Source organism: Python bivittatus, unplaced genomic scaffold (genome assembly GCF_059951505.1).
Source record: "Python bivittatus isolate LINGU-HERP-01145 unplaced genomic scaffold, Pbiv_v1 ctg000070_np1212, whole genome shotgun sequence".
Lineage (NCBI taxonomy): Eukaryota > Metazoa > Chordata > Lepidosauria > Squamata > Pythonidae > Python > Python bivittatus.
This window is the reverse complement of record NW_028277034.1, coordinates 48005719-48077807: the sequence shown is the minus strand read 5'-3', so window position 1 is coordinate 48077807 and position 72089 is coordinate 48005719. Positions and strand designations below refer to the sequence as shown.

General features: G+C 38.9%; 1 long non-coding RNA gene across 1 annotated transcript; it reads left to right on the top strand.

Moving 5' to 3' along the window:
* Positions 1-16993: 16993 nt before the first annotated feature.
* LOC148216889 (uncharacterized) lies at positions 16994-54424 on the top strand. The gene is made up of 3 exons (XR_015794662.1): positions 16994-17123; positions 52039-52145; positions 54162-54424. It is a non-coding gene; the product is annotated as an uncharacterized LOC148216889 (long non-coding RNA).
* The last annotated feature ends 17665 nt before the right edge of the window (positions 54425-72089 follow it).

The following is a 72089-nucleotide window of genomic DNA, read 5'->3' as shown; positions in this document are numbered from 1 at the left end:
ATTAGCTATTTCTCTGTTGGTATGGATGTAGATCTGTCCATCCATAGTTCTCTCATACATTTCATACATCCCCTCTCATTAGGTCTACTGTTGTAGTAGTATTTCATCAATTCCAGGGTCTCTTGTCTCATCCATGTATGGTTTGTTCCAATAGTCCACTTATCATCAGATTGTCCTGGTTCCCCAACATCTGGCACGGACCTTGTTAATCTGGCTATGTCCAAACTGGCATGACTCTTAATTCATGTCACTCTCATATCCAAGATAGGCCAGTGAAGCATTAAGGGGTCTTTGCCCAAGGACCCCTACTGGTAAGGTAGGTGCAGCCAGAATTCAAACTCCAGTGTCCCTTGTCAAAGGGTGACACTCTAACCACTACACTATATATATTCCTGGTTTAGGTGTTGGAATTCTTGTAGGCATTTTCTTTAATAGAAAAGTCCAACTTTGCCTCTCCCCCTGCCCCAAGACTTGGATATGGCTTCAGAGCTTCTCCAAAAGTTGCAACCAGATTGAAATAGGAGAGTAATAATTTAAACCATATTTGGTTAAATTAGTTTTAGATAAGTTGAAATAGAAATTCAGTCAAATGTAATTTTTGTTCTGCCTACACCTATTTTTTGAGTGAGTGATCCTTGGGTATTATTGATTCTTCTCAACCTAGCCAGATTGTGTTTTCATTGAAGTGCTGTGAATAACTTAATAACACTTGAAGATTTATTCTCCCTACCAACCTATTATCAGTTTTAAGACAATTTAACTCTAATGGTTTCTTATACACACAAACCATGGAAAGTATTGATTTGTAAGAAAGTTAGGTCTTATGGTGCAATGTACATTTAGCATTCATTCCCTTGGTGTTCAATGGGACTTACTCCTAACAATATATTTTGAGAACACCACTGCAGTTAGTCACTTGTGTTCCCTCCACTGTTTCCAAGAGAGGAGATGATAATTGTTAACCAATGAAGTCTGTGTTGTAGTTTTCCTTGACCTAGCATTGTGAAAATTCAGCTTCTGATTATGATCTCTGATCAGGGAACTGGAGTTGGAGAAGGTATCATAAATACTGGATCCCAAGTTATGTAGAGCTTGAAGATAAGCACCAGCACCTCAACTGAGCTCAGAAATACTGGGATTCAGTGAAGTTCTTCAGATCCTGATAAAACACAATTAACATGCCTGTTCTAACATTTCAAACTAACTGCAGTTTCCAAACTATGTTTAAGGGTGGATGGATTCCTGGGACCAAACTAACTGCAATTGGTGAACTTGCCAAAGCTAGTAGAAAGAGTTCTCTTCAGGCAACTGAGACCAATTCAATATTCAGAACAAGTCTAGTGTTAAAAGCACCCTTTTGGTTTCTTTCTAATTGGGGGATAACAATGAGAAAGAATGGGGAAGTGGCTTTAAGATGAAAACTTGGAAATCTGCTCAGTATCAACAGCTACAAATGAGATCAAACTGAGCATTTGGGTGCCTAAATGCGTATATAAAACCTTCAATGCAAAAAAAAAAAAAAATAGCCTTAGAATATGCGGAAAGGAGAGCATGTAATCTTACCTTCAACATCACGGAATATTTAAAAAACCTAGGTATGTTTACCTTGCTGAAGAGAAAGTTGAGAGGGGATATGATACCTGTCTTCTAATATTTAAAGGGCAGTCACTTTGTAGGTGATTCAGACTTATTCTCACTTGCTCTAGAGGGGAAGACTAGAACTAATAGTATGAAACTTCAAGGATGTAGATATAGATTGGACATGAGGAAGAACTTCTTTACAATGAGAGCTGTAAATCAGTGGAACAGTTTTCGTATGGAGTGGTTTCTTCTCTTCATTGAAGGTTTTCAAAAAGAGGCTGGATAGTCATCAAGAGGGGATGAGGTAGTGAATCCTGCAGTGTACAGGGGGTTGGACTTGATGACCTCTGAGGTCACTTCCAACACTATGATTCTATGACCATCATCCTGTAATCTAATATTTGTTCTACCTTCAAACAGCCAAGAAGGGATTGGAAGATGTAAAGAAGGAATCTAAAATCATGCTGGGCTCCCAGTTACGTGGAAGAACTTAAGTGCATTCCTCTAAATGCACGCAGGCTTCCTCATCTATCCAGTAATGAAGGTATGTGCAAGGTTGGAGTTAGTAGTGAGAATGACATTACTAGTGTGGATATGTGGGGCCTAATTTCTTCTTGACTCTTCCATAAATCTACGCCTTGTGCTGAGTGCTATCTGTGCCCTCTTGACACATTGATGCATGTCTGTCCACACCATTCTCCTTTTCCTTACCTTTTCTTTGGGAATAATTAAATGTTATTTTAGCTCTGGTCCACTAGTAGCTTGACTCTGTTCCAAGAGAGAAAGAATTGTGATATCAAAGACAGCCTTCATTTTCTTTGCTGTGCACAAGCCATCTGACTGTATTTGCTGAGAAAACTCCAATGTCTTGCTTTTATTTGCACAGGCAGAGGGGAAAGTACAGTGTATCCGTCTGGGAGTGAACATCAAAGCAGAATAGGCAGAGGGATAGATATTTGGAAAAGCAGTATGGAATCCGGCTGGGATGGGAGTCCTGCGGGTCTTTTGGTTTACCAAGACGACTCCCAATTGGAACCGCATCTCTCCTCCCTCCCCTCCTGTATTCTCTTTATTATCACTTTGCAGTTAACATCTGTTGATGAGTAGGATTAACAGCCCTGTTTTTCAGTGACATTGAGCTCTCTTAACAAACTCTTCTCAGTCAAAGGTGGTTGGCCTTGGAGGAAAAAAAGAAGAAGAGAAAAGTCATTAAGCAAACAATTCTTTGCCAGGACTGGATACTAAACATGCTTTCACCCTATGTAAGTGGTTCACTGGAGATGAAATTTATTCTGCAAGAATCTGACCTTGATGTTGGTTAACAAGAATTCACTTCTCTCTGTGTTGTTATTAAGAACTTCAGAAGCTTGAAATAGTCTGCTTTCTCCATCCTTTATGTGGGATTTTAACGTAAAGGATGGTTAAGTTAATAATGATACCAGTTAGCAGTACCTCATGAGACCTGACCATCCTCTATATCTCTGCAGATGGTGCAGGAGAAGAAAATAGGTGGAATCTCCTTGTCTGTGGGGCTGTCATCCCATTCTGTTGGCAAATTGAGTATTTTTTTCCCAAGTACTAAATATGCAGAGAGAGCAAAATGACCAATGGGGTAGCTTTATGCTGATCTTTCAGTGATTGCCTACCAGGGAAAATAGGGGGGGGGGGGGGGGAAAAGAATTGCAAATCTCAGGGAAAGGCAGGATACATCTCTAAAGAAGAAAAGTATGTTTCAAAGATCTAGTGGCAAAAGTCAAATCATTATCCAGGGAAACAGTACATGTGGCAGGTCTTCAGAACTGTTCCAAAATTTTGCAGCAGAATTAGAATTGTTAATGCAAGCTTTAGTATCAGGGGAATAATCACATCAACTGTCGTTAAATAATATATAGTTTTTGTCCAGCTGTCAGCCATTATTTGGTCCTGACCCCACCCACTTTTTAAAATGCTGCTCCTAGGATGCTATTCAAATACCAATGCAGCCCCTAACTTGAAAAACATTGTTTACCCCTGATCAAGGGTAATCTGTTAAGGGTGAAAAGAGCTCTACTGGATCAGACTAGAAGACCATTTTGTCCAACTTTCTGATATTATACTGGTCTACTTGTAGATTGTAGAATACCCCTAAGCATCCATTCAGTAACCCTCTTCTGCTTCTGTATAACCTCAAAGCCAAGTAGCTGTATGAAAGTGTAGACATGTGACAACATTACAACTAAAGTAAGCAACATATATGGCAGCCCACTGGGTAGACCTGACCATGCAATTGAGTTCAGGAAGACTAAAACTACTTTTACTGAGATTGGCTATAATAACAGGATTTTGCCAGTCTGATTATGCTGTTCTTCCTCCTCCTTCTTATAGTTCAGTGAATTAGGGAGCATCTACCTGAGCCACTTCTGAATGTTATCTCGCTGTTCTGGACTTTAAAAAAAGACTTCAGCCACTTTTGCCTAGGCAACGTTTCCTGCATATCTTTTGTCAACATCATCTTCCATACTTTCTACAATATCTCAGGATCCAGATGTTTTTAGTCAGCAGAGGAGTCCTTGGGTGTTGAGGACTGAAGGCAGAACCTCTTTCTGAACCATCTTGATGGATTCCCATGGAATAGATGTCCATTCTCAGGTTCAGTGTTTGCCAATCTACTCCCCACTGGATGCGATAGATAGATAGATAGATAGATAGATAGATAGATAGATAGATAGATAGATAGATAGATAGATAGATGTGACATCAAGTTGTTTTTGACTCATAGCGATTGCATAGATAGATTTTCTCCAAGCCAATCTATCCCTAACGTGGTCTTTCAGGTCTTCCAATGGGGCACCCATTGCCATCTGAGTCCATCCACCTTGCTGCTAGTCCTTTTCTTCTCTTTCCTTCCACCTTTCCCAGCATTAGAACTTTTTCCAGAGAGCTGGGTCTTTGCATAATGTATCCAGATAATTTAAGCCTGGCCACTTGTGTCTGGAGTGAAAACTCTAGGTTGATTTGTTCGGTGATCCATTTGCTTGTTTTCTTGGCTGTCAATAGTCTTCTCAGGAGTCTTCTCCAACATCAACGTTCAAAAGCGTCAATAGTCTTCCTATACTGCTTCTTCAAAGTCCAACTTTTGTCTGCATATAGTGTCACAGGGGATACCACGGCTTGCACAATTCTGACCTTTGTAGGTATAGATCCATTACAGTATGTCAATGTCTTTTCCAAGGCCTTCATGGCTGTTCTACCAAGTGCTAGTCTGCAATGTATTTCTTGACTGCTTGTTCCTTTACTGTTGATGGCTGATCCTAAAAGGCAGAAGCTCTCCACCACTTAGATATCTTCATTGCCAGTGCTAAGGCCAGTGGTCCACTCCATTCATATAGATAGGTACAATCAAGTACAATCAATCATCAGTTTGATTAATGATGGGTCTGAACAGGTTCAGAGATAACCTTACATTTAGATGGAATCTATATACTAGTATTTTGAACATACTCAAAGTGTTTAACGTTATTAGATTGTATTATGTTCTACAGCAAACTCTTCCTTTTGGTCTAACAGGAAGGTTGATGCTTTCACCTCAGTAGCAATTGGCATGGATTAAATTCATGATGCTTTGCAATTGTGCCTGTTACACTGTCACCTTCGCTAGCCTGCTAGAACTCTTCCTCATGAAGGGACATCAAATTTTATTATTGTAATGTATCAGACTGTCTCAGTGCAGAGAAGGCTTGTGAACATTTTTTGGTTATTGGAAATGCCCTTTCTGTTGCTTTGAACAGGTGATCCTTTCAGGCTAGTTAATATTATTGTCTTTTGTAAAAAAAAATATTGCATACAGTAACTGCATGAAAGATGTTTAGGGGTTTTTTTTTTTCTTAATCCAGCCTTTATTATTTTTATAACTAATTCAGGGTGGTGAACATACCTAATACTCCTTCCTCCTCCTATTTTCCCTTTTTTTAATCGTTTTTTTCTTCTTCATAGTTTTACTATGAAAATACAGCCTAGATTTCAACCTAGGGTAAGGTTGAAACAGAGAAAGTGATCAAGTAAATCATCCTCTGAGACATCTAAGTTTCAGGGACATCTGGAGAGTGGGTCCAAGTTGGCAAAAAAGCAGATTAAGTTCCTAATGCAAGGCCGGCCACTTTATGTATGTGCATCAAAGTGGGTGGGTCTTGCATCATGACCAATTTTGACCCCAATCCCCACAGAAACTGCTGCTGAGTTCTTCCCCCTTGCAAATATGGGGTTCTGTAGGTATATTGGGACTACAGGTAGTCCTCGCTTACCGACTGCCTTGTTTTGTGACTGTTCAAAGTTACAACAGTTGAACAAAAACAGCTTTATGGCCAATCCTCGCATATGATGTCTCGCTTAACAATTGTGATGATTCACATAACGATGGAAGCAGAAGTGATGTCGTAAGTCTGGTGTGGTCACGTGATTTTTCACTTAGTCACCATGGTGCTTAGTGATGGAGTTGCCAGTCCCAACTGTGATCTGTAATTGAGGACTATTTGTATAGCTCACAAATTCTAAGTCAGCATTCCAAAAAGGCATTCTGAGAGATGCAATCAGAACATATATGATCTGAGAAGGGGGGCACATTAAAAATGTACCTTTGCATTTAGACTTCAGATTTTAAAAAAATTAAGGCAGGCCCAGGGTGGAAGACCCAGAGGGTTCCTGAAAGAGGAGATCTGAGACTTCTACACTATGGGATCAGCCCTTTCATTACAGCCCTTATTCAGACACCATCCAAGGGCAGCCTCAAGGCACATACAATCTGTTAGAGTTCGTCATCTAAATTGGTATAATTCTATGAAATGTTCACAAGGGACAATAAGAGAAAATCTCTCATTTATGACTTAATATATAAAATGGTAGTAGTACAGTTGGAAATATGCTTTCTCTTCCCTTTCCCTGAATAGTTTTAAGACAATTTGTTTTTATGTTCCTTTATCTGGCATTAGCAGGAGAAATTTTAAAAAAAGTCAAGATGGTAAGTTCAGTCAGGCAGTGCGGTTCCATCTTGACTTTTTTAACCCTCCCTGACAGATCTCAAGGATAAAATGTGTTAAGAATTTCATAGTACTAACTACTGCTGAAGTGGAAAACTGATACATGAAATGGAATATGATTTTATCAAGTCTTTTTAAAAAAACACTTGAAAACATAACAGCCATATTGTAATCACAGAATAAAGATTTCCATCATCTATTTTATTTTTCCTTACAAGAGAACAAGAGATCAGAGGGATTACTTAAGTCTGCTACTGGAATGCCAAGAGAATGAAAAATGAAACTAAATCAACAGGAAATTAAACTGGCTGAGCTGAGTGTATTTCACAGTCTGAGTTTCTGAAGATACACAGAAAAATAGATAATTAGGACAACTCATAATTGTACATTAAATGGCCAAGAATATCTACAGAAAATGGAACATATGAATTATATGCAAGGAAAAAAGTTTTTTTTTTTAATATACTGATTTAAAATATAGCGGTAGGACAAGGAAGCTAATACAAACCTGATTTTTTTTTATTAGTGGCCTTAAACTGCACTGAAATGTGCACTGCTACAGAATATGAGCTTCAATCAATTACTCCACATCCATGTTCTGTATTTCACTGTAACCTCAAGAGATGGGATCAGATCAACCAAATTCATATCACCCAATATCATCTCAAATTAAATTTCAGTGGAAATGCTTCTGACATTTGGCTTATGACCATTACATTTTGATTAATCAGTTGATTGGAAATCAAAGGATATATCACATGTATGAAGAACATCCAGACATGGGCTGCAAAACTCATAACCACTAGATGGTAGCATGACACTGGAATTTTCCATATCTCTATGCTGCCATCTACCGGTTGTTTAAAGTTTTGCAGCACAAATCTAATTACCCAATATCATATAAGAAATAGCTAAGCAAGAGAGGTGGCATTGATCAAAGATGGATCTGAAATGTATGCAAGCCTTAAATATGCACATAAAAATAGTAGCCTAGTCTCACCACCTCTATGAGTTCTTCAACTGAATTTTGAAGTGGAAGTTGAAAACGTAAATATTTACCACAGATATAACTCTACCTAACTTGTTAAACGACGTCATGCTTCCTCTGAAGGTTGTTGGGATGGGGGATGGGGGTGGGGAATGCCAATTCACTTTCCTTGAATAGAGTAGATAATTTGGTTGCAAGCGTTTTAGTATTTCATATTATTGGAGGCTGTACTAACAGTTTGATTTTATTCAGTAGGAACTGAGCTGACGTTCCTTAGAAAAAAAAATGTCCCTTCCTCCAAACTGTTGGAGAACTATTTGTCCTAAAGAATCCTCCGTGAAATGTCCTATTCCCAATTCTACCTTCCACAGATACTGAAGAGAATTTGGACAAGCCAATTTAACTCAGTCTTACACCATCAAATCATTCCAGTCAAAATCTTTCCCCAGACCCTATACTGTATGGTGTGCAATTGGGCTCTAACTTAAATTACAAATTACATTCAAATTAGTGTTTGAATGAGCATAATCTTGATTTCTTGGAGCAATTTTGCAACTTCTGAACTGCACATTAAACACAGCTTTATGATTTGAGGCTGGGATGCTGTTGAAACCAGTGCCTGATTTACAATTATTAGCTGAATAATTGTGGGATGCTAGTTGATCTGGCGCCCCACATATTCATTGATGCCTTTCCATCCAGGTGGAAATCGGTTTCTCTCCTGAATTGCTTCTTTCCTTGAGCTACAAGCAAGCAGCAACATCTGTGAGGCAACAATTGGACAATATTGATCTTCAGTGATGTTGTCTCATTATCTGATGGAATCAGAGACTGGGTCATTCACCCTAGAGGGAAATCTTCTCTTTCTGATATCATCTAAACAAAGGAGAGTATTAATAAGAGCAGCATTTGATATGTTACTATTGACAGTGCTATAGGGCAAATATAGTCATATTCCATAAAGGAGTTTCTCTGCCCTTGAGGATCAGGAGCAATTGAAAATGTTATCTGTATGCTTTCATACTGTAATTTTTACAGAGATAGTCACTGTGAGTACATTACTCCAATTCTGTTGAAATTCCCAGGCTGCTGTTGGTCCTGTTTTATTCTTTTGTACTTTTATCAGGTAAGGATGAGCATATTATCCACAACCTGGCAAAATTTTGTGTAATCACTTGCAGTGTCTGAGAGAAGATAACAACTACTCAAGCAGCTATCATATTGTATAATATATATTAGTAGAGTGTGTCTTATTTTTTGCAGAAGTATATTATTTTGTGAAGAAAGTGTTTTATTTGGTTTGTTAATCATTAATATGGTTGGCCTTTGGCTTTGATAAAGATGAACAGCAACAACAAAATTATGTTCAGTTTTACATAAACATTTTTTCACAGCAAGTACGTGACTGTCAAAATTCTGGGCTCTTCTTATTTCCTTTTTTGTGTACCTCTTGAGTAAACCATTGAATGCACTCTTTGTTCCTGATTTCATGCAAGTAACTAACAGGAGACTTGCTGTTCTATAATTATTTTCTCCAGCAGGTGAAAAATGCCTCTTCTTTGGCTGTCTGTGCAACTCAGAATTTGTGTTATATAGGACAATTACAAAGTGACACAATGCAAAGAAGATTCCTCTATAGGAAGAGAGCATCCTTAGTTGTATTTGACTCATGCTGCTCCAGATTTCCCCACCAACAGGAGTCTGGAAGAAAGCCCCACTACATCACTTATCCTTATTTCCCAGATTTATATCCCATAATCTGCAAAGTTGGAAAAAACTGCTTGTAATCTTGGAGTATCTCTTCCAGTGAGCGTTGACCGGCTTCCTAGGTCTGAAACTATGTATCCTATTAGCCATCATAGTAAGGAGCCTGTCAGTCCTAAGATGAACATATTTGGGGCTGATGGTCCTGATTCCTTCTTACAGATTTTGGATCAAGGCCAGGTTGAACTCCTTGAAGTTCCACAGGAGGTGCCAAGCAGAAGAAGCACATCACATAATAGCACAGGAAGTATGCAGGGACCCACTTCTTGGTTGTGTTAGTGTTTGGGTTTGATGTTTCTTGACTGCTATGTGTTTTAACTTTTGTAATGTTTGTTTTTTATTTTATATTAATTCTGTTCACCACCCAGAGTCACTTGAGATGGGTGGCTGTATAATAAATAAAGTCCAGAGACAGAGCCACCCAAAGGGTGAAGTGGAAGCTGAGATGTCTATCCAGAAGATTCTGGAACATGGGAGGAACATCAACTCCCCTGCCTTGCCTCCAGATCATTAAGAGATTGACAGATTTATGATTAATTTATTAAGGTTGTGAATGCCAACTTGGACAATACAAACCTGTTTCAAACTTGAAACATATTTTCTGAGTTCAAAACAGGGCCATTAAGAGCTTGGAAGACTTCCAGAATGGTCAGAGCAGCATCAGGACACTTCTGGAAAGGTTAGAACAATGAATTTTGAATTCAAATCAATCATTTTGAATTCAAATCATTTTTAATTTGAATTGTTTTGCTTATTTTTGTAATTTTAATCCAGCACAACGGTGTCTAGGAATAGATGTCAATAGTATCTAAGGACAATCTATGAATCAGAAAATCCAAGCTTGAAGTCTCTCTTCATTATAAACTCAGCCAAAATATGCTTTCATAATCCACCCACTTTGAAATGAAAGGTAATCATGTTGAAGGAAGTTGTAAAAGTTCTCTACTAATATTTAGTGTCATTAATGTAGACCTGTAGCCTGTTTTGGAGATGCCATCAACGGTGCTATTAAAAGGAAGATTATTCCCAAAGTCAACTGAACAGCTAAAGCCAACTCAGCTGGAAAGCAGAAGGAGAAGCAGCAAGTATGAGCAACAAAATTTCTCATACTGTTTTTCCCCCCAAGAGGGACCAAAAAGCTAAATTGAATCAATTAGGGGTTTTAAATTTAGGCTTGCAGATTGTGAGCAAAGAATTCTGGCAGGTTTAGAGAAATGGTTGACTGTTACAATGATGCTGTATATTGCTGGGTACTTGAGAAACCCAGCACAAACTATTTTTATTGGAATGGCAATGTGATAATGATCGTATGTTATGCTGCCATAAACTGGTATGCAATGAAACTGATTGTCATAAATGATGTGGTGTTTATGTGATCAAGCCCTCCATTATTTCTGCTTGATGGCAGTCAGGCACATGTCTCCATTAATAAATAGTGTTATAAGCTAGGAGCCTCACCCCATTCACTGAAGGAAGAATAAAGGCTGCTTGAACGTAGTATTCTTTAATTTGTATTTCCTCCCAATGTTTACATTTATGCCTACTGCCAGTTAGGAGTTTGGGGGAAGGCCTTAAAGAAAGGGTCGTAGCTCAATGATACAGCACATGCTTTTCATGCAGAAGTTCCTGGAATTCTTCTGGGGAGCTAGGGAGAATTTCCCTCTTGAAACCCTGGATGCTTTCAGATGGGGGAATAGTGGAATGAAATAATCTCTTTGGACATTCCCACAACATTGCTCCAGGATTATGCAACATGCAGATCTCAGTTTCTTCCTTCTTGAGTTGCAGTGATTTTTTTCCAAAAAGGAACTTGGTTCAGGTGTGATTGCATGACTCTGTGATGGTATTGTAGCAACTTAGGTGGTGGTCATCATACTCTATGGAAGCATCTATTCCCTGTTTGGAAAAGGCCCTGAAGAAGTGTAGGCAATTTTTGGCTGTGCTGTGCCTTAGATTTAATTCCCCAAAGGTGCTTCAAAGTGCACAGGGGCATGAATGTGGTACCTGTCTGCAACTCCTTGAAGCAGCTGTGCCTTTTCTAGGAACGCAAGGCAACTACAGAAGGCAGCCACACAATCCCAGGAAAAGACCTGGTTGCCTTCAAGAGTTCAAAACAGATGCTATGTTTCTGCTCCCATACACACCAGACCTCTTTTCTGAATAATTTTGTAATGATTTTCTAAGACTGCACAACCTTAAAGAACAGCTACACCTCCCTGTAAGGCAACTTCCTATGTTCCATCAAACACCTGTAAAAAACATCCTGGCCAAATGTTGCCTGTCTTCGGAGGTAACACTGCATTCTGCGGACCTTCCATAATAGCTACAGCTTATATGTTGATGTTACTATAATAGTCTCCCTGGAGTAAGGATAACCTCTGTTATCAGACATTGATAATGCCTACTTCACCCATACCTTGGCTGAAGGCTTTTCAATTGCTTCCCAGTTGCCTGTGGATCTGGGGATAGATAGAATGGAACACTAAACAAACACACGACTGGCAAAAGTTTCCAGGTTCACTGACAGTGGCAAAACATACAATAGGGAGGAAAAGATTAGGGGAAAAGCAAGCAAGGGACAAAATGCATAGAAGCAATCGCTCATTGTTCCTATGTCATAACCTTCCAATAAATCAAGGACGAAATAATTTTCTGGACAGATTACTCACATTTCTCACACTCCTGATGGGGTCAGAACAAACTAGGTGACTCTTGTAAGCCTAGCTATAATAAAATCCACTTAGGGCATTGCAGTTCTGTAGGAACAAGCCCATGTGTTTGTGTTCAACCTCAGAATGTCCCAAGCTGTTTAAAATGGAGGTGGACAACGCCTGTTTCTGAGGCAGCAGTACACATGCTGTACTCAAGGCAAGTCACAGAATCTGGAAGCGTATTTTGGCACTCAGATGGAATCCATCATAAATGATCACTTCATTTGCTTAACACAGATGTGACCACTGAGCTGTTAGGTGCAACGCTACATACAAATGTATTATTTATTTATGGCTGCAGTGGAGCAAAAGATGCTGGATTAGATAAACCTTAGGTTTGATCCAAAATAACTGTTTGTGTAGCTAAATAAATTTATATTCTCATTCTGTGTATCCCTGCCAACCTTCCTTTTCTGCTGTTTGACATATCTCAAATTTTAAATTTAAACCTGTTGTATTATATTTAGTCTCTTGTATATAGTCAATGATATTTTACAAAGAAAGCCAGGAAAAAAACCCTGTTCCTTATAAAAGGGAAAACCCACTTCTTTGTAAGTAGCACTGTAGTCACACATTTTCCTAATGTTAGGAAGAAGAAAGATATGATCTGAGGCTTCATATCCAGCCCATAGACTGAACTGTATCTTAACATAGTCCCATTATGGGACTATATATTCAGCCTATAGAAGCAAACACATTTTTATCGTAACAACATTGTGTAGCAGTTCTCCTGTGTCACCATCAGATGGCAAGATGGAGTTTTCTTCTGAAAGTATTAGGACTAACTCAACAGAGACCATCAAGCATGATTTAGAATGAAGTACACAAACTACTTAAAATAATCATACTTACACTTAATGAGTGGGATTTGCAATGCTGTCCGCAAACCAGTTCAACTGACATTGTAGATTTAAAGATGATCTGCCCCTATTGGTATAGCAGGATTAAATCAGTTTAGATCCTAATACTTTGGTTAAATTGGTTTATCGAGCAAACTGTTCAGTAAGCTAATCTTAATGCCATTTTAAGAGCCAATTCAAACATTCATGCTCATTTTATATGTTGACTACAAACATCAATATCCCAAGTCTAAGAGCACAGATAGAATTCTTATCTTACTTGGTGTCACCTGATACAATATTTCTCAATGGAGTTTGTTCACCTATTTTTGGCTGCCAATCATTAAAGCTTCCCAGCTCAGGGCTAGGCAACTTGGCATCTCCAGATTTCTGGACTTAAAAAAAAGAATAAAAATATCAATTTCAGTACATTTGAAATACTACCAACCAAAGATATTTAAACTGACAAGATAATAATCCAGAAGTATAATATATTGAAAGAAACAAAGGGTGGGAGAATAACATGGATATTTTTAATCAAAACAACTCAAGAAAATTGGATTAATCCTCTTCCTTCCCTCTCTGTCAGAGAAAACAGTTCAGATGTTGGCAGCTAATGCATAGGAATAATCCACAGTTACATTGATCAGTTGTAGATTTGTCCTTCCACTGAATAATAATTATCTTGTTTATACCCCCTTGCACAAAATAATCTATAACAGTAACAGTGTTCATAAGTTCCATACACAACAGAGATGCATGTCTAGAACAGCATGTGCATATTTGACAAGGGGGAGGGGTGGAAAATGATAGATGTTTTGGATTATAAATTCCCATAATTCTTAACTATAGGCCATGCTGGCTGGGTCTGCTGTGAGCTAAACTCTAAATAGTTATACATACAGGAAGGACTAAGGTATGCAGAAGAAAGAAACTACACATCAATTTCTGGACTTCCACATATTTAGTGAACCAGGGAATCAGCTCTATTGGCATAGTCTGTTTCCCCAAAACAAGGAAAAGGGACCATATATCTTATTTTGCAGATGCTGTAAGGAATCCTCTGTTTGATGATCTGAGCACTTTATTGGGAGACAGCACATACAGGTTGTCTTCTCCATCATGGTGTAATGAATTATATATCTACTTAGATTATTGAATATATCTACTTAAATTATTACATTTATTATATATTAATCAGTATATGCAAACATCATGCAAGCTCTAATGCCCTAAGTAAAAAAAAAAAATCCTTCTACATGAGTGTATCTAATCACACAGAAGAGCTTACAAAACTTTAGCCATCTCCTTCTTCATCCCTTTACTAGGATAGGTGAGATGGCTACACTGTACAGAATATCAAGTTGCTCTTTCCTAGTTTTTATAATTAATATTAATGTTTTTATTATGGTATAATTTTTAACATTTGTTTTTTGTGGCCTCTTTTTATAGTATGCCACCCAGAGTCATGTACATGAGATGGGTGGCTATATAAATGTGATGAATGAATGGGATTAAATGTTTGGGGCCATGTGTCTGCATTCCATGGAAGTGAAATCAAGAGTTTCATTCCAATTCCATCTCTGTGGACTGTAGGGCAGGGTTCCTCAACCTTGTTGACTTGAAGTTGTGTGGACTTCAACTCCCAGAGCAAGCTAGATGGCAAGTGCTTGCTATCACCCACCAATCCTGTTGCGATACCATCTCCGCTATTTCAAAGATGCATAAGCTGCCTTTGTGATGGAATGGAATTATGAAGGCCAGGCTCAGGGAGAAAAACATTTTCTTACATCTCCTGAGGAGCATGGGAGATACAAGAGGATGAGACTGGCACCTCCCTGAGGAATTCACACTGTTGTGGCTGGCATTACTTGGGAGCTGGGGTTTCAGTCTGGGAAGATTCTTGCTAGAGGTTGTAGCTAATAAACATAGCTGGACTGAATTTACATGGTCTCTTGGAGTTCCTTGGGCTAGGCCTGACATCAATCTTCCCAGTGTCATACACTATCACAGGTTCTTTTTAAACTATTCTCAATCTGATCCAGACTCAAATGAAAGCACTGGGCCCTAGACACTTGGGTTTTTATATCTCCCTGTAAGGGTTGGGGAGATGTTTTATTTTGAAAGAAAACTATCCAAGATACAAAAGTGAAATATACAAACATATATGTGCAAGTTCTTTCTATAGCTATTATCTTATCCTACACTCTATTTCTATTACTAATAATACTATATAATTTTGTCTATTGCTGGAGAAGACTCTTGAGAGTCCCCTGGACTGCTAGGAGGTCAAACCAGTCAGTCTTAAAGGAAATCAACCCTGATTGCTCATTGGAAGGATCGATAATGAAGCTCAAGCTCAGATACTTTGGTCACCTAATGTGAAGAGAGATCTCTTTGGAGAAGACCCTGATGCTGGGAAAGATTGAAGGCAAAAGGAGAAGAGGACGGCAGAGGATGAGATGGTTAGATAGCATCACTGAAGCAATGAGCATGAAACTGAGCAAACTCAGAGAGGCAGTGAAGGACAGGAAGGCCTGGCGCAATATGGTTCATGGGGTCACGAAGAGTCAGACACGACTTAATGACTAAACAACAAATTTTGTCTACACTATATCCTATAATACTATACTATAACTATACTACACTATACTATTACTTCTACTAATATGTTGTATTATACTGTAATATACTAGAATATTATACTAGTATACTATTATACTACTATTATCACTAGTAGACAAGAGAGTTTTACTCTTACCCTGGTCTGTCTTTAAATCCCCCCCCCCCTCTCTCTCTGGGATTTCTTCTATTTTCTTCTTCATCTTCTTTATGAATGGGCAACATGTAAAGCACTTGGACCTTCCCAACATTGTCCTTTCACTTTTTCCTCTGGACCCTTCAGTGTCTGTGAAGAAAAACACCTTTTCTTTGGGTGCTATCTCTGTTTGTTGCTGCTGCAGAGCCTCCAGAACGCGGGTGTCTCCTCTGTTCTTCTCCTCCCCACCTGTGTCAAGGCTGCAGCTTTCCTGAGCAACTCTGCCACCTGACCTGGGGAGAAGGCTCACATAGGAGGGGAGGGAGGCAGCACAGGTGCTGCAATTGTTCCTCAACAGCCTGCTCTTCCACAGATACAGTGGTACCTCGGGTCACGAACGCTTCTGTTCACGACCAATTCGGAACAGCTCCGTTCACAAAATTTTGCTTCCGTTCGCGAACGCAGGATCGGGTGACGAACAGGATCCGCGGCCATTTTCCCTCCCGTGACATGTGGTCGTGGCTTCCTGTAGGGAGTGGGACTCTCCCTCCAAGCAATAACCACCTCCCCACCCGGCTTCCTGTCCTCCACGCCAGAAGTCGCCTCAAGCAAGGTTAGCGTTCTCTCTCTTCGTACTGTACTTTGTGTCATATTTTTGTGGTTTAAAAAAAAAATACATATGGTTCAGAACGGATTAACCGTATTTACATTGAACCTTATGGGAAAATTTGATTCGGGTTGCAACCAAAATCTGGGATGAGGACCATCCTTCCCAGAAGGATAATATTAAGGCTAGTGCTTAGCACCCATTCTTCTTTAATTATCACATTAGCTTTCTCCTAGCTGTTGATCTCCAGGTATGTTGGGGCTATGCTGGCTGGAACTTCTGGGAACTGTTATCTCAACATTTCTAGGGTGTATATAAGACTCAGTGGCTTGTTCTTTATGAAGAAGCTTACAATGTGAAGTTATATATGGATCTGGCCTTTTGGGCTTTCTTGTGGCATTAGGTCTAATGCCTAACTGCACAGTGGAATTCATCCTGTTGGTTTGTATCCTCTAGGCATACTGATGAAGGCTGGTTCCCTACGCCAGTTGTTTAGCTGGTGAGATCCTGCTGGCTGTCCTCCACCCTCCATCTTATGCCCAGGCTCCCTTGGGGAACAAAAGGATTTTGACCATGTTAATTATTTGGGACCAAAGATAGTTTTACACATATCTTGGTACAAAAGCCTATGTCATTCCTCATCAAGAACTGGGAAATGTTCAGCTTTGATAATGTTATCTAGCAAGAGCAGTGAAGAGGCTGATCAACTCAAACAAGGCTGCTACGTGCATACATGACATGTTTTCATGTTAAGGTTCCTGACACCAAAAGCTCCTGGGAGGCAAGGAAGAGTGAATTGGCTATTACAATGAGAGGCACCAAGGACAGTTATACAGCAAATGTATGAGTTTGCCCAAACAAAGGTATGCTGTAGATTTATTTTTATTTTTTTAGCTTTTCCTCTCTGAATTTTAGCTTGGTCACTGGGGAGCTTTTATTAAATGGGAAAGCCTTCAGAGATTCCAAAGTATTCTTTTTTTTTTTTTTAAATCTCCTTTACGTGATCCAGGGCTGCATCAGTGAGCTCTGATTCAAAATCAGTCTTGGAAAGTAGCTGTCCACAAGATCTAAATGCAATATTGAATGAAGGATGATAGAGGCAGTTTAGTGCTTTATACCTTTTTATTCCCAGTGGCTGATTCTTCCCAAGGGTAATAGGTTGTTCTAACTGGAGAATATAGAGAATAATGCTTCTATAACACTATCTTCAAATTATAATGTACAGTAGGAAGGGAGGGAAGGAGGAAGTGAGCCATTGCCGAGTAAGAGAGGTTGGAAATTGAGTGCTAATCTTTACTTCAGGGTCCCCAATCTCCCCAAACTCATGACGCAGGCACCTATATTTGGAGGGCAACAGAAACAGTCTGATGCTTCTGAATGCCTGGTCCATCTGCAAGAAGGATAAGCCTTATCCATGTTGTAATCATGTATGAAAATGTAGGTTTAACATACACCACCAAGCTTGACGGGATGAGGAAGGAAGAGTCCCCTTCACTAAGATCTGTCCAGATTGGTTTTGGTATTACATGCTTTGGTTTAGTAGGGGACTCCAGTGGTTGTGAAGTGCACTGTTCTGCAGATGGCCAAATGCGTGGTCACATTTGTGAGGCTGGGCAGATGCACAAGCTGGGGACGCTGCTATTCTACCATCTTCCCAGCTGCATAGAGGTATCCCCTCCTGAGCAACTTGTTTGGGTGGTTATAGATTCACCCAGGCTACTAGTCCTGGGAAATTTTAACCTCCCCTCTTTGAGGATGGAGATGGCTCAGGAATTCATGGATGCCACGAAAATTGTGGACTTGTCCGATATCTTCATTGACCTGACCCATGTGGCTGTTTTTTTTCATTACGGAATAGAGAAGATCTGAACTGGTTCTAGAGCGTATTTCTGTTAATCCTTGTGTAGACAGTTTGTTTATTTGTGAGCCACTATTCTTCACAGGGAGGATGGGTTTATTAAGATAGCCTACCCCAGTTACCCAATAAATCCAGAAGTTTTTGAGACACCAATTGGGGAACTTCCTAGTGATCTGGAGGACAGTTCTGTTGGGTGCCTGATTAGTCTCTGAACTGTAGAAGTGAACCAAGTATTAGATGGGATGGCTCCTGAGTGGTCTCTGACCACCCATCAACCCTGGGTTGCTCCATGGTTCTCCGAGGAGCTCTGAGAGATGAAGCAGGTGAGTAAATGCCTGCACTGGTGCTGCTGGAAGATGAGGAACAAGTATGACCAGACATGAGTACATGCTGAAATCTGAACCTATCCTGTGGCAATAAGAACTTTTCTGCCCTTGTTTTGTCTGTGTAATTGTGACCAGCTACAGTGTTTAGAGTGTAAACTGTTTAGAGCATAAATGGATCCTATTAAGAAAAGACAAGATGAAAGATCTACAAGTGTAGATTGTTATTCTCTGGCCAGACAGTCATTTTGTGGATAAAATTGCTCAGGATGGCAAGAATGTTGAAGGACAACTATTCCCCCCCCCCCAAAAAAAAGTATATTATCTGGGCCCATGGAAGTCAGGATTCAGGCATGGGCATGGGAAGAAACTGCATTGGTTACTCCCATTGATTACTTCTGAATGGAGGGAACACAGTCAACCTGATTCTACTGAACCACTCAGCAGTCTTTGATACAGTACCCTTCTGGACCACTTGTGTGGGTTGGAAGTGGGGCAACCTACTCTGGTGGTTTCTCTCTTTCCTAAGTGGGCCGTCCCAGCTGATGGTTCAAAAATGGGGAAAGATCAAACTATTGAGCACTCCAATATTGGATATCTCTGGGCTTAGTTCTCTCTCCAATCCTGTTTAAATCTACATGAAGTCACTGAGGTATGTTATCCACCTGTTTGACATGAGGTATCATCAGTATGAATGAAAAATGTGGTAGAAATCTTGACTACTTATGCCTTTGTCACTTCTTGCTTGGATTACTGTAATTCAGTGTACCTGGAGTGATTCCTGGAGACCATCCAGAAACTTCGCCTGCTGCAAAATGCAGCTGCCTGTGTTCTTACTGATCAATCACAATATGTTTATTCCCCCCCCCCTTCCTTTCATCTCATCTCACCAATGAGACTCATGGCAACTTATGAGAATTAAAATACAATATCAATACAATACATATTAAAATTTACAAATAAAAATAAAAATGCAAAAAAAGTCATATTGCCATATAACTGTTATAGGAGCTGCACTGACTATCAGGTTGTTTCCAAGTGTAATTCAAGATGCTTGTTATCAGCTATAAAACCTCATAAGGCTCAAGGCTTGAGTAGCTTTGAAACCACCTATTCCAAGTAAATTTTGCCTGCCCATCCAAATAACAGAGATGGCCTGCTGAATGTCATGAATCATTGAGCAAGGAGCTGACTCCACCCCTCCTTGGAAATACCTTGAGAGTGGTTCCTACTCTCATGGTCTTCTGGAAATTGGCTAAGCCTTGGCTTCTCTGGGAGACTTTTGGACACTGAAGAGCATGAGAGGGGATGGTGGCAAAAGGTGAAGATGCTGTTGCTGCTGTTAATTCATTTAATGCATTGTATTATTACTCTGTTCTTCTTGTTATTTTTTATTTTGTACAGCGCTTAGAGGCCCATAGAGGGAAGTGGCTTATAAAGCTCCAAAAATAAAAATATATTGGTGTCTTTCTCCAACATTTATAATGCTATTTATCCAAATGTCAGCAGAAAACTACAATGGCTTGAAATTTGCTGCGCCCATTGCCAATATCTAATCTGCTTTATTGCTTTGGTTCCCTGTTACTGACTTCTCTGCAAGATGATAGGTGATAATGCCTAGCAGATGTATGCACCATGAGCCTGGCCTTGGACAGGGTTGGAGTAAGAGGGAAAACATTGATACAGCTAAGGATGACTTAAGGCTATCGCTCCGCTAATCACGTACAGCATCAGCATAGCATCACCAGCTCTCAGATAGAAAACCTGTCATTAGTGCTGTTATATTGTCACAGTGATGATTGGATGACTCTAGAAGTTTCTAATAGGGAAATGCACTTTATCTCTCTCATTTGTGGGCTGGGAACAAGATGAAGGAATCATGGGGACCCATCAGAAAAAAAAGATCTTGCCAGGATATGTTTGGATGGTTGGGGGCAAGTAAAGAAAGGCCCTCTATTTTTTGCCCATGTATATATCTGACATAGGATTGGTAGAAATCAGTATTACAGACTTTATCTTGTTTTCAAAGTGCTATATAACAACACAATATTCTCACCGCATGATGACAGCCTGGAGTAGTTGCTGAAATTAGCATGGCTATTGCTGAAGAAACAACCTGCCCACCATGTTCAGATTTGAATTAATGAAGAATGACGGGGTTTGAATGGGGTGATTCTTTGGTATATCCAAGAATTTAGTTTGGTTTGCATTTTTAAACAGACTGACCGCTGATTCAAGTTTGAACACAGTTCCCCTATGGATTTTACACTAGGTTTTGCAATGCACTTCTTGGCTTGGATTGTACACCAACATCATATTCAGAAAATCATATTCAGATTGTACACCAACATCATATTCAGAAAAAGAAGTGATGTATACTGATACCGGTACAGTCACAAAAAGGTACGTGACTGTCCCTGTGTAGGTGTTTCATTGCAGAATTACACAAATTTATTGAAATGAACTTATGAACAGATGTGTGCGAAAATCAATCTCAAACCTGTATAAATTGTTCTGTCATTTCCTATCCATTCCTTTCTTGGTATGTTTCTTTTAGAATGAATGAAAATGGAACAAAAGTGTCCCATTCCCTTCACTTCACCAAAACGCATACATCTGCTGTAGTTCTATTTCTGTTCCAGACCTAGCAAATATATGCCTTGATCTGAATCAAAAGCATTACCAGAAAGAGAAGATATGTGTTGGAAGTTCCTTCCTTCATCTTTGAAATAGGAGATGTTTGTCTTTGGGTATCCACAAACACACTGATGAAAAAGAGAAAACAATTCAGAGGTCATAACTGCCCACTTAAGATGGCAACTTTACTGAGCCATGGGCAAATCGAAAGCATCTTTGCTAGGCTTTGACAGTGTGTAGAATTCTATGGAGCTCAGAGAGAGCGAGACAAAAAGCAGTCACCTTGCTGGAACATTGCCATTTCCACACATTCATTATGGTAAAACCAGAGTTCACTGTACATGAAATCAGCTGATTTCATGGTGTCTTTCCCACGAGACAACAAAACAGAACCAACCAACCCACCAACCCAAAAGCCGCCTTGCTTTTTTCACACATCATCCAATAGTATAACTAAAAGCATTCCAGTAATTTTATTTAATCTTTATAAAATAAATGCCTTTGGCAGACTGCATTAGTAAGTACTGATGCATAACACTTGTTCCCTCTTGGAGAATTCTGATCATTCGTTTTATTATGAAATGGATATGTAAATTTAATATCATAAATGAAATAGCTCATTGGTCTATATGCAAAACACAGTGTAATGCTACTCCTACCCGCTCTATTTTTTTTTTTAAGGAATGTACAGCAACCACTGGTTATCGGCAGGTGGCAGCACACAGCAGTCCTCGTGTGAGTTTAGAAACTGAGCAGGATTGTTCCTATTTCGCACTTGGATGGGACTCCAGGATAAAATACTAGGGCGATAGAGTGCATTTGGTAATCAAATCATTCTGGAAGTAGGCAATGGAAAACTGCTTCGGTTTTGTTGCCAAGAAATTATGTGGGTGTATCCAAGTAATCGCCCGTGGTTGAACTCAGTTCAAAAGTGATTTTACTTTACAACAATCAGGAATTCTGTGAAAGGACAGGATAGGAAGGTAGTTGAAACACTGGCTTGCAAAGGAGCTAAGGATAAGCTAACACAGAGAAGCTCACTTAATTCTTTGTGTAAGTGGCATCTCTCAGATCAAGCTTGATTTCTGAGGATTACATGAAAAAAAATCTATGCTTCTCTCTCAGAAGACTGGAAAGTGAGTGAGGCAGCATCAGTTTTTCTTTTCTTTTTCTTTTTTTTAAAAGGAAGATGCCAGAAGAATCCAAGAAGTTACAGGGCAATTAGCTTAATCTTGGTGCTGAGTAAACTGGAGGAAAGCAGTTGGTCCTGGGTAAACCAGAAGGTGTTCTACCACCTGCTGGTAATGCATTTCTGTTCAGCTGAGGAAACTAAGGATTGTGCCTTGGACCTACCTTATGTAAAGCAGAAACTTGTTCCACCATGTACTAGTAGTCCTTTTATGTTTAATCTATGACACCAAGGATTGAAATCTGGACTTTTCATATGCAAAGCTGATGCTGTTCCACTGAGGCTTGGTGTTTCAAAACTTGTTCCTTCACATAGGGTACTGGCTAGATCTGTTGCATGGCCTCATTGCTGCCTTATTGAACTAAGGCTGCACATTGCAGACATAGATCAGTCACGGTGGACATATTTTCAGATACTTTTATTATTAATCTTTTTGTTGAATTAACCCCAATAAACTTCTGAGGAACCTCAGGATTCCTCAGAACACACTTTGAAATCTACTGCCATAATGGAAGGTCAGCTCAAAGTGATTACCCTGAACTTGGCATTTATTCTCTAATATTTTAAATGCTAATATGTGTAAGTATAAGAAAAAGCCTGTTCTGTGCTGCCAAGGCAATTAAAATAAAGAGCAAATGATAGAATAATAGATGAGCACATTAACGTGTGGGCGAGAGTGTTACACCCTTAAAATGATTAAAATAAGTATTTGATAGAGATGAGTGAGCACTGCAGAAGAAATTTGGAAAATATCCTCAATCAGATGTTTTAATGAATTTTGCCCCAGCTGTTCTTATGCTTTGCTGGTGTTCTTGGAATATGCTGAGTGAGAGAGCATAATGGAAAATATGTCTTTTGGAAATTGAAATCTACAAATCTATTGGTGCTTTGAACTATGAAACAATTTTATCCGAGAGAGACAGTTCATAAGAGGTGGATGATCTTAATGGGATTGGGAGGAGTCGAAGATTTATGGTTATTTAGCATTACGTGTTATTGTTGGACTTACTTCCTTGTTTAACACTTTGATTTATCCTTCCACCTCTTTTTTTTTTTTTGCCTTGTCTCTTCTTCCTTATTCTTTGAAAAAAAACCAGGTATCAGTGGAATCAACTCATTAAATTTTGCAATTATTTGTTTCTCAAGACCTTTAGTTTCATAGTTTACCTTGACATTGTTTCTTGCACATTCCTAGGCCTTACCTGTACAGTCCCAGTTAAGACCTATATCATTTGGTATTATTTGAGTTTTAAAAAGGCAAGTAAGGTTAAATATTACCCAAATGTTGTAATCTTGGTTTGTGTGGAAGACGTTTCATCCCTTGGTCCTCATGGTTCTCCTTTCTAGTTGAAAGCACTTGGTCTCACCTAAGTACATAACAGACAAATTGAAATTAGCGGAAGGAAAATGAATAAACAAACATCTTCACAAGATGGAGAGGGGAGGAATCACCAAAAATGGAGTGCATATTCCTTAAGATTGGTAATGTTTGCAAAACTTAGTAGCTTCAGTCCAGATCAAATTAACCCTCAATCTATTTTAACCATGCAAACAACTAAAGATAAAATAGTTTTTTGTGGCCAAGAATATCTTTGGGGATCCAAAAAATCTTACTGTGTCATTTTATAGTAACTTTTCCCAACCTGATGCCCTCCAGAGATGCCTAATACCCTCCAGCCAGTATAGAAATTGAAGTACAATATTCCAGAAGGATACTAGGTTGCAGAAGCTTTTGTTAGTACCTACCAGCTTCCTACTCTCATGATTGTTACATATTAGATCATTGGTAAGCAGTCTGAGGATCCAGGACTTTGTGTGGTTCCCAAAAGTTTTGGGTGAGATCCTAAAGCCTGTCCCTCCCTTGCCTTCAAATTATAATGTTGAAGGGGAAGTTTATTCAATGAGGAGTATTCACCCATTCTTTAAGAGAGTAGACCCCAACATGCCATTCCGAAAAGCTGAATTTGTTATGGAGATCATACAACAGTGGTTTAGCAATTTACAACTATATTTTCTTTAGGATTAGAAGTTATTATGCTGGCATGGCATCAGGCCACACCCAAGAAATGGTGTTTTGCTTAGCTCTTGTGACAACGTCTTCCTTTGCAATTTGGAAGGAGGAGGAAAGTCGTCATAGACTGTGCTACCAAGTGATGCTGGTGAATTGATGAGCCTGTAAAAAGATTTGGATATTGAGAGCAGGGTGTGCTTTGTTAATGCTATTAAATAGTACTTATTCTCCAGCAAACTGGATGTTCAACAGGTGAACATTTAATTGCTAGGTAGTGCAGAAACGTGACTGAATATATGCAAATCCTATTGAAAGCTAATATAATTTGGGCTGCTCAGATAGATTAGTAGCCCCTACAATTAACAGAGGGTGTAGCTAATTATATTAGTAGGTAATCTATTACTCAGTGGTATGGGGCACATTGAAATGTAAAAGCAGATAGGGCTCTCTTGTGTGGCATTACTTTCATGCTATTACCAGTGGAGGAGCCAGTATAAATCTATGCTGCATTAAAATGGTATTAATGGCCCTTTCAGTATCTAAAAAAGCAAAATAGGGGATCCATCCACATTAGAAATGGGTCATCTGCTGTCAGTTCTCCAATCTCACAGTCCTTAGTGGGCTCTGGACAACATTGTGGATTCCTATCCCCAACAACATTTAGTGGGGTATCTTCACATCAACAGCAGGACATAGGATGTCTTCATGATGTGCATCATGTGGAGGGGAGAATTTGGAGGGAGACAATGAAGTAATGTCTTTAAAATTAAGTCTGGGCAGGCAAGATAAGGAGGACAGGCTCAACAGTCAATGCCAAGATTGAACCCTCCTGAGGACAGTGGAAAACGGGACCTTGGATACTCCACATGAGTCCTGCAGGATATTAGGAGGACAGAGCATTGCTTAAGCAACAATTTGAAACCAAATGATGCTATATCTTGGCCATCACAATTAATAATGTGGTCAACTCTACTGCTTCTGGAGGAGCTGGGAATCCCTAGTCTTGGAAAAAGCCTTTTCCCAATTTTGCAGTCTCAAAATTCTCTGAGGCTTTGGGTCATCCCCTAAATCAAAAAATGACCATCATCTTCTGAACAGAACCAAATAAACTATCCCTGGAGAAGGCATTTGGACTTCAGCCTTCTCAGGTTCTGCTGCTGTACAGCTGAGAGATCAAACAGCCAGAGGTTGGGAAGATGCTCAAGGATTTTGTGTGCTAATACTAGGCTTATTAAAACTGATTACACCAAACATAAACTGTGTTGGAAAACATTATGTGCAGTCCCAAGGGAAGTTTTGGACTTGAATCTATCCATGGGGGTGGGGTGGGGGAACAGTCTCGGTGGACTGAATCCAGCGAATTGTCCATGGAAGTGTTTATGTTTTGATCTTTCTCACTATGCTGGAATGCTTGGCACAAGGGTATTGGCGGGAATACCACCATTGGAGGGAAGAGAGAAGGCAAAACTATCTCGAACTTGTAAGCAAATTGTGATTAATGAGTTTCGTCAAGAAAGAAACTTTTTAAAAGCATGTATTTAAAACTAAATTTAGGGAGAAGGGTTCTTTTTTTAAAAAAAAAAAAAAGGAAGAGGAGGAGGAAGACAGTGTAATTCAGCCCATTTTCCATTCACTGCCTGATAAAGAATAGAAATGAATCCTATGAAATGATGGAGAGGAATAGAAAACATTGTCTAATGGATTCTCTCTCCAGAAGTCTAGATAGGGAAAGGCAAGACCAGGGAAAAGTAGGCTTTTTCTATACTAGACTAGAAGGATCCATTCTGAGAAAAGAGGCAGTCCTAACATAACATATTCTCCACTGGATTGCCATGGCGGGCAGCTGCATGGTTGTAAATAAAGGCCTTAACCATACATCTTTCCACCTTCTCAGTACGGTGCCCCATCGCATCCCTTTGCTGCATAGCAGCAAGTGAAAAGAGCATTGTAAGCATCTTATAGTTTCAGAGAAGGGAAAGGAATTATATTGGCGGGGGCGGGGTGGGGGCGAGAGAGAAGATGGAGAGGAAGAGCCATATGTTAGCTTCTGTGATGTAAGATGCCCAGAAGAGATCAGCTCAGCATCTGCCTTGTTTATCTTCTGCTGGTCTACATATTCATGTGCAGCTTTCCAAATTCTCTGGAGACACTTGAGCATATAGGAAGAAGAGTTCCAATGAGCCGCAACTTCTAGCATTCAGTTCCTAGGGTAAGAAATATCTTGTTTAATGCTGTAGTTTACTTTGAAAGGACGGCGAAGAGGAGGTGTAGCCTAAGCCTTGGCCTTATCTGAAATCCTATTATGCATAAGCATAACAATTAAGCAAAGTTAAGGAATGCAAATGCTGAGGTTAATATCTTTGGGTGATGGTAGTTGCATATTTGCACAAGCACGCCAGAAACAGAGCCACAGCAGTTAGAAAAACAAACAGCAGCGTGTTCTGCCAGCATATCTACCCTGCCTACATTTTATCATTTTACCCTTATTATTGTAACATCTATGGCTTTCCCCAAAGAATTTTGGGAACTGTGGTTTGGTGAAGAGCTAAGCATTTATGAGAGGGTTATAGCTCTAACATCAGAGGTTTATAGATCCAAAGAACCTGAGAGGAAAAAAAAAAATTGCAGTTTGAGGTTTGACCTTTTGAAGGTCTTTAACCCATGCCTCAATGACTTCACACTTAAGAACATACCACTGAATACAGGTTGCCAGACCACAGCTGGGCAATTTAACAGTCAACAACAGCGAGATATAATGGGAGATACTAACAGACAGTAGTATGGCTTTATTTTGTATGCTTGCTCATAGCAGCCTTCTCCGATGCTTGCTAGAGATAATGGAAGTGGGAATCCAATATGTGGGCAAGTCTGTTTATTCAGTGTTTTTCAGCTTTTCCCAACCTGGAACTCCCCCATGTGTCAAGGCTGCCTCCCTATACTTCTAGGAATTATAATTCTAATGCATTTAGAGAGGGGTGGCTGATGCTTCTGGGGAGGTGTATAAAGATAGCAGGGTAAAATGTAACATCTTTGAAGGCTGTAGCAAAATAAAAGGCATTGCATTAAAAGCCAGGAAATACAGAGTCAACTTTGCCTGAAAAGAATCATGACAGGAAGCAAGATTTCCAGGAAAAGGAACTTTTTAAAAATATAATTTTATTGAAGGTTTTAAAATTAATACCAACTAAAATAGAGTAAGAAGGGGGGGGGGAGAGAAGAAATAAAAGAGAAAAAGAAAAGAAAAGGAAAAAAGGTAGAAGAAAAATAGAAAAAAAGAAAAAAGATAGAAAGACTGGCTTCTGATCTTCACAGCAGTCATAAGTACAATTATAGATTTACCTCTTTCTCTAAAGTCACATTGTGACTCTCTTCTTTTCATAATTTATCCCATCTGATCATCAAAACCATAGATCACAAGTTCATTTTTTTCTGTTTTACGCAAAAAATCCATAAGAGGTTTCCAATCAGCAATAAACGTAGATATTGTCGGTTCTCTAATCAAACAGGTCAATTTGGCCATCTTGGCAAGTTCTATCATCTTCACCAACCATTCCTCCACTGTAGGTGTGTGTACAATAATCTCGCTGTGAAGGAAAAGGAGCCTTGTCAATGGGACAGTGTGACCAAAATAACTCACTGTCTGGCTGACACACTTGCCCAGATAGCAGGGGCACCCAGATATGGGACCCTGAAAATGATCTTAATATATCAGAAAACTCTAGATCCCAAACTTCAGAGGGCTTTAAAATAAGCACCAGTGATACCACTCAGGCTTAGATGTATCTTGCCAGCCAATGGAGTTATTTCAAGATATTTCTCCCTGTGAAAATTTCCCATCAATAGCCATTGTATTCTGATCCAATCTGTCTTCCAAGAGGAAGATGAGAACTTCATACAGCTTTGAGATATATTAACACATCTAGAACTAGATATGCAGTATATCCTAACAGTATGTGTCTCTCTGAGCATGAAACTGAGCAAACTCAGGGAGGCAGTGAAGGACAGGAAGGCCTGGCGCAATATGGTTCATGGGGTCACGAAGAGTCGGACACGACTTAACGACTAAACAACAACAACTAAACAATGTGTCTCTCAGTGTATATGAGTGTCTGTGTATATAAGTGTGGTGCATGGATCTGTAACATGCACCACATATACATCTGTATATTTATACTGAGTATATCTATCTATATCGGAATGAATTTCCCATTTCTTTTATAAAAAGAATGAAAAGAGGGAGACAGGGTGCTGATAGATTTGCTGCCCCATAAATTCAAAATCAGTTCCACATATGGTGGATTGCAAAAGCCAATCCAAGGCTTAAATTTTATTTGTTTGTTTGTTTTCTTTTGTTTGCGAGCCAGTATAGCATGGTGGTTAAGATGCTGGACTAGGACCACGGACTCTCAGGTTCCAGCCCGTTCTGAGCCATGAAATACACTGGCTGGCTTTGGGTCATTTAGTCTTTCTCAGCTCACCTATTTCACCCAATGGCATAAATCATGGGAAACTCCCATATAAGCCACCTTAAATCTGAAAGTAAAAGTGTGGTGGCAGCAAAAGTGTTTGTGTGTGTGTGTGTGTGTATGCTTATCATATATGTGAATATGTATATTAAGTTTTACACAGCAGTTTCAGTAAAGCATAATCACAATTCATTGTAATCATCTATACATAGTCTATGTCTTGCAAGCAATTAATTCATAAATTGCAATTAACATCAGGCCTTCAATCCATGAAGTAATTATCTTTCCAGTATTGAAGTACTAGTTTCCTAGCATTAAGAACAATGTGGAGGCTCTAACTCTCAATTGGCGTGTAATGGATATATAATTGCGTGATTATTGCCCTTTTTTCTCTTTTTTTCCTTTTCCTTTTGTTTCATTTAATTCAATGAATAAAAGGCAAGTAATTAAATAAATAAACAGCAAAAAGGTGTGATAGGCATCTAACAGACCCATAAATAAGACTTAAAGATTATCAACTTTAGTTGGATTGCACAATGCACAAATGTTTTACTCTTGGGTTGCTGGGATTGGACCACCATTACGTGGTACAGACTAATGGTCGGTCCCATATCTGCTATGAAAAGGGATCTCAGGCTGAGACAAAGCTCTGCTTAATGCACTGGCGAGGAACAACCAGTCAGTGGTGGTTGCGTTTGGCCTAATGCAGAACATCAGCCAACAGCTGAGCATCCGAACTCCTAACGTATCCCAGCTTTTGGATCCCAGGCAGGGAGCATCCATGCAGACAGCTAGACTCCCAGCCTCAGGAAGCCTCTTTGGGATCCTCTATCTTAGTCTTTGGCTAATTGGATAAGATTTTCCGATGATAGTAAGACTTTTATTCTTAAATGTTGATGTTATATTCATAAACTGTATCGGCTTTTATTAAATGCTTTTAGTGGTTTGGTTTTGCTTTACTTTATGTAGCACTGGTTTTCATTGGAGTTAGCCATTACGTGTGATATGTATGCCCTACATGGGATGGGTATGAAATTTTATATAAATGTTACAAATAAATAAATATTCATTTTATAGTTGATGGCCTGTATTTGGCATAGCCCCTTACACGCAACACCCAGAAACATTTTCATATTGATCCATGATCATTCTTACCTGGCCAACAATCAAAATCCTCAGAACCTCACAGAAGGCAACCAGACTTCTGTCCAGCTGGGAAAACATAAATAATGGCATGATCCCTAAAGGAAAGAAAGCTACCACGGTAAATGGTGACATGGGAATCTTCTAGCATGATGCCATCACAGCTGAAATTCTGTAAGGAGGTAGAGAGTCCAGGAACCTGGAGATGGGAGTTCCCACCAATGGGAAATTGGTCTCCCCCCCCCCCCCCAGCACAAAAATGCTTCAGTGTTTTGGCTGAAAAAATGGAGCTGCACCATTTTGGTTGCACCACAGCTGCATCACGAATAAAATGACACAGAAACAATTCTGGGGCAGCGTAGCATGATATGTGCAGCTTACATAGATAAACCATAAACCCCACATAATAGAACACTGATGAACTCCATCCTTAGCCTTGGGGTGAGATGGAAGTAGATGTTAGTCCTGCATGGTCTTCTTTAAGAAAGAAACAAATGAAGAAACATCCAAGATCATGTTATTTAATCGTATCAAGCATCATTTAGTCATGTTTGTGGAATGATATGCAATCATGTGCTCTTGCTTAAAAACACAACATCAGTTCTCTGATGGGTGAGACAACATCAGGTTGCAATGCACCAGTATGTTTTGCAAGAAACTGAACAATTAGCATGAATGTGGTTGTCTGTCCATCCATCTTCTGTTCATCTTTTGGCTGTAGTTCTAGTACATTAACTTCTGAATACATCTGAATATGCATTCAATACCTTTCTTCCCCAGCTTTGCATTTGTCTAGACTTGTGGCTTCAAAGATTTGACTTGGAGAAAATTAGAGTTAATGGAATGCTTATGTAAGTTTAGAGTATATTTTGATTCAAGATCTATGGATGGAATAGAAAAAGAAAATGGTGGTGGTGGCCTTTCTTTCAAACAATGATTGGCTGCTTTGTTTGAAATTTATCCCATACTCCCTTCCATCTCTTTAAGGATAGCTAACTTGAGATTTTAGCTATGTGCAAATCCATTTCAATATAAATGGTTAGTTGTTTAAAAGATAGATACTCCATCCAATCCTTGCATTGATAAGTTCTAATTTTTGTTATAAAGTCAGAAACCAGCATGAGACTTGGGCTTTGCAGAGGGTTTGTCCGAATAATATTGGTATCAGATAAAGTGGAGCTATTTCACCTCCCCTTAAGAACGGTATTTACTGTTCTTAATTGGTATTCAGTGGCATCAGTTCCTCCCTCTTGTGGTTCTGTGTCTCCTTCACTCAGTCTCCCAGCTTGATTGCAGCTGCTGACGGAAGCTAGACTTGCAGACTTTTGGCATTTCAAAGTGGTAATGCTTTATGCAATGCCCACTTAAAGCAATTCATAAAATAAAAGTGACTGTGTCCCAGCGTGATGGACTCCCACGAGTCTCTGATAATCAAGACAATCACTTAATTTAATTGGCAGGACCATTTCCACTGGGAACTGTGACAAGTCAACAAAGATGATTTCACTGTCTGTAATACAACGTAGATATGCTTGCAGCACGAGAGTCCATTCTCAGCTGCAGAAACAGGACGTGCCCTAGATGTATGCAAACATCAAAATAATTTTGGGGTTGGATGATTTTGGCACAGAACACACATAAAAATAGGAAGGAAAAAAAAAACACGGAGGTACTAGAAAGAACATTATGCTGATTTTGAATCCATAAGAAGTCTGCCAGATTATGCATGTATATCCCAACCAGGCTTAATGTATTCTCAATGCAACAAAGACAATGTGGGGGGAAGCCCCAGAGACATCCCGCTGTTTATGGTGGGATGAGGGGCAGAGGAAGGCAGCAGAGAGCAGAGCCACCATGATTACCAAATGCCGTGTTATAGCATGGCACAGAGTGTCCTGCCAATGATGTCATCATCTGTCCTAAATGATGAGGTAATTGACGGCATTCTGTGCAGCTCGCCAGACTCTGTACTCAACCATAGCGCAATGGGAAAGTGTCCTTTAAAGGAATATCCCTAGATGCAATCTCTTTTTTTCCAAAAAAGCAAGGAGTGCTATTTTAGGGGAGGGAAATATGGAAGGAATCCGGGTTTCTTAAGAATGCTCGTATCTTTATCCCTACAGAGAGACGAGCATTCTTTTTGCAAGACAGCAAAAATAAATTAATGCTTGTAGACACACAGTGCTCTTAAATAAGTTATGCAATAGATAAATCAATCATGAGTTTATCTTGTTTTCTGAAATGGATTTTTAAAACTAACCTGTAACTCCTATAAATCTAGAGGAAACTCAGTAGGTTATTCTGTAGGGTAAACCGCAAAATGCACTATAATGTATGCAATTGCCGCCATTGACATAGAAGGCTATTCATTATTTTTCTATTAATTTATTTTCTACCTATTTTTAACCTATTGGATTGTGCTCTCATTTGGAATGATCCAGCAGTTCTTTGAACATTCCAGCCACTTCAAAAGAGGAGATAAAATCTATTTATCAATGCATCGTTTAAATGAAAACACAATAAAATTAGCATTGAAGAGCAATGGAGTGCTGCAAAGCTGGCTCCTGAAAAGGTTAAAATATCCATCAATTTATTTTTGAAGTTTACATTCGAATTATCCTTCAATTTACATTTGAATTGTTCTCATCTCACATTCCGTCAGGTATCTTGATGTCTCCAGAGATGCAAAATTGTCTGATTTGTCTTGGACACAAAATAGGGTGTTCTTTTACTTTGGGCAGAAAGAGTTTTCTTTCCCTACTGGTAACCTAAGGGTGAGCCTGACTAAGAATATCCACTTCAACATTATTGGAGCCTTACTTTCTATTACCGTGAACAGTGCTGACCCAGCTGAACTGTTGTTTCATATGAACTTAATTTCACTTTGGCAGAACACTGTTAATGGCTTAAAACCTTACTTATCACTTTGCAAATTTTCAAATTGGTGAGAAATACAGCCATTTTAAATGGAGTGGAGAAGTTCATGGTTCTGTTTCCAAAGTCTCAACAGAATTAATAGTTTTACTTCCATTTCTTGTGCAGAATTCCCTCTGTTCCATATATAGTTTCCCTTCCATTGAAGTCAATGGTGAGAAGAGAAATTCACAAGACTGGAGCAGGTATAAGGTGAAGTCTCTGTATTGGGCAAGAGTTTCAGAGGAGCAAAGACATTTTAATGCTTTTAAATCCATAACCAAACTGACCTGCCTATATTCTACTTTTGATTAATCTCCATTGCTGGTGGAAACATTGGTGCAACCATAGAGATTCCTGAAGACATATTGCCCCCCTGCCCAAGAATAGTGATAGTATCCTATCAAAGATGGTGGAAGGAGTCTTTCTGATGGTGGAAGGAGTCTTCAGTCCTATTGTTGTTTACTGAGTCCAAGTGATTGGGTATTCTCCTAAATCAACCTTGAATGGCAATTGCAGAAAAGATGTCCTGTGTTCTCTCATGACTCCTTTTATGCTTCAGGTGATAGTGTCCTCTATTTAAAAATAAACTGTATCAGGCATTATTTAGAACTATGATGGAAATATGGAAATAGGGGAAGTGAAGGACACCATGTTGCTCAAAAGTAGGGCAAGGGGTATGTGAAACATTTCAGCAAATTTAAAAAGGATTTTCATTTTCATATAATTGGTGATTAGTCAGAAAGCAGATCCTTCTGGATTTTTACTAATTGGATTACAGTACCATCAGAATAAGTAACTCACCTTAATTTCCAGACTCCCGCTTGCAGTGTGCACCACTTAAAGATGAGCAAAATCATACTGCTTTCCTCTGGCATAATATATAATTATTCAAATGGCAATACCACAATTAATGAATTCAAAGTTAATCAAATTGTTGCAGCTGATTTTCAAAATCAAGTTCACTTGCCTCTTGAAGTTAACTATGAAGCTGAAAAGACATATCTTTATTAAACATGTAGTGACGAAAGGGTGCATTTTTTATTACTGACAAATGTGGACAGGACCAAAGAGAAACAGCTCCAGAGGTTCTGGAAAACCCTTCCACTGAAGAAGGTTTCATATAGTGTAATATTTGGGGGGTTTCAAAAAAACCATGGTTATGTTGTTGTTACCACTGACAGTCATTTGATGAAACTCTAAGAAAGCATAATTGGATGGCAGTTTTACTAGCATTGCTACTACCTTTCCCTACTGTGAATTTTGTCCATGTTTCTTTGCTTTCTCTTTCTGTCATTGTACTGGGCAAGCAAAAACATTTGATATGGCAATAAAAAATAAATGTGTACTACAGCACAAAATTTTGTCGCAACAATTAAAGTAATATGGGTTAAAAGAAGTGGAGGAACAAATAGAGCTTGTTGTCTATTATTGTGCCCCCAGCTAGGGACAAAATGTGGGTGATGGCTTCCAAAAGCAGATATTTGAAAGAGGCAATCATAGTGATGGGAGACTTTAATTATCTCGACATCTGTTGAAAGACAAATTCTGCCAAACATGGTTCTTCCAGAAAATTCCTGATTTCTCTGACAATTTTCTTCTTCAGAAAGTGAAGGAAGGAACTTGGGGGCAAAATGACCATATAATCCTGGAGGTCTTGGTTTTAAGGAAGACTAAAGCCGAGTCTAGTCTAACAGGTACATTGGGCTACAAAGAATGTGGATTTTAATAAACTCAGAGCAGTGATAAATAGGATTCCATGCTAGGAGAAGCTAATGGAAAAAGAAACTGGATAGGAATTCCTAAAAAATGAGGTACCTAAAGTACCATTGCACAATTCAAATGAAAAAAGGGACAGTAGAAGTAGCTGAGCTTCATAAAAAACTTGGTGAAGATAAAAACCAAAAAGGGACGCATATAAATGGCCAGATCAATACAAAAGGGTACATGGCCTGAACCAAAGAGAAGTTGGTGAAGAATGCTAAGAACAACCAAAAGGGCTTTTTCAGGTATGCTCAAAGTAAAAAGGAAAGAAATAATAAAAGGAAAAACAGCAGTATTGCTGTTAAAGAAATATGACAAGATGCTAACAATCAAGAAAGACAGATCTGCTCAGAACCTACTTTGGTTTACTCTTCTCTAATAAGAGGATCCATGTTCAAGCAGAAATTGCAAAGAACAGATGAAGGGGCAGCACTGAAACCAGTGATGTATAGAAATGCCTATTCACTCTGAATAGTTTAAATATCCGGGGGCAGATAAACTATATTCTAGGGTACTGAAGAACTTGGTGATGTGGCTAAACCTTTATATATTATTTTTGAGAAATCGTGGACAACAGACAGTGTGCCATATGACCAGAGGAGAAAAAATGTTGTCTCTATCTTTAAAAAAGTAGAAAAAGGAAGATCAAGGAACTAGAGATTGATCAATCTGAGAGCAATATCTGGGAAGATTGTAGAACAAATCATAATGAGTTTGCTCTATAAGCATCTTAAAAAACAGTACATTAGTTACCAGGAGTCAGCGTATATTTGTCAAAAACAAGTCTTACTAAACAACTTATCTCATTTATTGATTGGGTAACTTCTCTGAGTTACCCAATCATTGTGTGAATGCAGCAGTTGTAATATATTTTGATTTCAGAAAAGCATTTAGCAAAATATTCTATGACACTTTGATTAGCAAGCTACTTTAGAACAGGCTGGATGGCATGACAATTATGTGACTATACAGTATAGTGATACTCATTAATAGTTCCTCATCAAACTGGAATGTGTATCAACTGAAGGTGCCACAAGTCTCAATCCTGGGCATTCTACTCTTATATTTTTATGAATGATTTGGATGAAGGGGGCAGGGGGAATGCTAATCAATTTTGTAGATGACACAAGATTGGGTGGAATAGCTGATAACTTACCTGAGATAAATACTATTCAACATAATCTTGTTAGGCTAAAGATATGGACTAAGTTCATAAAAAAAGGTGGACAGAGACAAGTGCAAAGTCTTTAACTTGGGAAACAAAAAATCAAACACCCAGGTATAGAGTAGAGGATACCTGGCTTCCATCAAGATTTGTGGAAAAAACGTGGAAAAGTAGTTGATTGCAAACTGAATATTAGTGATCAGTGTAAAGTGGCTGAAAAATGCAACATCAGCACACAGCTAAACCATTTGAATTAGCTATGACATGTGAAGAACAAAAGGATGGCATGCAGAAGAAGGACAAGACCTGTTTCCTATTGTTTCAGAGTAGATACAGAATAATCATTTAAGCTACAGAAAGGCAGATTCCAACTGAATGCTACAAGAAAAATTCCTAAGAGTAAGAGCAATTCCACCGTAAAACCATTTACCAAGCAGAGGCTAGAGAACCAAGGATACTAGAATTTGGATTTTGCATGGAGGACTCAGCGGCCTAAACACCCTCTTCCAGCTCGGTGGTGACTGTGTTCTGAGCATCTCCCAAGTCTTGGTTTGGGATGGGAGGTGACCACATGTCACACTGTTATGCATAGTACAAAATAAGGAAGGCGTAAGGAGCACAGCCATTGCCAGCTACGCATCTCTTATATAGTCTGATTCTCCGCTGGGGCATAGAGGATAAGGTAAGGTTAGCATTCACTCCGTTCCAGACCTCACCTCTGTCATTCTTAGAAAGAGCTGGGAAATACATCTATCTGTATGTTCACCACCTTGAGTTATTGATAAAAATAATAAAGGCGGGATAAAACAAAATCTTTAAAAAATGCCAAGGGTTGCTGCCAGACAAAGTAGTGAGATTGGTGAAGTTTGGTTGACCACTCCTATCAGCCCCAACCAATATGACTGGATGTGGATGAGATTAGCCATCTAGAATTCTGGAGATACAAGGTAGGGGAAGACCGTGCTACGTGGTTTCAGTCATCATCCCATGGAAAATTTCCTTCTCAACTGTGGAAAAACAAACGCTGGTTAGGAAATGCTTTTGGGAGGAAGAATGAGGACAAGGTGGAATTTATGAGCCTTCTTTAGCTACTATAATGGATGCTTGGCACATACAAAAGTACTCCCTATCAAAGGAGACAGGGAGATTAAGCTATATGTACACAGGTTGGTGAGAAAGAGGGCAGTGGAAAATAAGGCCTCTTTGTGCAATCGAATCTTCATAAAAACTCTTGAAAGGATCCAGTACATCTACACAATTTGAACCTGGCCAATGAGAGTAGGGGAGATGTGTGGCCTGGCCTGGGTGATGGATCACCAAAGTGTTGGTTCATGAGGTCATGTGTGATTAAAGGGCCTGAGTGTTAACATATGGTTTCTCTATCAAAGGTCTGTATATGAAACTCAGCTGCTGGTGTGACAGAAGATTTTGCGCTGTTAACACACACTTCATTAAAATACCAGCCGAAATCCAATCCTGAAATCCCACAGTTTGTGTTACTTGATAAAACTCAATTTGCTCCTAATTATTGTTAGCATGACTTTAAAATAATATTTTGCTAAAATAAATGTTTCTGTGTGACAAGTCAGAGCTGGCACTGCATGCTGGAAAAGTAGGGAAAGTTTGAAATGATGGCCTCAGAGATTTACTTTTGCTAGTCAATTTTTCTCCCTCATTAACATTCTCTCTCTCTCTCTCTCTCTCTCTCTTCTTTATATGCATTCCCATACAAAAAAAGAAAGTATGGAAAACTTCAGGAAAGATTAAAAATAAGGGAAAGGTCGAATGCAGCCACATTACATATTAGTTTGGATGAGAGAGATACTAAATAAAATGTCATAAAATAACATTTCAGCCTTAAAGCTGACAGTGATGCAAACTTGATATTTGGTAGCAAAATACAGGTCTCCACCAACCATCTGAATATCTAAAAAAATCTTTCACATTTTTCAAAGCAAAAGAGAATTTCAGAAAAATTCTCAGTAGTGACATGGGTTTTTTTTGCACCTACTTCATTTAGTTCTGGTCCAGACATACGTGTGTGTGAATGACCTGTCTTTTGAGGCACAACCACCTATCCAGTGGTCTACAGTGTTCCTGGCTTTCTGTGGTTCAATGACATTCCGAGGGAAAGCATCATTACAGAACTCTTCCTATCAGTTCTTTTCATGCAAGAGCCCCACCTTTGAGAAATTGCTGGAGAATTTCTTCTACCTCTGGAGAAATTTAGGGAAAACATCTACCCAATTTCTTTGCTCTCAGATTTGGTGGAGAATTTCAGATGGTCCTTTGTACCCAGCACACATCGAGATTAACAGGAAGGGAATATGAGAATCAGAATGTAAAACATGAGGACACAAAGTTTGTGTTCTAAAAAATCAGAGTGCAAGGATGAGAAAGGTAGGAGCAGTAGGAAGAATGAAATTACCCTCTCCCCCATTTCTACGGTCTATTTTTGCTCTTCATGGCACTAACATCATTAAAAATGGTATTGACAGTCTTGTCATCATTTAGGTTCATACCTATTGTCCTCTTCTGTCATTGAAGAAAACAAAATGGTTGTGCCACAAACAAATGCTATAATATATTTAGAGAAGAAATAGGCAATGAAGCCCAAGGAAAAGAAAAACAAAATAGAAATTTCTCAGAGCAGGGAATAGGTCAGCTATAATCAACACTAAGGTGGCATCTAGAAGATGCATATTAACACATGTTAATATTTCTTACTGGAGAATAAAAGTATGTTTCTTCTCCTTCAAAGTACACATTTTAATCCTGCTGATTTATGCAGATCAAACCAACAATATTCATCATTTATACTCTCTGTACATACATTTATGTACTGCCCTTCCTTCCTTCCTTCCTTCCTTCCTTCCTTCCTTCCTTCCTTCCTTCCTTCCTTCCTTCCTTCCTTCCTTCCTTCCTTCCTTCCTTCCTCCCTCCCTCCCTCCCTCCCTCCCTCCTTTGTAAATAAATTACATTTTGTTACTTTTTGAATAGACATTCTGGAAGGATTTCAATAGTAATGAAAATGGACAATGAAAGGACAGGAGTTATTTCAGAAGCATTCCTGAAGGCTAATTCTGGCATGTCTGCTGGAGACACTTCAGTGTTGAGCTAGAGGGCAACAACAGTGTTCCTGAAATATCCCTGAAGGATAGTTTTTAATAATCAGATACTATTTAAAGCAGTCCTAATGCAAGAGTAAGCCTAATGATGTGCATCCCCACAAAGTTAATTTTTTGTTCTGTCAGATTACAGGATAAGACATCAAAAGGTCAACGTTTTCTGCTAGAACAATAAACCATGCGGAAAGGGTACTGAGCACAGGGATGCGTCACATCAGACTCACTTTACAAGCATGCAGGCCTGTTAGGAAGACATTCTAGAATCTGTATTAAAGGCTGTCAAGTAAGAGCAGGCCTCATGTTCGCACATGTTAATGGTGGAAAAATCATGATATTAGTGCTGAGTAAAGAAACTCAGTTTGATGAAAAAGAATTTGTGTTTGAGATTCTTGGAAAGAGAAGAGAAGGGGGTATCCCTTTCTCTTATTTAGTGGTCAGTTAGCCAAGAGATGTGCATGGTTGTCCTGTCTTTCACTGTACCATCCTCTCTCCATCATTCTACAGTGTCCCAAGCTTCTCATACCTCCATTCAATCACAAGGGAAGACATCAGGAGGAACTATTGTTTCATGAGGCTCTTTCAGTAGCAGAGTGACTGCCACTATAATGGTCCTGCCCATAAGGAACAATTCTAAAATTTCTCCTTCCTCTGGAGAAATGCAGAGAAGGTATCCACTCAACTTCACTTGCCCCAGATTCTTCAGAATTAGGAAGATCATTTATGTCTAGATCTGGAAGTCATTTTTTCATGTTCTACAGTTTATGATTTGAAGGTATGTGGTGAAATCAGAAATATGGCTTTGCCTATAATGGGATGGTGCCTTTGGGTGGCATTTGGCCCATCTCCCTAAGCCTCAGAGATAGAGGATAAAAGGTTTCTTTCTTCACCTGTATTCTTCCACCAGTCTCCCACATTAATTCTTAAACTGTCTAGACTTGTAGAACTGTCTAAAAGTGAAGAAGAGATCCCTTCTGGGCCCTTATCTTACTAATATTGTAATTACATCTCTAGGTTCGCAGCCTGTGATATAATTTACAGAGAATCTTCCTCTAGTTGATGGATTGCCCAAGTCCCATTTAACAACCACACATTTTTGTGGTTTAGAAAAATTTAAAATCATTCAAAAATGTTTTTATCCCACTTTTCTACTAAAAGCATATAAACCAGGAGAGAAAGGGCTTTAACACTGCACTTCAATATTTTGCATCTTAACAGGAGGGTACTTGTCCAGTCATCCCGTTTACAATGAGCTACATGGTACTTCTTTTTAAATCTATAGTAGGTTAGAAATGTTTCCATAACCTACATCTTTTGTCCTCTGTTTCAGTGACGTCTGATTCAGTCACCCTAATTCCAGAACTTATCCTGCCCTTTTCCCTCCTATTATGAGTCAGAGTCATTATGATATCTCTATCAATTTTGTACTGAGCTATTTCTCATTACCTTCTTCCCAGCTCAACTGCTTCCAGATGGAATATACATTTGACTTTCAGCATACTCACATGAAGGAAAAACACCTTCTGGAAGTTGAAAATACCAGTCTTTTGTTATCTCCATATGCTTTTTAAGTGAAACAGTTAAGCTTCCAGCTGTTATGTAAGAGAGTTGTGTGCCAAAGAGGGGAGGACTGTGCCTTCATTTGGAGTGTCTAGTAACAGATACTTTTGTCATATCTTATGTACTACCAAGATGTGGGTTACAGCCCAATTTTGGTGCTTTTGAGGAGCCTCAATGGTGCCATATCTACTTACCAGAGAAGATGACATGATAATCCTTGTCCATCAGAACTTATAAAGCTCTAATCTTATTACTTGTTCCTCTTAGTCCACTTAATGAACTGGACATTGACTTCTGCCTAAGAATCTGTTGTCATTTGCTGCTTTGATATTCAAGCTTTATTTGGATGCTGGTTGGAGAAAAAATTGAATGGCCAATCTCCATTGCTGAGATCCATGAGGAAGTTTGATCTGGATGCCATCACAGAATCATTTGGCCCATTCTTGCTTGTGGTTACCAAGATAATTCTGTAAATGGTAGGGATTGTTTCTCCACAGCAGCCTTCCCCAAGTTGATGGCTTCTAAATGTGTTGGGAGGGTAATTCTCAGAATTCTGCAATCACTGAAACTACCCAACTGGTTGGGGAATTTGGGAAGTTGTAGCCACAGCACATTCCCAAGTGGGGAAAGGCTGCCCTACAGTTTATTTCATTGCTAGTGGTGGTGCACAAACTAAATATTTACTTGTCACCACTTAGGTTTCCATTCAAAGCCTACCATTTCAGTTTTGAAAGGGAAGAATGTGGAATACCTGAGCAGATGATGTAGCTCAGCCATCCCCCTCCTGCCTGGTGGGATGTAATGTAATGGAAGGGGAAATAGGAAAAATGTAGATTCAAGACCACTGACTATTTCAGTGCATGAATTTGTTCATTTAATTCTCCCCAATTTTCCACATTCACAGTAAAAATCTCCAATTGCTCAGAATAACACGTGTAATGTATATAATAGCATAATGTACAGCCTCAATCTAATAAAACAAAATCTAATAAAACTAACCCACATGCAAGCAAGAGCATGATAATAATGTCAGCCAAGTCAAATGTAACACATCCATCATAAACAGAAGAAACATTGCAAACCTTTACTAGATGTGTTCAGCCAGATAGTAGTCTAAACAAACAAGCATAACCCTGCTACTGGAAGACTGCAAGAGAGAGAAGTTTCTTTAGAAAGAAAGTTGGGCATGGCCACTGGGAACAAAATATCTTTTTATTTGGCATTATGAAATAGAGCCTTGATGTGGGTGATGCAGAGAAGGACTTCTGCAGATTCCAGGAAGATTCATGTTGGAGAAGGCAGTTCTTCAGTTATTGCAGAGGTCCATTGAATCCCAAAATTGTAGAGCTGGAAAAGGCCATTCAGGTTGCTGGGTAGCTAAATCCCTGCTTAGTGTAGGAATCCAAATTACAGTATAGCATCCCCAAGAGATGATTAGCCAAGTCTTTGGTTGAATGCATCTAATGAAAATAAGTCTACTGCCTCCTTACATCTAATTGTTACGTGATTAAGGCAAGCATGGGGAATTCATGAGCCATAAGCCACATAACCACCATCATCCCCAGTGACAGCATCACATCACAGCACTCTTTGGCTTTTAAATTCTCCAAAACCTGATAAACCATATATATGGCCTTCAGCTGCAAAAAGATTGCTAGTCCCAAAAATAAGACATGTACTGCTATAGCTAGATCTTCTTTTCCTATCAACTCTTGAACATGTGCAGGTGACAATTCCTCTTCCATATTTTTCATGGTGCCCACAAAATTGAGGCACCTGCATTGTACTCAGTGGCAAGCCTTTAAAAGCTCAACTCCTGTGAAATGGTGGTGACTGAAGAAGATGGCACACGGTCTGGCCAAATTTGGATGCCGCTTCACTGTTAGTGGAACATCAGCCTCTCATCACACTGAACTCAGCAGCAACTAAATGTGCTTAATCTTACGTGGATTGGGCCAAAGTGATACCTAGTTCTCACTCTAAATGTCTCTGAACAGCTCTTTGCCTTTTATGAAATGAGAACATGTGAGTACTAAATGTGCGCTCATTTGCATAGATCAGGGAAGAAAGATTAGATTTATCAGCATTTTATAAAGAAATAGATGTCCTTGAAGAATGGCCTTGGAAAGAAGAGGGCAAGCAGTAAAGGTAGTAGCATTAATCATCGTCACCATTTCAAAGGCGAAAGAATAAATAAATAAACACTGCAGCATCATGATCTTGTATTGAAGGGTTATTCTGGGTCACACCCATATTAAACATAATCATAAGGCTGTCAAAAGCAATGACACAAAGGTGTTCTTTAAAAAAATAATAATTGGGAGCATATTTTCCCCAAAGTACACTATATACTAATACTCTGAGATAGGAAAGGAGACGTAGGAGTTCTGGACAGCATATATGGCTAAGACAGGCTTTTGACTTGACCTTTATCTGGTGGAATTTATTTATTTATTTGATGCTGGGGCATCTCTTAAGTTGTGTTCTGCATATGTGTTGGGACTACAATTTTACAGAATGCCCAGCCAGCAAGGTTGTTGGCCACACTGGCTGGGAAGCATAGGAGATACAATTTCCACACAACAGCAGGGCACACAAAAGCAACATGGAAAGAGCAAAAAATGTACCGCCGAGCTTACCTCCAAATTTCCTGCCAAGTTTTAAATGTGAGGAGTTGACCAGCATCTACAGTATAACCATGTTTTTCAAACTTGGCAACTTTAAGATGTGTAGACTCCAATTCCCAGAATTCCCCAGCCAGCATATGCTGGCTGGGGAATTCTGGGAATTGCAGTTCACACATCTTAAACTTGCCAAGTTTGAAAACATTGATTTGAAACGCTTCTCTCTCCCCCATACATCTCCTGAAGAGGAGCACTAGGGCTGCCAGAGGAGGAAACAAACAGAAATTTCCATTTTTAGGGAACATTTCTCCAATGGGTTTTTAGTAACAGGGATCAGACACACTATTTCATTCATCCCAACCCTCTGCAGTGTGCAGTAAAACCAATTCAACCATCCTTAGGAGGTAACTGCCAACTTAAAATATCTCCAGAGATGGAGAACCTGCAACCTCTGTAGGTAAATAGTTCCATGTTGAATAAATCTTACATTCAGAAAGGTTTTCCTTGTATTAAAGGACATCTAGATGGCTGCAAGTTATACCCATTATTTCTGGCCCTACTTTCTTTGCAATGGAAAGTAGTCCTTACCAACTCCCTTTCACGGCTCCCTTTTATGTACCTGTTATCATACTTCTCCTTAGTTTGGGAAGTCTTCAGGGATAACACCATACACAACAAATTGCAGTAATCAAACCTTTGGGTCACTCTGTTTCCCCCCCCTTTTTTTCTTAGCAAATCCAGTTGTTACCTCTATAAACTAAAGAAGGAATCGACAATCTGCATTCCCAATCTCTTATCTTAGATATGGTCGGCGTAGCATGTTCAGAAGTTGCTACCAAAATGTAAATTTAATATGACAGAAATATTTTCCAAAACAGAATGTTCCTATTTCTTTCTTTATTTGAGAGGGTTATATCCAACCTTTCTTCTGTGAATTCAACAATCACACAGATAGAAAAGTATCTGTCCTGAAATCATTCAGAGAGCTTCCATAGCTGAGGACAAATTTGACCTCAGCTTCTCTGGTTCTTTGCCATTACCATTCACTGGTGTTCTATTAACTGTATTAAATTGAATTAAATTAAATTAAACTACATCAGTGCTTTTGTCACAGTCTGACTTACTACTTGGAATCTGACCCCTTGGATGTTACTCAAAGGACAAGTGTGTCTCTTAGGCCAAAAAAGTATTTTGCACTCCTGATGTAGAATCCCAGGCGTACAGAACTAGCAAATATGCCATAGAAGCTGAAATTAACAAGCTCTTTAAAATGAAGGATTTGCAAAAGTGAAGGAAGTACAAGTCAACATGATTATAACTTCTACAAGAAAGTAGGCAGAAGATAGGAGAAGACGAACCTCTGGGCAAACCAGGAGAAAAAGTTTTCATGTGTTCTTAGAATGAAATCAAAGCCCATCTGCTATGGCTCTCCTTATTTGGCAGTAGATCAGATCTGTCTTATGTATACAATCCTTTGCATAAACACTAAATGTTGAGATTTTTGTGGTGAATAGATGTTTTTAGTGGCACTAGAAAATATCTTTGGGGTTTAGTGGGTCAGCAGCTTTGGCTCTCATAACAAAAGTGGAGTCAGGAAGCTCCATTGAAATAAAAGTCCAAAAAAGAGTATGGGAAGGGAGGAACCTAAAATGGAGTTTCCCACGTCATTTTGTAACATCGCCTCCTTTACACGGCCTTGTGTGACTTCTCCCCCACCTTTTGTACTGGAGGAAGACATTATTTGCTTCTTCCTGCCTTGCAAATATGCAGAAGTCTTGCCTTTTATTTGCAGCCCTAGTCAGTGAATCTACTTTTGAGTGGTTAAGGCTCCAAACTGGGTTCTATAGTCACGCGAGATTAATAATATTTTCTTTATTGAAACTTCATCCATTAGCTGTTTATTTATTAAAACTGCAGTCATTTTTATAATTCCCATATTATTTTATGTCCTTTGCTTTCATCTGAAACGAGTCAGAGCAGCTTGTAATGCAGTCTTTGTCTCCTTGTTTTATAGCCTTGCAATTATGGCATTTTGTAAGGAAAGACCTATCATGAAGTGAGTCACCTTATGTCTGAGATGAAGACTGGCCAGCTTCAATTGTCAATCTTTCTCTCCCCACCTACCCCTGTAAACTCCCTCTGACCTGTTAGTGGAAACAGACTCTGAAGAGACCTCAAATGATTTTGATCTTGGAGAATTCTGAGGTGAATAGACCTGATTTCCACTAACTGGACTAAAGTGAGAATCTGAATGTAATTACGTGTCAGATTTCACACTTTGTCAGAATTATGCTATGCAGTTCTCTCAAAGCATCCAGCATTCCGTTAAAATGTTTCTTTTACGATACGACACATGTATGTTCATTCTGATTGCACATTTCTAAATATGTGTTTAAATCTGGATTTTTAAAACATTTCAGATTAATTGAAAAGCAGAACAGAAGAAACTTAAGAATGAACTCATACAAAATGAACTGAATATAAAGAGACCAGCCTGCCTAGTTCTGAATGAACAATGAATCAATTTATAACATTTGGAATTCTTTGGAACTCTAGCATTAATAGTAACAAATGAGACCCATTAGTTTTTATGTTTAATTCATCATGGAAAAATGCACACTATCCTTGATTCTTCTTTGTTGCAAAAAAATCCAGATACACTCCCATTAGAAAATAATGCTATTAACAGAAAATCACTTTTTTCCAATTTCTAAAAATTAGAGATTAATCTAATATTTATTTATTTATCTGTCTATCTGTCTGTCTATTTATTCATTCATTTAAAATACAACGTGGCATAACCATAGCTGGCTTACAACAACAGACAAAAATAACTACACACACACGCACACACACACACACACAACCATTTCAGACAATCAAGGCACCATAGCTCTCCTGTCCCAAATCCTGTCCCAATACCTGGGTAAGATCCAGGTCTCAAAGGCTTTCAGAAAGGCCAGGAGGCTCTCTGGATCTCAACCAGGAGGCTGTTCCATAAGCTGTTCAATATATGTAATTTTTCCTTACACAATTGGTGAAATGACCATTTGGGGGGGGGGAGAGAATTTAAATATTTGTCACACTTTTGAGCACACTGTACTTGAAATAATTTCTTGTCCGACTGGACCTTTGAAAACTGTAAGATTGACATGCAGAGAGATTTGTGTTATGTGACACTATGTAGCCAATAAAGAACTATGTCAGAATCAATGCAATGTACATGGGTCTGCCTTTGAGGACCATTTGGGACTGAGGTTGGTGCAAAACATAACATGTGGACAGTGGTGTCTGTACAAAAGAGCAGGGGTTGATGGTAATGCAACGTCATATCTGCCATTTTCACACACCCACACACACCTATACCCAGAGATGTAGCTGTACCTGTGCTGTAGACCCTACTTTGACTTTCAAGAAATGTCCAGGTGCAATTCAAAGTGGTTGTTTAATCTCTAAAGCCCTGTATGGCTTGTCCTGCAGGTAGCTTCAGGACTACCTACTCCAATGGAAACTGACCTATCCAATCTGAATGTCCTGGGAGAAACTGCTGGTAGTTCCCTGCTTTTCTAATATGGTGGAGGCCTGAACCCCAGTAAGTGTTTGTCAGGCCTATATTTTGTGGAACTAACTCTCTCAAAAATTTGCCTGTCACTCATCTTGTTAATTTTCTGGAAATTAGTCAAAGGAGAGGGTTTGGGGGCGGGAGGGGGAGAATATCTGAGAAATGACTTGGTTGGTGCTGTTGCTGCTTCTTTTGTTTGATTGCTCCAGCTGTTTATTTATTTTATGCATTGTTCTGTTGTTTTATGTTCTTAATGTGAGTCCTTAGGGTGTATGGCTACAAAACTAATACATAAATAAATAACATCTCTATCAAAGGATCTTACATTTAAAGGAATGGTATTTCCACATAGGCACTGCCCTTGTTCCTCTTCCTCTCTGCAACAGTTTCACACTGCCATTTGCATATCTTCACACTTACTCCCTGGGGCTGGGATGGAGGAGGAAGGAGGAGGATAGAAACAGCCTCCAACTAGCTCATAGGAGAGTTGGCATTCCAGTTGGTGCCCCCTATCCTTGTTGTTTCCTTGATGTACTGGCTTTTGCAATGGGTTGTTCTCACCATGGAAAAATCTCCTGCTCCATAGCTCTAGAGGAAATGCTACAGAACAGTCTTTGTAGTGTGTCTTCTGGAACAACAACTGAGATGAAAGTTTATTGGCCTCTGTTGCAAAAGACCTCTGGAAGCCTCACAGCTTTGTGGAGGCACCAGATGTGCTACCTACCCCAGTTTGGAGCATTCCTTATATGTGGCCTGAGATGACCACCCAGATTTAATCCCTTTATCCTGTAACTATGGGTGGCTCAAGATATAGCATCCAGGTTAAAGTGATCTAAGATGGTTCCTTTCAACACCTAAGTTAAGAAGCAGTGTGTGGGGAAGTTAGACACTCATGCTTACTAAGGAAGGTTTACAGTAGACTATCTGGTGTGAATATGGCCATAATCTAAAACTCAGCAGGACATCGAGTTGTCTATCACAAAGTATATCAAAACCCTGAGTTCAGGATGTGAGCATATAATTAGGAGGATAAAGAAACTAACCAGATGCTATTATCTTTCAGTGGAGAGTGAACACCTGATTTGGTTTCATTCAGTCCGATCCCTGCAAGAGTCTGGGGATGGAAATGGGAGAAATCGTACCACGACAAAAGCCATTCACAAAAACACAAACAGAAAGGTCCCTGGAAAGGCTGTTCAAAGCCACTCTCTCATGACTCAGGAATGGATATTTATGAACCAACTGCTCTAACCTCTGCACTTGATTCAAAGAGGGAACTAGCCTTTGTTTTTGTTCCTTGTCTTCATGTATCTGTTGATGTAGCTTCTTAATCATAGCCATCTGAGTGGCTGCAGTGATCTTAGAAGGCCACTAATGAAGAGCTAGCTGTATGGGAGAGATTGTGGGTCAGCCAGGTCTCCTATGAAGTTTATTGGCCACAAGACAGATGGGAAGAACAGTCATTTGGCTTTCATGTCACAAGTCATTGGAAGTGTGGTTTTCCATGTGTGCTCACAATTGCTGTTGCAACCTTCAGCACAATTAAGAAGGCAACACTGATACACATGGGCTATTGCATCAGCTGATAACTTAGTTCATTTGCTGTGCCTACTCTGAGGCTGGGGCAACCTATGCCAATAGCAGAGAGAAAAGATGTATTCATAAAACATTGCAAGACATGGTTTGCTTAACTGTGCTTTATTGAATGCATCATAATTGGTTGGATTCACCCAACATGCAAAGCCATGAAGCATGGCTTATAATAGACTAAGGCAAAACCAAACTATATAATAACTTGGTGTGTGTGTGAGAGAGACAGAAACCAAGGACCATCCAACTTTTGCTATTCCTGCTTACAGTCCAGGGAGTCTCAGCGGCTAACACCAGCTACAAAAGTGGTTATTAAGTTCCTTTAATTTTAAAGAAGTATTTCAATTGCTTTATTGTTTCTTTTATTTTGGTTTTTTAAAAAGTAGCTCCCTGACAACATAGTAGAAAAATTGGATTTATCTATTTATTTAAAACATTTATGTCTCACCTTTATACTTTACAAATTCAATGCAATTTACGTTCCAGAAGAAAACAGATTATGAGAAAATGCATATAAATTGAAGAGCAACTATCTAAAAACAGTCTATTAATAAATTAGGAACTGCTTTAAATTAGGAATACAATATCGATTGCGTGGGCATCTGCAGGCCGTGTGTGAAATAATGACAAGTGGGATGACATTATCATGCAAAAGACACAACTTACATACTTGCATCAGAGATCAAAATGTCAATGCAATGATGTCATGAGAGAGGCGTCATTTTGACATCATTGTGGCTCATTATGGATGCTGTTGATTGACTGGGAAAACAATAACAGAGATATGACGAGATTTAGCAAACAATGGAAGATCTAAACAGATTTCTGGGGTGGAGGGGTGCTGGGCAGATAGGTAGACACTCAATTTCCCTCCTGAGCTAGACATTTTTGCTGGGTGAAGAGTCTATATATATTCTATAATGCACGTGCCTCTTTTCTCATCTGCTCTGAGCTTTCCATTTAAAAACTAATTTTATTTTCAAGCCAAATATAAATTTTACCTGCTTCGTTCACACATCTCATTGAGCCACCATGCAGTTTGTCTGGTTTTGGTTTAGGGTGTTTAAACCCAGCCTTGTGGTTTGTAAACCACGGTTTATGGTGGGAGTGGACAACTGATAGAGTGCTCTGTTGGTGCTCACCCTTACCTCCAAGATAGCACTACCACATTTCAGTAACAAAATGGCTGAATTTCAGCAGTGTGATTCTCCCACCAAAAAAAAAAAAAGTGAGGAATAGAAGCAAGAAGCAACTGTGAACCAAAGTACCCCCATCCCCTCCCTTAACTCCCAACACCCCCAGATGACCCCAAAACAGCAAGAATAGAAAGTTGAAGATATTTTATTGTTGGGGTTAATAGTAGAAATGGCAACAAGCCTGCGTCCTGGAGGCCTCCTCCTCTCATTCCCATTCTTACAAGCTCCCTCGGATGTCTCCAAACAGGTTCACCTGAATTGGCGACGCCTCTTTTGGTGACATCATCACATCACCAGATGCCTCCTTCAGCTCTCTAGAAAGTTAGAAGGCCCACATCTGATTTATGGCTGGCTTTATGATGTGAACCCAATCAACTGTGGTTCATTCAGTAAACCATAGTTAAACAAAAGGTGATTTAGCATGGCTAATTCACTCCTAGACAGTGAATTCAATTTACTTCTCCTAAGAAATTCTGCCAACAATATTCTTTCTTGCCAAAAATATTAAATATGCTACAGTTTTGACTGGGAGCTTATAAATTAAAAGATTGACAAGATGACAGGAAAATGCATAGATCGAGGCAGTGATTACCAGCTTGATGGCACATAATCAAATGTGAAATTAGGGATCTTTGCTGGGATCATAGGGGTACATGGTAAGTAATAAAGATGAGCTCCCACATACCAATGTTTAGCAAAAACATATGGGAGGAATCGTACTGTAATTGTCTGATCATTGTTCAGAGAGATGAGAAAGTACAGATATGCTTGTAATATGGATGGACATTGTGGCTAATAGAGGTTGTATATTTGCACCTGAAATCCAGTTAAAGCATGAAAGACATTTTCATTTAGGCAATGACATTTTTATTCTGATCACCTTTTGGCCTTTGAATGGACTTGATTACTAAGTAGCTTTTACACTGGTAGGTTGTCTTTATTTCTTAATTTTACTGATGTGTTTTTAATTGGGATTTTAGGTTTTGATTACAATATTTGGTTTAATTGTATTTCATACCCACCTCAAGTGCTGCTTTTGTGCCAAGAAAAAAAACACAACTTAATACGTTAATTAAAGCAGTTGAAACCACAAATGATCTTAAAGAACAATTTCCCCCCCTTACTAATATACACCAAAAACCCTTATCCAGTCTGGGGTATAAGTTCTACTCTAAAGTTCAGCTGAATAAATATCAGCAAGAACATTGTAATTTTCCCAGGAACTGAATAAACAGCCACTTCCTGTTCTTTTTCTTTAATTTTCTTTTCAGTGTCTTTTTTAAAGCATAGGTTCTGCCTCCAGCAAATTGTCGCTGTAAAAATTGTATTTCAGAACAAACCTACAGTACTGTTCTTATGATCCCATATTAACTGAGATTTTAAATACATAAAAATAAACAGACCAAGGAATTGCTTTTTAAGTGTCATGCCTTTTAAGGGTAATTGTGCATTTGACTGCATGTGGAGGTTTTTATATAGAAACACTGATGGGAAGCAGAGCCAAACAGAATATTTTAGCAGCAAGCAACTCAAGATGTTTTGGGACTTTGGAGTGAAATGATGCTGCGCAAGTGTTAGGATTCAGTTCCTAAGGGGAAAAAATAAAATTGCTCCATATTGGTTCTCCCCAAACTGATGACCCGAAGATATCATGGAATGCAACTCCCATTCCTTTCATCATTTGTCATTTCACTGTTTCACTGTTGTACAGTGTGGCTCTTGTTCCTGTTTCATGGGTGCTTAGGCTATCAGCTACATTATGATTCAGCTTCTTTACATGCACATCTCAGCCAAAATAATAAGGGCCAGGTAAATTACACCGTGATGGTCTTGCAGATTATAAAATATCTTATTATTTTAGTTTTTTATTTATCTACTATTTATTTTCAAATTTATATATGCTGCCCATCTTGCTGTACAAGTGACTCTTTAGAAGGCTGCCTGACTCCATACAATGTAAGGTCAGGCCCCTTCTTGGACTTAGCCTTTAATACAGGTAGTGTTGAAAGTGCAATATGATTTCATCAGCAGGAGATCATTGGAACGCAACATTTAGACTATGATCCTCTATTTGTCTTGGGGCTTCTAAGAAAAGAAGCTCTACATGGGGCTGAAGAGCATCTGGAAGCTTCAGCTGGTGCAGAATACAGTTGCGTGGCAGTTATGTGTGCCCCTAGGAGGGCACACATTAACACCTCTGTTCCACGAGCTGCCTTGGTTGGCAGTCTGCTTTCGGGTCCAATTTAAAGAGCTGGTTTTGACCTTTAAAGCCCTACATGGCATGCGGCTGGGTTTTTTGAGGGACGACCATCTCCTGATTACAGTTACCCATCCCACCAGGTCAGGCAGAAGGGGTGTGCTGCGGGACTCAGGAGATGGGTCTTTTCTGCTATGCCCCTGCCCTCTGGAACATCATTCCCCCGAGGTGAGGTTAACCCCATCTCTGTTAGCCTCCCAGAAGGCCCTTAAAACACAGTTTTTTCATCAACCTTGGGGATCCCATGGGAAGATACGGAGCCTGCAAGGTGGCTGCATGAGACCAAGTGACCGTTGTTCTCCAGCATTCTTGGGCTTTATATGTCTATTTTACGTATGTTTGTTTTTAGATGACTATGTAATTTTTAACTGTTGTTATGTTTGTATGCCACCTAGAGTCACGTTTTTTGTGAGATGGACAGCTATATTCAATCAATCAATCAATCAATCAATCATCAATCAATCTTGAATTCCAAGAGGTAACAAAAGATTTTCGACTTCAGGTGAATAAAAGTTCCTTTGCAGGTGGTTGGGATTGTCCCATCTTACATTGCTGGAGCCCACAGAAAAGACTTGTGTGTTCGTTAGAGCAGGAAGGGCCAAAGCAAGCATGGAGAGGCAGCTTTGGGTGTGGGAGTCTGGGGTCTCTGGGAAGATCAGTGGAAGCTACAGCTGGTATTACATCACAGAGTTATATATAACTGGTGAGGTTTTGTAACCAGAGCAATCAGTTTTGCTAGAGGATAATTCTGGGAAGATCTCCTAAGAAACGTGCCTTGGACAGGAGCTCCTGTTATTTGCTCTCAGGGATGATAATTAAAGGCTCCAGGTAAAAAAGGCAGATTTTGGCCCAGGGCTGGCAGCTGCTGACAGTCATGAGCTGACAATCAAAGCAAGGAAAAGAAAATCAGTTCAAGAAAAGTTCTCACTGTATCAGCCAAACAGAAAATCCCAATGGTTCATCCTAGTGTGCAATTACTTTGATAACAATATTTAAAAATATGAAACAAATGAGTATGGCTTATTTCATTTGTTTCATTTACATAATAGTGTAAGAGCAAGTTTCAAATAGCACCCATGCTTTTGTTCATGGCTGCCTTCATTATCTTTTATTTTAGTAGACAGAAGAGGTCAGTTTAAAATTAGAGATAGGAGGGAAAGAGGAAGAGAAGGAGTCTGAAAGGAGTCACCACTGCAATTAAAATATAGGGATGGACAAATTGGTCAATTTTGCTTCCTCCCACATCTAGGTTTGTGAATTTTACATTCCATGTATGATATTTTCATATTACTTTCCCAGATCTATTTTTTAGTTTGATGAAAAGCCTTCGTGTAAATTTATTTGATTCCTGCATCCTGTACTCCATTTACCAATTTCTGTGGAGTTGCCAATATACACCTAGTGAGAAAAATTAAACGCTTGGATAGATTAATCAGCATGTTAAAAAAAAAAAGAAACCTTTCACAGTTAGATTTTATAACATCTTAACTAGGTTTATCTTTGAGAGAGTAATATCAGCACAATTTAGAGTTCAGAGAGAACATGTGAAAAAGGGGGTTGGCATGGCCAGTAGAGTGAGCAAAGATTGGGAAATTGTCTTGATTCAGGGTTAATCGTAACAGTGAACCAGTTGTTTTTTACACCTGAATCCAAAAGGGGCACATTTTTCTTTTCTGTACTATTTTTAGATGATGATGGTGGTTGTGGTGGTGGTGAAGAAGGAGAAGGTGATGATGCATCATTTTAAAGTGAGCAAGGGAAATGAGCGTTTCCTTTTAGCAATGGGTAACATCCCTTTTACTCACTAGTCATCATGACAATTGCACAGATCCTCAGCTGCAGTGAAGAAGCAAGAGATGGCAGTTGCCTTCCTCTCATACCGTTGACCTCTAAAAACTAAAGAAGCCTGAGAGTTGATAAGACAGAGGCTCATCCAGTTAACATAAACACCAGAGGTAGATAGAAAGTTCAGAAGCATGGAAAGGAGGCTGGTGGTCCTCTTCCTTTCTCATTCCCCAGCTGATATTTAAATGTGGAAGGCAAGATACTAATCAAGATGGATCTTTAGAATGATTCATAGTCAACTCTTACTTTCTTTGCTCATTTCAGAAGTAGGTGAGATATTATAGGCTTCTGGCAACTTGAGTTCTGAAGCTTCACTGAAAAAAAGGCAAGCATGGCATGAAAGTTCATCATATCTGGGTTCACTACTTTATATAATACAGTAAATGCAATTTTAGAAAATTAGAATTTCAGCCTGGGAAAGGAACCAGTAGTGCTCCAGAAGTTGTTGAACCCAGCATCCTTTAACACTGGTCCTACTGACTGAGACAGCTAGGATTTGCTTAGTTAGAAATAATTTGAGAGTTACAAGTTCCCACCTTTGATCTAAACAGACCTCTTACTAGACATGGAAGACTATGACCAAATAATTTCTGACCTTTCTACTTTTGCTGTTCTTTAGGTGCTGGTAAGGGTTGATAGGCTATTTTATGGTTCTTGCTCTTCTTTCTTACAGTTGTTTATGCTTAATCTGGACCTGAACTGGGTAATCCTTCAAAAAATGAACACCTTCAAATAGAGGACTGTCCTGTGCAAGACCCATGATCAACCTTTTTCCACAGTTTAATAGGACAAATTCCAGGTCTGTGGAATTTCCTTTTTGTTAATCTCAAGAAGACCAACTGAGCACTGCACAGCTTCAAAATCCCCTTTAGCTCAGTGTGAGCACTAATGATCAGGAATGGACTCAATATAGGTTTAAATTTTAAAAACAGTCTCTTTTTCTCCCACCACAACCCCGTATGCATGTTCTGAAACTCTTGATATATTCCTAAACATTAAATTATCATAACAACTTCCATTTCAAATCTGAGATGAGCTAAGATTCTTATTTCCAAGCCCAGATATGTGAAATTCAGATACATCTCTGCTTCTTCTATTTTCCTTTATTCTTTGAACTTAGTCTTTGAGCTTAGTCTGCAAAGAACAACACCTTGCACTTCTGTAGCTAGTTATATTTATGACAGAAAGTCTGCAACCACTTTGAAGTGTTTTTTTAAAAAAAAATCTCAGGAATTATTTGATTGATTTTCCTCTTAATATTTATAGACTGTTTCTATTTTATGCTTCCCCCACCACACCATCTGACATTATTTTTCTTGAGCTTTATGCGAGTGTTATGCATTATAGATTAAATTGTATATAATTTGAGCTTCAACGTGTTGATATTAAATCATGTGATAATAGTTTATCCAAAGTCCTTTCATCAGTTTGACAAATGAAAATGACTCAATGACTTGGAACACGTCTCCCACCCAATTCCATAAACAAGGCAGTCATATTTTAATTCTGTCCTGGTTCTAACTGTTTTGCCTGTTCTTTCTCTCTCCTTTTTCACAGATTGTATCAATGACTGTTATACTTTAGACAGAAACAATATTTTGGCAAAAAGTAAGCAAGGTTGGCTCTGTTAGTGCTTGGATGGGAGTCTAGTCTACCAATAAGCCCAAGGTTATAGATTAGACTGGGAAGTCAAACAATTATCTTGGAGAAAGGCAATGGCAAACTATTTCTATATGGCTGCCAAAAAACTACCTGGATGTGTCTGTGAAATCACCATGAATCAAGCTTGACTAAAAGGTTTTAGCTTAACACAACCAGCTGCAACCACCATTGATTTTAAAATGTGTTAAAATATGGCTAACCAGGCCATGAGGTGGATAGAGGGGCATTTTTAGAAGATGGGTTTAGCAATAACACAAGTAAAACATCTCTACTCAAACAAGGTGGGGCACCTGATTAGCACTAATGTCCTACTCAATGAAACTTATGTAATGGTATGTGGGAATGTCCTTGGGAAACAGGAGGAAGAGCTGTAGACTGGACAAGCATCTGTAAAAGATATCTCAGTCCACAGAATGAAAGGGGGGCATGGGAATCATTTCAGAAGGGACCCTCCCTAGTGTTTCAGAGAGTAAAAGGAAAGGAGGGGAGAAATAGACTTGTAAGATTCTATTAATATAACCTTACAATAAAGATAGAGCTGGTATTCATTGTTGTGCTGCTTGTCTGGACTACACCTGAAAGACTAACAGCTTCATACTCTACCTCACAAAAAGCTGCTCTTGAAGATTGGGTGGCTTTCCAGAACTGTATGGTATCCAGAGAACTTCTGTCACTAAAAGAAAGGATGGCAAACATTGAGTGTCCCATCTTGTGAAATTGGAGATGTTTTCCATTACAGGAAAGATGATGTTGGGCCCTTTGCTCTGGAATGAAGCTTAAATCAATTTAAAAATAAGTCCTACATAAAAGTGTAATATGATACCTATACATGGGATTGGATGCTGAGCAACTGAACTACCTTCTTACAGATGTGATTCCAGCTGTAAGCAGTCTGGTTGCTAGTTTGGCTTTTTAAATTTAGAAATTTTTAAGCTCTCAATCGTAGTACTGGTCCCACCTTAGGTTAATTATCTTGTCTGCTTTTTTCATTCATTCATGTATTTTCCTTTCATTGTATTATTATTATTTTTATTCTTCTTTTCTGCTATGCTATGTTAGTATCCCCTGTGGTCATAACAATAAATGGATTGATTGATTAAAAGATTGATATGCCTGTACAGTCTCTTCAGGTTCTTTCAAATGGGCTTCATGATCAACTGTTAGTCCATCTCTGGAACTGGATGAGAATCTGGTATTCTTCTCTCTTCCAATATGTATGCAAATTTCACTAAAGTTGTATAAAAGAATGACTTGAAGATGCTGATTCAAACTGAATGACAAGTTGAAGGTATGGAAATGCTCTGTGTCAATTCTTTGTCACTAGTGCTACTTCGGAATGTGGGTCTATAGGTCTTCTCTTCCAAAATAGCCCAACTAACAGGTTGGTGGAGCTATAATGGCGTGTGGGAATGACCTTGGGAGACAGGGGGAAGAGCCACAGCCAGGGGAACAGTTGGATAAGAGGCAGATTAGCCCACAGAAGAAATGTGGGTGTGGCAAATATCTCAGAAGGGACCGTACCTAGTTTCTTGGGCTGTAAAGGCAACGGGGAGAAATGTACTTTCAGACTTGGAAGTTTCTGTTAATGTAACCTTACAAAAATGTGGAATTTGTTCATCTGGCTGTGCTTCTATCTGGACTACCTCACAAGGCTGTCAGGAGCAGAGGATGGGTATGGGAGAAAGTGGGAGAAAGCTGTCATGGCACACTGGAAGGGCCCCTCCATCCCAGCCTACTCTCCACCTCACCAGTAAGCAGATTTACTGATCTTCCTCTTATTTGAGTTAGAAGTGGAAACTGGCAGAACACTTGTCAATTTCTTGTCATTCCCAGCTCCCAAATGTATCAAATTCAGACATACTGCAGGGATCCTTTCAGTTTTCATTTGGGACTGAACCAGGATTACATTTCTTTCCAAGCTTAGACTGCCTGGCAGCCCACTTTTTACAAACAGGTCTACCAGTCTCCTCAAAGACCACCGAGCACATGTTTACTAACAGGTCTAGTGGTTTTCCAGAAGACCGGTATACCAGTATATGTAAGGAGCCCACATAATCCCCAAACTGTACTTTGAGAAGCAGGAGTCAGATATTACACAGACAGATGTCTTCACAAAAACCAGGTGTCCATGTACTCCTGCAGCCCAAGCCAAAATGGACACCCACCTCTTGAGGATAGTTTAATTGGTTTCTCTGCCTACTGCAGAGTCCCTTCCAACTCCACAATTCTGTGATTCTGTGATCTCCAAGCCATGGTTAACTGGTTCTGCAGAATAGTCTGGAAAATCTACTTAAACAAGTAGCAAAGTTTTAATCATTGTTAGATTAATCAGTTTAAAAATTTTAAAGATTTCCTTTTCTTTTTGTAGAAAAATTACTAGTATGAACAATATTAATAAAAGCAGTAGATAGCAAATGTGATTCTTCTCTTCCACACAGGATAGAATGCCTTTTATAAGATGATGTTTGCAGCACATGATTTAAACACTATAGAATAGTATTAAAATCCAATGAGAAAGCCAGAGCAGTGGGAGGTAGACATGGCAAAAATATTAAGGATATTGTAAAAAGTAAAGTACCAATAGAAGCGAATATGTGTAGCTCAGGGTTGAACTGTGGAGTCCTTGGGGTTCTCTGAGCTTGGTTATTTTCTTGCAAACGTTTTGTTACCCGGCTAGGTAACATCTTCAGTGCAAGAATGGGATGGGGTTTGCTCTCTGTTTATATACTGTGGCATGCCCTGCCAGTGTTGGTGGGGGTGTGGGTTTTGTTTTGTTTTATTTTTCCCCCCTCTGGTAGTTCCTTGATTAGGGTATTGTTTACTGCTTGATTGTATTTCTGTGGTAATCTTGGTGTTAATCTCTGCTTATCTGGGTGATGATTGCTGGTGAGGAGATGTTCTGGTCTTTTGTTTTCCTTTCTATTGTCTCTTTTGAATAGTGTGTAGATGTTGTTTATCTCTATGTGCCTGTTGATGGCTGCCTTGTCTGAAGATGTTACCTAACCAGGGAATGAAACGTTTGCAAGAAAACAACCAAGCTCAGAGAATCCCAAGGACTAAAGTCATCCTCAACTCCTGGTGACTACATGGACACATCTATTTAGTTTTCCTCATAACAATAGAGATGTTGCCACTGTCTCCTTCTAGGAGGTTTTTTGTACTTCTAAGTTTAGCCTAAGTCCTGGGATTTCCTGTCGATCTCCCATCAAAGTCCTAACTAGGACTGGCTCCACTTAACTTTCTCAAGATCATCCAAGGTCAGCTAGGTGCTGCCACCAGTTAAGACAATCATCACCATAACCCATCCTGTTCAATAGGAAAGGTGCATACAGAAGAAGCTTCTTCTTCAGTAACTCAGTAACAGACCACAAACTCTGCAAAGATAAGCATAATATACTCGTTCATAGGCCTTTTAAAATATGATAAATATATTGTGATGTAGCAGAAGGTAGGGAAAAACTCACTTCTCTCCACAATTGCAGTTGCCAGTCTTTAACTGTGATTTCCTTTCTTTTTTAATATTTGAATCAGCTGGGCTGAAATTGTTGCAGATGGATTGGTTGTGAACTGATTTATGAGCCTTGTTGCGCCACCACCACCACAGTAATTTTATGCATATCGCTTCCTCTACAATTACTTCCACAATGATTTCAAAATGGCCCTCCCCCAATCCACCCCCCCCCACACACACACACCACACTTATGAGAGGACATCAATAAGCAATGCTTGCATATTCATCCATTTCAATCTGAGATTTTTGAAAACTTTTGGGAATGCAGTTGGACTGCTGGAAATTATTATTATTTTTCCTCTGCAAGTTTTTTAATGTTTTCATGTGGAGGGAACCAGTTGAATTCCTGAGAGTGATCGGAAGCTTTTATTAGTTAGAATGTTCTTATAAACAAACCAACATCTTTCTTCAAAGCAAACAGGAACATCCAGTAAGTAGAAGAAATGAATCCTAAAAAAAAAGGGATGTTCCCCAGAAGTTGAAATATGAAAAAAAATGTTATAATTTTAGGGATCTGGAATTCCATAGTGACCTATTCCGGTACTACATGTTTTCTGCTATGGTAGACCATTTCTAGCCCAGATATACCATTGGGGGTTGTTTAAGAGTTTAAAATGCAGCCAACAAGCCTAGCTTATTGTCAGTAGTTTATTGCAAGTGGCTGAGGAGCAAAACAGCATGCATTTTCCATTCAAAAGACACCTGATTCAGTCCCAGGAAGAGAAAGTATCTCCCAGAACCTTCAGAGAGACCATATCTATCCGTCCAGACCAGCCTTCCCTCACTTGGTGGAAAGAGAAGATGAGAATTGTTGGAAGGCATCATGCTGGAAAGCTGATCATCCCAAGCTTGTTCATACAGTGTCAGATTCTCGCAAAGCATCTCTCTGAAGTACAGATGGACACAAATGACCTTCCACAATTCTGTGGAAAATTTTAATTACATGGATGATTTCTCCAAGTTTTTCCAGGGTGAGAAGAAATGATCCAATATTTTTTCTCAAGGATAGGACTCCTCCCTTAAAGATGTGCATGTCACTGAGATTTTACAAAAAAACTATAGGAGGAATTCCCTCAGGAACTCTTCCTTTGGAATTTCAATCTAACTGGGGTAGCCAAGGACAGAAATAAAAATAGATAATACGTGTACACACACAAAGACAAACTATGTATGTTTATAACTAAATAGGAGCCTATTTAGTTATAAACATACAAAGATCCCTATGTATGTTTAAAACTAAATAGGAGCCAAGACATCATACTCCAAAATTATTCTCTTGGAAAGAATTTCTAAAACTGTTTCTCTTTCATCAAATTTATTTATTTATTTATTTTATTTTATTTTATTTTATTTTATTTTATTTTATTTTATTTTATTTTATTTTATTTATATATATATCAAATTTGTCACCGCCCATCTCATTAAAAAGTGGCTCTGGATGGTTTACAGAAAAGATAAATATTAATTAAAAATACAATATAACAATAGTTCTAAATAAATAATAAGTATACTCCAAGGATTGATAGTAACTAGAGAATATTAGGCTCAGGGACTGTCATCAGGGCACCAGCCACCCCCAGGGTTGGTTAAAACTCTTCTTGCCCCACACAAGCTGGCAGAGAATTGAATGAGAATTGGTAGAAGAAACCCACGATGCTTATCAAGTGGGTAGTTTCAATTTCAGGGACTTGTACCCTGATCATTATCACTCCACTCCACATTCCTAGCCTTGGAGTCATGCTTGCTACAGTTCCCAAATCCAAGTTAGACAATTTCTGACTGGGAAATCTCCTCCACCCCATCCCTACCCATTCAGGTCTCAATAATGCAAACCAGGTCCACCTTATGGATGGTTTTAGATGGACCTGGCATTTAGCAATAGCAGCCTGAGGGCAAGGCTCCTAGCAATCTGACGTCCAAGACTTTGGGACAAGATATTAGGACCAAAAGTAGGGACTGAGAGCACATTTTTCATCTCCATCATATCTCCCTCTTTCCTTCTCTGACAAAATTAGGTCCCAAATTTTATTCCCCCCATGACATCCTACCCCCATCCCAAGTATTGCCTCTCTGGCACCACCATTCCATAAGATGACCAGGTAGCCTGGCTATTGCAACTTTTATTGATTCTGTACTTTTTTCAGATCACCAGCCTAGCAGACCTTCAGCCTCTAGGATCCTACATTACATTTTTGCTAGGCTCTTTTCTCACAGACCCCCCCCGACAAAAGGTCCCTGTACCCTTGGCCACCCAAGATGGGATGGCCCCCTTCTCTCACTTCTGACTCAAGCAACAGCAGCATTAGTTCCTTCTTTCACAGTCAGTCTCTTGTCCACTAACTGACTTCTCAATCTTCTTCCATCTACCTAAGCTATTCACAATGCTTCATGTGCTTATTTTTTTCCTTCAAGTATTATATTCTGGTCCCTTCTTGAACCTTTCCATTTGGTTCCTACTATCCATCTTCCTCACATTCACTTTCACTCAGTTGCTTCAATTTTATGTTCCAATAACTATTTTTTGTTTTATACCCCACTTCTCCTTCAGGAGCTCAAGCTGAAATATATAGCACTCCCTCATCAATTTTTCCCCACAGTAATAACCTGTGAGATAGGTTGGACTGAGAGAGTGACAGGCCCAAAGACACCCATGAATTTCTGTGGCTGAGAACTGACTTGAACATGACTCTCCCTGGTGCCAGTCCATCCACTACCCACACTGGTTCTTTTCACACAATAAATCATTTTCTTCATCATCCTTCTTCCTCATCTTTACTTTCACTTTGTTCTCTCAGCTGCTACATTCCATCACTTTCTTCATCTTCCAATTCTCTCTACAAACATGTCTTCCTCCTTTCCTTTCCTTGATTTTGTTTTCACTTTGTTCCTCTCAATTTCACACTGTCCCTCACAATTCCTCACTTTTACTTTCCTCTGTGCCTTCTGCCACCACAAATAAAATTATCTCCTGAAATCATAATGGGGTGGAAACCACAATGAAAACTCTTCATCTCATCAAAGAAATGTGGACATAATAATGACACAAAATATTTTATAGTGTGCTCCACTGATTAGAAGTGACACAAGAGATGTTCCTCACTTGTATGCCCCATAAATAAGCTTTTACCAGTAAGGGCCTCTACTACTAATTTAATGCCTGGACAGATTCATAAGAAGAAGGGTGACCTTTCATATAGCTAGCACCTAAACAAAGTTAAAACCAAATCTTAAATTCTGAGGGAAAACAGATGGTAACTTTTTCAAATCTAACAAAATGGATGTCATTCCAATACTAGTTAATATTTTAGTATTGTTGAAATGTCCATACACTGTTCAAGGATTACTTGATTACATACTGCAATAATCTAGGTAAGAATGCTGCCCTAGAATTCTCTCAACTGTATTCCAACATGTCAGAAGAGATACAACATGAAAAATCTGAGTTAAAGCATTATATCGCTGGACCACTGATATGTTTTCATTGGTTGCTAGAAGTCTTCTGAAATTGCATTTGACCCCTTGCCCTTTTCCCCAGCACTCCCTGCCTGCATTACCAATAAAATGTATTGATGTGCCCTGTTCAGACCTTGTTTCTCTAGGACAAAATGGAAACCATGATCTATGGCAAAGCTCATCATGGTTTGTAAAGCATGAAATCAGAGGCATGTGACAGAGAAAACAGTTACTGGTACACAAATTTAAAACTTCAACAAGGCCTTTATTGGAGCTCCATATCTCTTTACAGCCTCAACATATTGTCAGCTCTGACAGTTTTCATGTTTGACAGGAACAAAATGACACCAGTCCTTTAACAACTTTTCCCTTGCACTCTGCAAGAATGAAAGAGACACACATATGAGTTGACAGTGAAAGGTCTTAAAAGAGAGGCTTCAAGGATCAAGATACTCAAGCAGTCCAGTGGTCTGGTCCTTAATTCTAGGTTTATATAGGCTGTCAATCATCACTGTGCACATACACACCTACACCTACACAACACACACGCATAATGTGAAGTGATTAATGTGCATGATCAGCCATTCTGAACATTCACCTGTCAATATAGATATTCTCCAAGGGATCTTGGCAACTGTCCTTATCTCAGCTGGTTTATACCTAACAATATGAATAATCTCCAAAAGTCTTTACAGCTTATACTAAGAATGCATTCCTTGAACAATGTCCTTTTGACTTGAGGGTGTCCATATTGCCTTGAAACAATGCAAAAGATTACCAAAGTCTGTTGGAGATTATACATACTGTCCTGGAACAGCATTAATTCTTCTGGATATATCTGGACAGAATTGTGTACATTCTCTATGACTCCTGGTGAATATGCATACTGATTAATTTTTATACACATTAAATACTCAACCCCTAAAATACAAACACTCATACATATTAGTTTTTACCAAGGCTGTCCTAGGTTTTAGGAAACATGGATGTGCTTCTGAAAAATGAGTGATATTTTAACCAGGGAAACTTGATCATATACTCACTAAGCCATAAAGCTCATTGGGTGCTCACAGCCCAGTTGCAGGTCTAGCCTACTTCACAAGGTTATTTGTGAACCTAGGAGAGATTTCTTCATGCAAATTAATGTGAGTACCTTTAAAAGAGCAAGATAGAAATAGAACCGGCGGTGTGCATAATAAATTCTTAAAGATAGAGTACCACTTACTTAGCTCCTTGTAGAGAAACATCCTAAATTATCAGATCACGGTCTGTGTTCCATTCCACGTTATTCCCAGGCTTCATTTCTGCCATGGGGTTTTCCAGGGTGTTAGTAAGAATCGCTTTAGCAGTAATGAGAGCAAAGATCAATGCCTGTTTTCCACATCTTTCCCATCCTTCTTAGATTGACTGGATTTGATCACACCTGCTTGATCTAAAAACTCCATGACTGACAACATGTGAGTCGAACTCAGGCCTTACCTGTTTCTGATTGAGTTATTGATCTGACTTCAGAGAGCATGACCTGGATTTATCCTTTCACACTGCTTTGGTCTTCTGGTCAAAGAAAGAGATAGTTAATCAGAAAAGAACCCTTCTCATATGTTTTAAGAAACAAATCTGGGTTTGATTTTCACTGCACTAAGGACTGACATTGTACAATACACATATCTGGTCTGGACAGCCATGTAGTTGATGATTAATATTCTCATGAGACTTTTTCATTCCAACCATGGTGTCTTGAGAAGCATCCTTCGATTTGTTTTACTGTTATTCGCAAGTTATTAACTCAATTCTCCTACCACCCAAGAGATGCTTTGTTGCCCCTTGCTTTTCTTTTCTTTTTTGAAAATCTGGTCTTTTTTCCAAGTGTGGTCACAACATAGATTTGTGTAAAGGAATGATAATATGAGTTTGTTTTATTTTCACTTTCTTACCTAATGATTCTCAGCATGGATTTGTCTTTTTCACAGCAGTCACACACTGATCCACACTGTCACTGGGTTATCCACCACAGACTTTCTTCTGGTCAATAGTCTCCATCTAATACTTCATCAGCAGTTTTAAATAAAGCAAAAGTGAAAGACCCTAGAAAAGGTAGCCTAGAAATTATCTATTATTTAAGTAATTATTTATTACTTAAACTGCTGCTTTCAGTATACCATTTTGTAGATTGTGGCTTTAAAATATTTCATGACACCCTGAGAAACCATTGTTTTATAAGGCATTTAAATTTTATTTAAGTAAAATCATCAATAACAAACAGTATTTTTCAAACATTTAATCTCTATTAAATACTTCTGGCACACTGATTTGCCAGCTGAGGAGCCAACTGATGATTCTCAAACAATCCTTGTGTGATGCACACAGTGCTGTACGGTGCATCCCTAATTTCAACAAAACCAGATCTCTCCTTGTTGGTAGCCCAATTTAAATTTAAAACACATTCAACACTTCCTTGTGACCGCATGTGGAGGGGAAGGCAAATGAATTTTCAGGGACAACCTTTGGCTATTTCAGATCTTCAGGACTCGGAGGAACATTTGGGCTGTATGGAACAGTTTTAATGCAATTGTATTGATGAAGAAAGAATATCCTTTTTAAAACACAATCCAGTATTATTCTGGGGAAAAAAATCCACACACCTGGATAAGGCCGAATTTTTAATCTTGCTAGCATTTTCGGACTGTCCATGAAGGTGACAAGACAGCAGTAGGAGGTTTCTAAGGCAGGATGGCTGTTCTCAGGCACAGCTGACCACGTGTGTTCCTCACAGTTTCACTGTGTCAAGATGTTTCTTGTTTCAGTGCAATCCCTCTTGTTCATTAGTTTTAATACTGATGGAAAGCAACTTTAAATCACTCTTTAGAGGGATCTGCCGTGAGACATGCCAGCTGTGTGCCAGATGAAGGAGTTGTACAGACATGTTGGACTGGCAAAAAAAATATGCCGCAGAGAGAGATTTAAAGTCACTGGAAAGATAATTACTTTGCACTCACTGATTAGCCATAGGAAAGAAAGACATTATCTTCTGCCTTCATTAGGAAGATGATTCTTCTCTCAATCCCACTCAGACGTGCTTTCTGATTTATGGACACCAATATGTAATTTTACTTGGTTATGGATTCAGAGAGAAAACCCCATGGGCTTCCGGAAAATGGTAAATCCTTATTTGGGGAGGGTGGGGGCGGAGGTGTGTGTGTGGAGAAGCTGCCTTTTATCAGGTCAAACTATTTGTCTATCCAGCACATATTGTCTACTATGAGCTCTAACAACATTGCAGGGACTCACAAAGAGAGTCATTCATATTATCTGCTTCCTGATCTATCTCACAAATCACAGCAGGACCAGAAAAAAAAAAAGGTTCCCCTTCAGACAATGTGTGTAATCTGGGGCCACATTCCCTCCCTGCTATGTTGACTGCATGTTGGGCTCACCAAGTTAGATGACCCTATCTGGCTTTTTTCAACCAACAAGCAAACAAGCAAATTGACAGCATCTTGCTTTGTCAACTATTTGCAGAGAAAATAGTTGCTTCCTCCTCAACATGAAGAAAGGAAGCCTACTTTGTGGGTAGTGACTGTTTCAAGGTACTTCATATTTAGAGTACTATTATGAGTGAGATTCTCACAATATCTTGGGAGTGGTACACTTTAGAATGATAAACACTGTTAATGGTTTGACCTGATGTCAGGATCTAGCCAGCTCAGGAATGGTTTGCCCCACCCCTTGTGTCCTCATGGATGAATACCATTATATAAGGGCACTGAAAGGGTCAAACTACATATTACTTTATGACATAGTATGACAATTGTTTCGTTTCAGTAAGTTCAGTAACAATATCAAACTTGTACAGAGTTAAACCTTTCCTTCTGCCACTTAGATATAATAACACCTCCCACCCCCCCACCCCCCATGAATAAGAATTAAAAGGAAGGAGAAGAAAGAAGCTTAATTTCTACAAACTTCCTGAACCTATTTGTGAGCCGGAACATAGATAGTTTTTCTAAATGGTGGCTACAGAAACTCATGGCTTAAGAAAAAGTGGCTGCAGAAATCATTATACATTCTTATCTTATTTAATTAATTAATTAAATGGATTTATATAGCCATCCATCTTGCAATCTGCAACTCTGGCAGTGAACATAGGATTAAGAAACAACAAAATACAACAACAAAAGGAAAACACAAATAATAGTGATAATAATATTATAATAACACACTGGCACTTGAGGACCTTCTAACCCAATTTATGTAACAGCAATCACAGAAAAATCTTAGAGGAACATCATTGCAGAAAATAAATAAATAAATACATCTATACCAGAAGATAACAAAATGGGCATATTAAAAGAAATTCAAAGGGATGTTATGCTTTTTTAAAAATGTAAATGTTCAAACTGATGTGGAATGGGCTGAAAGGGATTTAATGTTGAAAACTGAGAAACTGATCAAAACAAAAATTGGCAATTTTTCCTAGCTCTGCTGTTGTCTTAGCTCTGCTGTTGTCTTATATATGAATGTATGAGAGAGAGGGAGGGGGACAGAGAGATGGCTGTTATCAGTGCCCTCCCCAAACAGTTCCTGTCTTGAAATTCTACCTTCTATGCCTCCTTTATACAGTATTTCAAGGTTTAATATAAAAATGAGAAATGTTGTTGGATTAGAAACATCTAATAAAACAAGCAAGTATACTAAATTAAAATAAAGTAGTAAGCATTTGCAGTATGGTAAAAAATAAAAAATGTTGTTGGGCTACAAAAGTTGTTGGACTTTTCTATCCATCATGACTCACTATCGCTGGCTGAGGCTGATGGGAGGTGAAATCTAACAACATCTGGGGGTCACCCAAGTTTTCCATTCCTGCCTTAAAGGTAAGGAATTCTGCTTGCCTTTGGATATGATCATCCAATGAAACTGAGGTTGGATATCACTTTTTTTTTTTTTGTATCCAGAAGAAGTTATATGGCTTCTGAGGTTTAACTGATCCCTTCCTCTAATTTCCAGATTGTTTGTAATCATGACAATATATTGAATTTCTCTCTGTGTGTATTTGTATAACTCTATCTTGCTGCTTCTAAAGAAGAGATTTCATATCAGTTGGGTCTTAAACAACTTAAACTGCAAACAAAATTCTCTGATGGGTTTATCATGGCTGGCATCAGATTGGAATTATGACCAGGTGAAGTCTCTTCTAGCAGAACCCTATTATTTATCACCTTCTGTCTCTCTCTTTGTCTGGCCATGGAGTTCACAGATAGACCTTTTTACAAAGTTATAATCTGGACGCAAAACAATTATCCTAAAACAGTTAGCGAGAGTGGAGTGGACGGACAAATTTATCTTCTTTCCCCATCTTTCAATGGGGAGCATCTATCTTCTGTGACCTCTTGATTACTGAAGCCTTCAAAATATATCCTTGCTCTGTGACACCATCCTCAGCGCCAGGCTGAGCATTAAATATCACCCTCTGTGATTAATTGGAAGTTAATTAAATCCATCACTGAAACAATGGGAAGGCAATGATCTATGTAATCATTGAAATAGTAAATGAAATGATGTAAGGATCTTCCATCTTGCTTATTGACAGTGATGGAGGAGTGGCAAACCTCCGGTTGCTCAGTCAGGCTTTCTGCCTGACCACATCAGCCTGCTCAGAGACACAAACTCTGCAATAAGCTGAGCACTGAAGCAAGGCAAAGAGCTTGTCTACACTTCAGCCCTTGACAATTCTCAGTGAAACTATGGTTTTCATCACCTGCAGGTCTGCTACTCTTGTAATGACATCTGCATCACCTAAATCTTAGGCAACAGATCCTCAAAAAGGCAGATACTATCTTATATCATCATGCTGAATTGGGGCAAATTAATCTTTGTGTAACTGGGGGGTGTACATTATTATTATTATGGTTGGTTGTACAGCCAGCCAGATGTTTAGACTGGATTTGGCATTTTTATCCACCTATCGAGTCCTTCCCAAGGACCTGGGATAGGCAGATGTTGTTTGATGGTGTTAAAGGTATCATAGCAGGATGGAATCTGTTCCAAGTAAAGCTGCCTTTTGCAACTGACTAATGGTGATTTTGTCAATGCCGATGGTGTTCAAGTGGTGCTCCAGATGTTTTGGGATTGCATCCAAGGCGCCTATTACTATTGGTATGATCTTTGCTTTCTTTTGCCACAATTGTTCTACTTCTATTTGCAGGTCTTTGTATTTTGTGATTTTCTCCAGTTCTTTCTCTTCTCTTCTGCTCTCTCCAGGTATTGCAGTGTCTACTCTCCAGACTTTTTTGTCTTTCTTATTAACAATTGTTAAGTCTGGGTGTTGTGTGGCAGGTGCTTGTCTGTTTGAATTCTAAAGTCCCAGAGCACTTTAGCTTCTTCATTTTCTATTACTTGGTCTGTTTTGTGGTTTGGCTTGCAGGCAAATCGTATTTCTTGCAGATATTCCAAGGCACCACTGTTGCTACTCTGTCATGCCGTTGTTTGTAGTCAGTCTGTGCAATTTTCTTACAGCAGCTGACTAGGCAGTTTATTGTTGTTGTTGTTGTTGTTGTTATTATTATTATATTTTGCTTGCAGACCATAACAGATAGAGTAATGATGCTATGATGAGTGAGAAGTAGAATTTCTATCCATTTTTAAGGTTTTATTTTGCATTTTATAAGTGTGATAAACTGCCAGATGCTTAACATGTCTGTTTTATTCCATTTTCCAATGAAAATGGGAGGAAGTCACACCTTTTTGCGGGGCGGGGGGATTCCTTTATGTAATAAAACAGAAAAAGAATAAAACAATAACAAAAAGGGAAAAAGAGGAAAAGAAAGCAGTGCAATAACAACAATTGTTTGTTATTGAGTTTGTAGCTGGAACTCAAAGAAATAAACTTGGGAAACTTTAAGGGCCATTAAAAAGTGGGTCTGGTGCTTCATAAGGCCCATGGGAACAGGTGATGCCCATTAAAGAAGAGATGAGACTTACGCTTATATACACCATTTTGCCTTTTTTTACTCCCCATTTTCCCACATGCTGTGCCTGGAATGTTAGTCATCAACCCTTGGTTTGTATTTTGTTATTCATTACTAGGTTCTGGATTGGGTGAAACTAACCAAAATCCACCACTGACTTTGAAATTCTGAGATTGCTTCAGTTGGGACAAAGATTCAGACCATTTAATGGGGGTTCTATTATAAGGTGGAAATCCTTGAGGACCAGGACCACAGGCGGCCCCAAAAAGCATTTCCCAGAAAACTCTAGATACGTAAGTCTGCCAATATGTAATGCTTACCGTGACAGCAGGAGAAAATAAATACATGTCTGAGAGTTCACCTAGATACTAACTACATTTAAGTTTGTTTAAATTTATATGTAGTGAAATGGAATCAGTTTTAATTTTGGTTCTTGCTCTACGTGCTATTTTTGGAGTACAGACAATGGCATACTAATGGAAGATGAACAGTACCCTCCATCCAGAAAAAGGCGTGCATCCCTGCACTATCAGTTTGTAAGATTTCATTGAAGTTGATGGTGTATGGCCCTTGACATACCAGTTTCCTATGCTGTAAACTGTGTCAAGAATGCAGATTTCATAATGTTCCAGATCTTGTTAACTCCAGGTGGACTTGGCTGCCAGTGGTCATATTTTCAGAACTTCTAATGAACCTCATGAAAAAAATCTGGTTTTGCTTTTCTAGTACCAGCTTTCTCATGGAAGATGTTAACTGTAGAAGATTGCTGGATAAATAGCCTATTCCTTTTATTTTTTTTTATTTCTAAAAAACATGTTGTTATGTTACATTTCTTTAGTCTCCCAGTTCTACAATGTGTGAAGATCTACAACACTCAGTGGAAATCACACAAGTGCATATTGTCTTAGACAAATACAATACAATATTTAAAAATAACTCAGAACAATGAAACCATCCAGCCACGTTGAATGTAGCTTTCCCTGTATGGTGTCCACCTTTCTGCCAGGACACAAAGGGTGAAAGCAGCTGGAAGGAAAGCAACTGATGACCAAAAATCAGACCAGCTCAGCCAAAGCTCGGAGGCATGAGGGCTGAGCATGGGATTAACTTGGATATTTATATTTCTCTCTCTGTGTACATACTCTACGCTAAAATAAAAATAAAGTCCTTTTTCCAAAAGTAAAAATGGTGTGCCAAAATAACCCAAACTCTGCTCCAAGAAAATCTGTGAAATATGTCACTTGCAAATCCATTTTTTTAAAAACCAATTTGAATGTATGAGCATATTTGAAATAAAATCATCTGCTGATCAGTAAGAGAGGTTATGAATCATGTAGAAACTAGAAAACTCATTCTCTGAACAGTGGAAATATCTAGCTTTGAATATTTTATGGGGTATACCCCTCTTCCATTTTTCAAGTTTTGATCATAGGCCAAACATTTTTTATGCAAGAAAAGTAAAAGGGGTTGTTTAGGATGCTAAGTATGTACTTCATTACCATATTGATAACAGTGAAAGTTGCAGATATAAAGTCAGATTATGAAAGAAGGAATATAGGTATCTTTTGAAGTTCAGTTCTCACTTTTGCATTGTCTTTGAGGTTCATTAAGATCACTTATATCTGCAATAAAGTATCTTATCTACTTGAGTTGAACCCTTGACTTCCCATGAAAGCATAGAATTCCAGCTGGCTCAAAAATCATACTCTTCCTCATCAAGAGGTTTCAAGAGGAGTGTAATAAGGGTTAGTCCAGGACCTGCCACTCTTCAATATTTGTATTAATGACATAAATGAAGAAGTAGAAGTAGATGGAATGCTGATAAAATTCACGAATAACATAGAATTGAGTGGGATAAGCAATAGAGGTGCTCCAGGAAAAAATGCAGCTGGTTTAAGGTGTTGCAGAGTGGTGCTACATTTCCAACTCCTGCACATTCCAAGGCACCTTTTGGAGAACGAACCCAAAGAACTGCACAGCCCTAACACAGAAGATCTTGATCGGTTAGAGAAATGCTCTGAAAATAAGAGAGTGAGATTTAACAGAGACAAATGCAGAGTCCTTTATTTAGGGAACACTGATCAGATGCTCATATAGAGAATGCAGAATAAATGGCTTTCACTGTTTTCTGCAGAAGTGCAAGCGTGCACGCTCTCTCTCTCTCTCTCTGTCTTTCTCTGCATGCATGTGCACTATGGTGCCTATTTTGATAATTACATATCAAAGTGTTCTCATATTTTAGTCTACTTGCACTATTAAGTTACTGTATAAATATCAATGATGATGGGATCTTTGAAGTACTGGAGACCAACTTCAGAAGAAGAACAGAAAGGGAACGTGTGGAAAGCAATTTGACATATAGCAGATATATTTAAAAAATAAAACTCTGGCATGATATCATGAATAATCAAATTACAGAAGAAGAATCCAGGCTGGGCTACACTCAGGCAGCTGAGGAAAGCTAGAAATTATGAGGTGAGCCAATTGTCAAAACAAGAAGACAAATAGCAAAAGGCAAGGTTTTTCTTTGTCTTTTTTTAAATCAAGGATCTTCCATATTCAATAAGGCTTTGTCAGTTATTGATACTACTTCCTTCACAGAAAAATCCACTACCAGACTTGTGTGTTTGGAGTCATACCAGGACTGAAAGGCACTTAATAGATAAGACTAAATCTATACTTCAAGGGTTCACCACAGGGGGCAGCCGTACACAAAATTCAGCTGCTTTTGATAATTACTAGGTCTTTACTATATCCTGGAAAAGATATAGTACCATGAAAGTGAAGAAGTTCTGAAAGTTACATTGCACATTAGACAGCTTGTGAGATTATGGATCAATAACTGAATATTTAAATATTTTCCCTCTTTTCCTTAATTGACCTTGGTTATCTCACAAGCTAAGAAGGATCAGCCCCAATTAGTTCTTGGATGGAGGAACCACTTCAGTTATCAGTTCTAAGACTGACAACTAGAAGTTGAAAAAAGCCCCATAAGAAAGTGATGGTAAT